General features: G+C 37.8%; 1 protein-coding gene and 2 non-coding genes across 4 annotated transcripts; 1 reads left to right on the plus strand and 2 right to left on the minus strand.

Annotated features, from left to right (window-relative positions):
- Nucleotides 1-2,677: 2,677 nt before the first annotated feature.
- Nucleotides 2,678-39,731, minus strand: ppm1bb (protein phosphatase, Mg2+/Mn2+ dependent, 1Bb). 2 transcript variants are annotated; one of them, XM_038282514.1, is made up of 6 exons: nt 39,322-39,728; nt 17,026-17,867; nt 13,590-13,707; nt 12,490-12,601; nt 10,588-10,645; nt 2,678-3,918 (listed from the first exon to the last, which is right to left on the minus strand). In XM_038282514.1, the coding sequence occupies exons 2-6, from the start codon at nt 17,854-17,856 to the stop codon at nt 3,889-3,891; spliced, it is 1,149 nt and encodes a 382-aa protein (XP_038138442.1). In that variant the 5' UTR covers nt 17,857-17,867; nt 39,322-39,728; the 3' UTR covers nt 2,678-3,888. The 2 variants fall into 2 exon arrangements, with proteins under 2 accessions (XP_038138442.1, XP_038138441.1); XM_038282513.1 differs by lacking the exon at nt 2,678-3,918 and adding an exon at nt 7,052-8,660 and having other exon boundaries at nt 39,322-39,731.
- A 5,016-nt stretch (nt 39,732-44,747) lies between these two features.
- Nucleotides 44,748-44,841, plus strand: trnai-uau. The gene is made up of 2 exons: nt 44,748-44,785; nt 44,806-44,841. It is a non-coding gene; the product is annotated as a tRNA-Ile (tRNA).
- Nucleotides 44,842-51,557: 6,716 nt separating this feature from the next.
- On the minus strand, nt 51,558-51,651 carry trnai-uau. Its single transcript has 2 exons — nt 51,614-51,651; nt 51,558-51,593 (listed from the first exon to the last, which is right to left on the minus strand). It is a non-coding gene; the product is annotated as a tRNA-Ile (tRNA).
- Nucleotides 51,652-54,485: the final 2,834 nt, after the last annotated feature.

A 54,485-nucleotide genomic window follows, 5' to 3' on the forward strand; every position in this document is an offset into this window, starting at 1 on the left:
CAAAAGAGGTAGAAGTACAAAAAGACATAGCCGACATGTCCTAAATTAGCTGAATATTGTGAAATTTGAATGGTTGAAATAGCACAAAGTATGCAGAAGTAGTAGCGTTACAAAAAATGGTTGGAAGAATAAAAATAATAATAAATAAAGAATAAAGAGAAACAGGATCTCAATAGTGTGAATGCCTACAGCATTCACACAATAAAGAGAAACAGGATCTCAATAGTGTGAATGCCTACAGCATTCACACAATAATAATAATAATAAAGAATAAAGAGAAACAGGATCTCAATAGTGTGAATGCCTACAGCATTCACACAATAATAATAATAATAATAATAAAGAATAAAGAGAAACAGGATCTCAGTGTGAATGCCTACAGCATTCACACAATAATAAAGAGAAACAGAAAAACAATAAGTGGGAATGCATAAGCATTCCCACTTGATTAAAGTTTTCATAAATACATAGTTTATCTGACATAATATGTGTGTGAAGTGTATTTGTGCTATTAAGCAAAACTACTGCCCAACATGATTTTTTATGGGTCGTATATAAATTACTTTAGACGTAGTAATATGACTATAGATGTAAAGCCTACGTAGGAACATCACAGCCAGCCTATAAGAGGATGAAGAGTGGGCCTTTCTTCAGATCTAGAGGAAACTTCCAGGCAATGTGGAAAGTCCGACTTTAGAAAACATGCTGGACAGCTACTTCCAGTAAAACATAAAGGGTTTATGAAAAAACATATTTACATTTTTTTGGATTTTATAGCTTTGGATAAAAAAAAAAAGACTTTAAGTAAACTGTTGATCAAAGATGAAAAAATAAAATGCAACAAATCTTATCATTCAGTACTGAAAGATTCAACCCAAAATGTAAAAATTATTTTATATATAAGCATTCATTAGAGACATTTGAACTCTTTATCTCTGTCTAATTATATACTGAATGTAGCTTACAGCTAATCAATTCAGTCAATCCGGAAATTAAATATTAAAAAGGGAAAAGAAAAAAAAGACTTATGTTATGCTATACAATCATAGGCAAGACTAATGAATTTTTAACCTTCACCAAAAAACAAAAAAGGAATAAAAGGTAAAGAGGTTTTTCCAGATAGTTCCTGTTTTCAGGTGTATCCAAGGAAAGTTAAGTGAAAGGAAAAAGTCTGTATGAAGGAGGTTAATAACAGACAGGAATAACAACAGCCTGAAGGCAGCTGTGAAACACAGACCATTTAAAAGTAAAAGACTCACAGGAGGTGTACTGAAGCTGGAGTTAGAATGAAGCAACAGATACAGATGTTTAGGCCAATTTGACTTGGTGTTGATGGTGCAGACAAATAATATAGAATAAAGAATCTATAGCTATATACCATATAAAAGATACAATATACTATATATTGTAGACTGTGCGTTAACGTTACCCGGAGGTCTGGAGACGCTACTTTGGTGTAGCTTCTATATCTTGAAAAGATGAGAGGCGGTGTCAGTGTCGCCGGGGTCTTGTTAAGGCTGGTAGCGGATGGAAAGAAACTGTTCTTGTGGCGGGAGGTTTTGGTCCTGATGGACCGCAGCCTCCTGCCAGAGGGAAAAGACTGAAATAGTTTGTGGTTGGGGTGCAAGGGATCAGCTACAATTTTTCCTGCACGCCTCAGAGTCCTGGAGACGTACGGATCCTGGAGAGATGGAAGACTGCAGCTGATCACTTTCTCTGCAGACCAGATGCAGTCTGCCCTAGTCCTTGGTGGTAGCAACAGTCTACAAGATGACGAGGTGAGGATGGACTCAATGGTGGATTAAACGTGCACACTCATTATCCTTTGCAGGTTTAATTTTTTCAGCTGCTGCAGGAACTACATCCTCTGCTGAGCTTTCTTGGTGAGGAGTTGATGCTCAGATCCTAATTTAGGTCCTGTGAGATGATAGTTCCTAGGAAGCAGAAAGACTCCACAGTGACATTTGTGGAGTCACAGAGGGCGATGCGGACACTTGTTTGTGGAGAAGATTATGTAGAATGGCTGAAGGCCGCCATTAGATCAGTTTTCTTAAAGCCTCACATGTACCAGTTATGCCACAATGCCAAGCTGTGTTAATGCAAAATGACCCGTTTAAGTGCGCATACTTTTTTTTTTAAATCAAGATTTATATTTAGAAGCATGTACTTTTGATTTTCCTTCCACTAAGCTTTCCAATATTATGCTTGGAGAGTCTTCTAAACTGCACTAAAAAAAAATAATCTATAAATAAGTAATAATTTCTTAAATTAAGTGTATTTACCCCTAATTTAAGTTGGTAAATAAATTGGTTTGCCAATGGAATTACTAATTTTTAATCCTAAAATAAGATAATTAGATAATATGCACCTTAAATGAGAGAATGGAATTGTTCTCTTATTTTAAATGCTAATAATCTTCTTCCATTGGCAAAGTGTCTCACTAACCTCAATTCAAGAAAAATGCACTTATTTAAAGAAAAACCTGACTTATTTAGGTTTACACGTTTTGCACTGTATATAGGTCATTACTTAACAATATAATATCAAAATTGGTTGGAATAATCAGAACCAACAAATTGTTATGCATGCATCCTTCTGTATTTAAGGAACTGAGTTTTACTTGTACGTCCACAAAACCCCCAAAGAAAAGTTACAGATTCAAATACACAACAACTGCTGCATCCTTGGTAGGTATTTTATTTCATATATAGACGCTTTTCTGTAATCAAATGTGAGTGCAATCAAACAACAGCAATACAAACATTACCAATGCAGTCTGAGAACCAGGGACAGGGTTAAAATTGGAAGTTCACTCACTCTACACAGCGAGCAACTAGAAACCTCGTGGGCAACATTTAAAAAAAAGAAAAAAAGAAAAGAGATCTGTTTTCCTCCGTCAGGAGTATTTGCTGCGCCTCAGACGATGTCGAGGAAGTCCAACCAGTGTTACAACATCCGCCCTTTTTTCTCCTCCTGAAGCCTTGGGTCCGACTAACAATCTGGCTTTTCATCAACCTCCCATACCTCCATCATGATTAACGTCATTTCGTCCGAAATCGATCAACAAAAATAAAATCCAAATCATTTCTCATGCGGCCCATCAGAGTCCAGAGAGCTTCTGGGTTCAGTCAGCCTCGACCAATGGCTGTCCTCTGAGGATGATTAGAAAAAAAACAAAAAAACAAAAACACATAGCTGTACATTTAGAACCCAAGTCCTCATGCAGTGCCCCGCAGTTGTGGCACGTCATTTATATTTGCACAGGTGGAGGTGAGGGGTGGTGTGTGTGAGAGAGAGAGAGAGTGTGATGTTTTTTAATCGAGGGGAAGAAGCAAAGGTGTTAAGAGCACAAAGAAACATGAAGAATTACATAAAAAGTCTTTATCTACCACGCGTGTCCTCTTGGCCCTCAGTTAAACGCTCTCACATACACACCCTCTCTCCGTCAAACACCCGCTCACAGACATCATGCGCACAATAGGTCCTCATATCATTGTGAAGTCTGGTGTCCAACATTCAAGAAAACAAAAAGATTTCCAACGGTAAAAATCCGTTTCAACCGTCAAAACGCCTCAGTTCTTAAAATCTATACAATTTTTTTTTATTTTTTTCTTTGTAGAGTGATTCAGCTTCTCCTCCTGGGGTGGGATGGGGGTGGGGGTAGGGGGGGTTCAAGCAGTTATGCATGTGTTCAGGTGTAGTCTTTGTCCCGCCCCTGCAAAAACACACACACACACAAATGCACGACCAACACATACACACTCACGCATTCCAGCACACACTGCATGTCCTCTTTTAGTGGAGAGAGACACGGCGCAATGGAGAGACCACCCTCCTCCTGGTGGATGCTCGGATCACCGGAAGGAGACAGGGAAGCTTCCGGCGCAGCTAATATGGGTCTTCCAGGTCAACGGCACTCTGGGTTCGAAGGAGAGAGACAGAGGACATGAAGACAGATGTGCATTAGGTTTGGCACTGCAGTCAGACTTGCGCCACTAAAGCCTAAACACAAATTTTTTTTCCTAACACTGAGTGTTGATTATCCCTAACCCAGCCTGTACAAAACACAACCAGAACATCAGATGACTCACCTCGCAGAGAATCAGAATAGTCAGACAGGAAAAAGGAGGAAAAAAGATCCTGAATGGAGCAACAGCGTGGCTCTACCTTCAAGCTTTATGCTCTAGATCGGAGGTCTTCAACAGGGGGTTCAAGACCCCTAGGGGGTCCACAGATGTACTGCATGGGGGTAGCTAAAGTTTTGGTTAATTAGACTTTTTTTTTTTTATATATTCCCCTGCTATTTTTTCCACTAATTAAAATATCTTTAAATCCACATTAACATGAATTCAACACACTGTAGTAAACAGATAAATGGAGGCAGAAGATGTCTTTCAGTCAAGAAATGCTCACATTCAGCGACATAAAGGAGCTCTTTCAAACTGGGCACCGTTTCATTCACAACACCTGTCCCATCAACCAGGAATCAGAATCAGAACTACTTTTAATAACCCCAGAGTGAAATTATTTACGTTACATTACTCCATCTGTAATAGAGTGACTATAGGACCAGTTTGATATAACACAATTTCATCATATATATATATAATTAGGGGGTCCCTGCTACATCTCGCCATCAGTTTGGTGGTCCTTCGCCTGGAAAACGCTAAAGACCCCGCTCTACATACTAGGGATGGACTGGCTGCCTTCATTAGAATATGGCAAAGGGGAAAAAAATAAAAAGATGAGATACCAGAGAAAGAACTAAAATAAGGCAGTTTTTTCTGCCGTTGGATCACAGTAACACTGTCCTGTATTGTGGGTCTGCTGGTTGAAAGAGCTACTACAATGAAAGAAAAAAAAAATCTTATATGTAACATTTCAGTCTTGGGGAATCAATCCCCAAGTTAAATCTTTAGGAAAGATACGAAGGAAATTTTTAAAGTGCTGTTATTTCATGACATGGAAGATAATAGAGGGTTTCCAATGCTTGTAAAGAACATAGAACAATGCAGGGGTACCGCTGCTTCCGCGTATTGCTGCACTCTGGTATAGCTGGTATTTTAAACAACAAAATAAATGAATAATTAAAGGTTGGAATTTAAAAGAGCGCCACCTGGCAATAGACTGCATTATGAGAAGAACACTGCTGCCTCTTAGTTCCTTCCTGGATACATGCTTTTTACTAACAGGTAAAAATCACTTCTTAAGAACATGACCAAGAATTACTTTTGGTACTATTTAGGCAGAAAAATCCAAAGAAATTAATTAGCCTCTGTTAAAATTGTGGGGTTGAGCACTTCAATAATACCAACCTGTCATCACATCTTTATTAAAGTCCATTCTTAGTAGAACAATAATGAATAAGTGGTGCGTTTTCACATAAAAAAATAAAAATGAAATAAAAAGTCTTTAGACAACTCGTAGACTTTGATGACTCAGATAAATGCAAGGAGATGTAAGCTTTTATTCATAAATAGGGTAATCCTATCATGGCTCAAAGTTTGTTGAATAGTGTCTTTTGATAAAAAATTGCAGCGGGGGGCTGGGCTTTTATCATATTGTTCATCATTATCAGAAAAAACTCCTAGTCAGGATGATCATTTTGATATGTAATCTAAATTACAATTTTGAATTAGGTTTAAAAAAAGAAAAAAAAAGTTTTGTGAATTGTGACAACTTTAAATTTTAGTTTTTTTCCCTAATAAAGTTGACAAATTCAAAGACCAAGATCAAATTTGGTTAATAATGCATGTTTAGTGATATTAATCATGCTTTGTATGTAACTGGTGTCCTGAAGAAGCTGATTTTAAATGTAGATATTTTTTTACAGAAGTATTTTTTATTATGTGGCTGTGATTGATGCAGCATGTAGTTAAAGCCATACCTTTAGCTAACAAAGTCTGTAAAGCAGTAATGTTTTTAAAGTTTAAAGTTTTTCGTTTATTCTAAGTTATCATACTAATACCACAAAATACTGTAATCAGATTTTTGGTCTATATTTCCCAGCCCTAACTGCAACACACATTTTTTTTTAAATCTAACAATCTTGAAGGTAGAAAAAAAAAAAAAAAAAAAAAAAAAACAGAAATCAGTAATTCAGGACCCCAAATGCAAAGCAGAATTTAGTGCATTCCAGTGTCATCACGCACATAATGAGTTGTTTTGAAGCATTAGGAACAATAAACATGGTGCAACCTCTATTACAGTATAGGAATCTCTTACTGCCACATTCCTACTACACACACACACACACTATTCCCATTCAAAACAATTTAAATGGCTTAATGCCATCCAAAAAGCTGAATTTGTTCAAATCAACACAAAATGCACAGAGTCCCCATCATCCTCCCAATAGAAATAACTTTCTAAAAGAAATTAACCTCAAACACTGCATTTTAGATCTTTTTATTTGATAATTTTGTTACTTATGCAGGAGTCATTTGGTCCCACTTACAACCGATTTTTTTAACAGATACACACACATACAGTTTATTTAGCCTCAGATTACTAAGTGCTTTCTATACTGAGCAGATAATTGCAGTGCAAAGCATTACCAGGCAAGCAGTACTTCCTGACTGGCTACATTTAAAGAAGAGTAAACAGTGTAGATGAAGTGTGGAAGAGTTATATTAGTGAAAGGAGTAGATAAAATATGTTTCCTGTTTAGCCTGACTAGATGATTGTCATTACTCTGCTGAGTTCCTGAGGGTCCTTCTACACCATCTTTCCCATGAATATTATACACTTCAATGTTAACATAAACCCCTCAGCAGAGAGGGATCAAACATATTCTACCACAAAGAAATGCACAACTGTTCAATGTTAGCATATGTAAAATCATCAGGTGGATGCACATCTTTATAACATCAGAATAACCCTGTACAGAAAAGTTAAATTTGGGATTACTGATTCATTCTCCTGTTTTCATTGTAAAAATCTCTTAACTTCTTTTTGTTTGGATCAGAGTGCCTGGGAAGACACACCTTTCTGTTCCAGTGTTTGCTCGGCTGGATGAGCGTCCATGATTATAACTCCACTAAATTTTGTAACAAGGATCAAAAACAAAGCATGTAGAGTTTGCTGGGCTTGACGTCGAACAAAACTTTTTGTTGGATGTTGAAAATATGTATCAAACGAGAGGGAAAGCAAATCATGCTAGAATTTAGGTACAGTGGGCGTTTATGGTGTTTGTTTTTTCTTACGAGTACCAGGATTATGAATCAGATTTTTTTTTAAGAGTGAAAGAAATGGTCAAATCAACAAAAAGATGGTTCACATGATCTAACAAAAAAAAAACTAAATTGTGAAGAAAACCTGCAGAGCGATTTGTTAAGTGGAGAACATAAAGACAACAAAGAACTAAGTGCTGCAATGTTGTCATCAGTGGGTTGCCAAAAATATTAACTTCCTTTAAAAGTATTAATCTTTTATTAGCAATTTTGTTACTTTGAATAAATGGTCTGGAATTGTATGAAGATTTTCTTTATGCTTCTAACTGCCCTTTAACAGGGAGGCCGGCAAACATGGAGGGTGTCAAATGTTTCACCAAAACAGAACACACTTTATTAGTTTTAAATCATGTAAACCTTTTTGTGTTGTTTTTGACACTCAGGTGTTTTAATTCCTCCTCCATGTATTTTGAACAGGTGCTCTAGCTTTATTGAGCTGTGATTTGGGGGTTAATGAGGCCACCTGAGGGACTAAGCACATGACTGCTGGCAATAAAAGCAGGTGTGAGAAAATATTTTTGTCTTTTTCCATCTAAGATCTTTTTCCCCAACGCTCTCAACTATCTTCGCTCATTTATTATTCCTACAAGAGTTTCTTGTCCTGCTGTACAAAGAGACTCCGGGTCAAAACATGGGGTAAAAGGGCATGAGACGGCAAAGCGTACTGCACAGCTGTACTCCAGTTTCTCCCATATAGGCGAATGAGGGGTGAGGCTAGAGGGCGGGAGGAGGAGAAGGAGAGGAAGGAATGGGACGGAGAGAAGAAGCCCAAAACAGATACAAGGATGTTTCATTTTGGTTTCAGCAACCATGTCTGCAAGAATCAACATACATGCTGACTGGTTTCTACTGGAAACAGTGGTGTTATGTTCTCAAAGAACGTCCAAGCTAAGTTGGGTAAACAAAAAATAAGGAAATAAAGAGTATTCTTCAAACGGTAGAGTGGTGGAGACAGAATTTGAATACACAGAAAGGCTGGTTTTATCTCAGTATGATTGACAGATATTCTTAATTTTAAGAAAATCACTAAATATTGGCCGATCTGCCTAGTCAAGTTCTGTGACTGGGGATAGAGGAGTGAGGTCATCTCTGGAGGAGGGTGGATGATAGGCTGCGAGCTCAGTCAGAGGAGAGACCAGATGTTGGGGCATCTTGGCTACCCTCTACTTCCACGGCAGCGGGTGAGGGTGGGGGTGAGGGAGGGGAGGCGGTCTCCTCCTCTCCGTTGTCATCAGAGCTCCTCCTGGCTCCCTCGACAGCGCCCTCCCCTCTGTGATGGTAGGCTGCCAGAGATTCCTCCAGCACTGTGCGATACTGCCCCCGGTGGTGCAGACGGAACTGCCGCAGAGCCTCCATCAGATGAGCTGCCGTGCCGCCACCTCCCTCCTCATTCTCCTCATCATCCTCCTCCTCCTCCTCTCCTCCCCCCTGAGGTGACACGCCAGGGTAAGACACTGCAGATAGCCTCTATGTTCAAACACATAAGAGCATCCATCCAATAAGCAGCCACACAACATCTGCCAGAGAGGTTATTCATTTTCACTGTGCTGTGTAACAAACTCAAGGAAAAGTGGAAGCTGATATGTTGAACTGATGCTGATTTATAAGCTGGAAGAGAGAATTTTAACCCATGGTTGCCTTCAAAATGAAAATAAGTTATTGTAGTTTCCCAGCAGCGGTTGTACAAGTCCATCTAAATATCATTAAATTAATGTAAGTAAATAAATGTAAAATTGAATTATTCATTTTAATACAAATGTTTATTAAGAAGCTGGCTGTTCGCAGAATGCTGTATTGAAGGATCATAATGGAAGATTGAGTGGAAGGAAAAACTCTGATAGAAGAATGAGCAGAGGCAGGAAAGTCAAGAGTGGATGAGCACAGAAAATAAGTTCATTTTAGTCCAATATAAAGTTTTCATAGCTCGTGATGATTTGGGGAGAATTTTCACTTCCTGCTATGAGGTTGATTGGATTAATATATGCTAAAAAAAAAATCGGTTTAGAAGTCTAGAAGGAAACAAAAGAAATTGACCCTCCCCTCTGCTGAAATTCTGTCATAAGTACCAATAACCTGCTTTAAGATGATGTGCTTGCTTAGACGTAAATCCCTCGGTTTAAACATAATCTGTGGCTTAAGATGTTGGTTAGATGTCGGCGCAGTAATTGACGCAAAATGAGCCTCCATCAAGCAGAGCACATAAACGTTTGCGGATCTGAATTCAGTGAATTAACGGAATATTTTATAAGCCATATTTTCCATTGGTACTGATCAGCTGATTATTGATGCTTTGTGTTCAGCCCTAATGCATTTGAATTAGATGAAAATTTAAACATTAAATAGAATAAATGTATAGCTGGACTGTAAAAATATGATATAATTGTGTTTTTTTTTTGTCTGGCATTTAGAATGTTGTTTTATCAAGCAAAAAAAAAAAAAAAAAAAAAAAAAAAAAAAACAGGAAACGTGTGCAAATAAAACAGCTAGTGGCCTACTAGGGTGTGCAATCTATATCTGCAAGAGGAAACTATTTCCCAAAACCTACAGAAGAAAGAGTTTGTAATCCTCACAAGAAACATGAATTTAAACTGTTTTAAAACAAATAAAATTAAATAAATTTAATTAATTTTATTTTTTACTATTCAACTTTTTTTTTTTTTATATATCACTAGAAACTAGCAGTGTAATGCTTGAAAAATGATTAAAAAGTTTATATTTGTTGGTCGACTTCACCTTAAAAAAAAAAAAAGGCTTGATAAAAAAAAATGTTATCTTGTTAGTTAGGTTATAAAATAAAACCACCTAAAAATGGTAAATGTTAGTTTTTATGAATTTTTAAATAAGTCTTTCTCTTCTGTATGTTATGGTGTCACCTTTTAAAGAGGCACGTTGGATTTCGCACTTAGTTCTGCACATAAACATCCTGCGTTTGTTTGGCTACATGTATGCAATAAGCAGAAACGGTTGCACTGGATGTTTTTATTGGTGGCGTTTCATCCCTAGTAGAAATATTTTCAGTTCATTTTGTCTTTTTGGATCAAAAACAGGCGATGAAGTCAGTGAAAGCTCTATGTGAGACTGATCAGTATAGATCTTTCAGTATCTTTCAGCTGACTAAGTTTTGCTGCTTTAACAAACCAGGATTTAAAATATGTGAAAACTCTTTGTGCACGTCGTTTCAATGCAGAACATAAAAATGTCCCTTCATTCATTCTTCACTCAAATCACATTCCCATTACCTCACAAACACACGGCACATAGCCGCACAAACATGGATGTGCTTCTTGGTATGTCTATGAGATCATGTTTGGAGGGTGTGGAGCTGGAGGAGTAATTTATAGAACATTTAACTCACCCCTTCCTCTTCTCTGTAAGGGTTCAGTTTGTTGTACACCGCCTCTATAACACTGCGTCTGCAAACAGAAAAACAAGCAAACACACATATTGGTCCTTGGGGAGAACATCTCCCTAAATAATGCAGTCTCTGTTCGTTCTACACTAATGTTTATTGACTGAGATTTTAATGGAAGTAAAACTCTTAGTTGATGATGCGAGCAAAATAACAGAGCAGCATCTCTTGGGCCTGTGTTCTGATGATTATCGTGTTCTCAGTTGGTTCTGCATTAAATGTCAAATGTCAACTTGATTTTTACTTTTTAGTAAAATTATCCTAAAAATTTTTTTATATTTGTTAAAGACATTAGAGAAATACAGTTGCAAACCCTGCAGTTTTAAAGTTTGAGGTAACACCGCAGACATGATATAGAAGGTAGATAAGACCAAAATTTTACTTTTTGCCATCAAGTAATAAGTGTGGAAGATACTAAAACCATAACCCAGCCCTACCCAAATGGGTTACATGGTAAGGATACCCATCATGCAGTGGGAGTCTTGCTCAAATAGAGACAGGGAAGTAGGTCAAAGTTGATCGAAGAAGGATTGGTCCTAATACAGGGCAAATAGGAACTGAACTAGGTTGAGGGCACAAAAGCCTTAAGACTTGAGAGCAGAGGTTCAGTTGGATGGAAACACCCTCAATCCAAAAAGGCGTCATATTCACAGATCAAGTGCACGAAACCACACCTTCAAAACACATCTATCTGCAGCGCGTCCAGATGGTAATCTGGAAGAACTGACTGCACTGACTGTGTTTTTCAGGTGGATTTTTTCACTTCAAAATAGATTCAAACTACTTTTTGATCACAGCAAATATAGCTGCCATTGTTACAGGCAAAGAAAGAATAGGGTAGCTCCGCCCAACGCACATAAGGCCCACTTTTTCATTTCGCAGCTAGATGTTTCAGCCGCTCGTCAAAACTAAACTTGTACAAGCATAAAAAATGAAGCAGAACGCACGTTTTTGCTGCTGTTGCTGCTTTAGGTGTGAATAGGGTGACCAGATGTCCTTTTTTCTCCGGACATGTCCTACTTTTCATATGTAAAAAAATGTAGGCGGGGGGAAGTACGGGGCCGCCGGTGTCCAGGCTACCGTCACCGGGTCGGGTTCTGTCACTCTGTCCCCAGCCCCGGAGCTCACCGCTAGTTTCTGCTGCACTGTAGTCGACCAAAATCCCAGACGATTTTGAAATCCCCCCCGAACCGAACCTGACCCTGTGATGGTATACCATAGGTGTGAACGTAGCATTACAGTGACTAGCTTCCAGCCATGGCATCTTGCCTGAGCATTGGGGGGTCGATTTGTTCATGTGTCAGGGTACGCGCACAGGGGGGAGGTACAAGCAGATGACCATGATTAACGTGTCATGGAACCAATAGTGGACAACGGACCGTCTTTTTTGATTGGTTGAAGTTCTTCATTGATTTCTCACTGTAGTGGGGACCATTTATTTTAGTTTCACTTCTAGACCTTCTATTTCACTGCTTGCTAAGCAGCTGTGGGGAGATCTTTAAGTCACGTGGTAAACAATCCGTTAGAAAAGATCTCCCTACTGCTCCTTTAAGAAACGGCTAATATATAAACTTTTATGATTCTTTTTCTTTAAAGATTTATAATGGAGATCAAAACGAGGAACCGGAATCTTTCATATAAAAACTGAGAAGCACCATAATGGTCTATAAAACCCTAGAAAAGATTAATAATCAATATTAGTACAAGTAAATCTATAGTAGGTGTTTTAAAAGACTGAATCAAGATATGTTTTCGTTCATTAACATATTAATGAACTAAAACATAAAATGCTGAAAGTCAATACTGTTAATATGTTGTGTCTATAACATGCAGTTCAGTAATGCTTACTTGCTGGCCAGGCCTCCACCAGGCGGGAGGTTAGGGATGTTTTCTGAGGCAATATTTCTTAGGACAGACACCAGGTCAGGGACTCCATCCTCTCCACAGTTTCCCAGGAGCTCTGCAATAAATAAAGCAACACAGACACAAAACAACTACTTATAACTGAGGTCAATAACAAAGACATTTTAGCAACCAACATTTCTGCACAGAGACTAGAATCAAAATAAGAAGGGATATAAGATAGTTTTGTCAGAAACAATTATCATGGGTGTAAAACCATTTTTTAATCAATGATAAAATATTTCTGTGGATGTTTTCAAGGTTTTTTATTTGCCATTTGTGCTAAACCAGCAATCAGACACATTGAAATTATTGTGCAAAAGCCCTAAGAATCACAGCTTCAAAAATAAGTAGGGCTGGGTAAAAAAAATGATATAATCCATTTTTTATCGATTCCTTTACATTTTTGCATAATCGATGATGTCTAGGGAATGAGATCGATTAGATTTATAGTGACGCGCGTGACGTTCACATTCAAATGAGCAGGAAAGATGCACTCAAGATTACTTTAAGCCAGACAGCTGCAAATATAGCTAATAGGGTGACTGAAGAAATTAACAAATGGAGACTAACCAGCAAACACCCTGTAGTTGTTACAGACAACGCTGAAAATATGGTTTGTGCAGTGAAGATAATGCAGCTCATGCATGTCTGCTGTGTCACGTCTGCTTGCTCATATGAGGCCTTTTCACTTTTCACAAACAAGTTTGCACTTTTGAGACAGTTTTGTTCACATCTCAAGTTTGAACTGTCCGATTTACAAGTTTGCACTTTGTGGTTAATGTGACAGGAAAAAATAAAATACATGAGTATTTGGAAACACAGTTGAACCACTTTCATTATTGTAAAAACAGATTAAATCGAAATTAATCGATTTAGAACTGTATGAATCAAAATCGAATCGATTCAGGAATTTGGTGAAAATACCCAGCCCTAAAAATAAGATATGAAATCCAAAAAGAACAAAACTATACAAGCAAAATAAGGCTTAAAATACAAATTAAAGAATTAAAATGTGTGTGCTTAAGCCTGTTGAAAATGCTGACCCTCAACGCGCGTTTCTAGATATTTATCTAATTCCTCCTCTTTTTTCATGGCCTCCTCTGAGATCTTGGGAGCTCCAGGCAAACACACCAGCACCACGCTCATGTTGTCTCTGCTCCCCTGCAGAAGGAAAAGTACAGACAGGAGACATCTCAGCTTCATTGAGTCATGGTTGCAAACGGGAAAAACTTTCATAATCAGGTTTCGATTCACTTAAAAGAATTTACTTTAAAACCTCTGAATACAAATCATGATTTCTCAGGGCTTATATAATAGAAATAAAAACATAGGAAAGATGCTGCTCTAAATTCTGTTCTGCAGTGTTACTCTTGTTTTGTCTTGATTTACAGACAACATAGTTCTCCTCTTAACAGTTGCATGCAGTGGCAACACCTCCCTGAAAGCTTAAATTTAATCCGTCCCAAGCTGTGGCATGTTTTGTCTGCTACAACTAAAAATTACACGCAAAATGAAGGTGGCTGTTCTGCTGTTTGCAAGTGCTATGAATTACTGCAACACAGTTGCTTTGGATTTAACAATTAGTTAGATTTACTTTATTAATGAGCAAAAGACCTTTGCTTCCATAATGCAAACACAGTACTGATGGTTTTACATCACTACCATCGACCTAATGAAAAACTGCAAAGACATGAGAAGCAAAAGGACTAGCAAGCTAACTGAAGAGCAAATATCAGCTTTTTATTGGTAGATACAGATTTTTTTTTATTTTTATTTTTTTTAGGTCAGACCTTTCCTTTGGTTTTTAATAGATATGTTTTAATCAGTTTTAGATTAAACGTAGTAATTTTTGACTGAAACAAATAAAAAATGTGTCCAGATTAGCCCTGATTCCGCTAATGAGTATCCAGCAGGGCTGTGACAAACAATTATTTTATTAATTGAAAATTCTCATGATCAGTAGAGTTATTGGACACAATTAGTTCCATTTAAATTCAACAGAGCTCTTCTAGATTTCTTAACGGCCAAGTTCTTGGTTCTTCTTATTTGTACCAGAAACAGACATAAAAAACACTTATCAAAAAGGTAAAATGCTCATTAGTTTATAATATATAATTTAGGCTAAATTAAACTATCCTCTTAGATGCATCCTTCTTTGTTTTGACCTAATGGTACGATCCCCCAATGCTGACCAATCAAAACAAAGTTCTGCTGACAGCAAAGGGCCACGCAGCGGGGAAGTATCGATCAGCGCTGAGAGCAGAACTGTTGCGGCTGAAGGTCAGACGATGTCAGCGTCTCATTTTCTTTTTTAAGTTTATAGTAACACCTCTTTCTCTCCGCTTCCTTTCACCCTTTTTGCTCTTGCTACATTGTTGATAACCAAACTTTGCATCCATGCATCAGCAGGGATGTATTGTTAAAAAAAAGCCTAGAGGCAGATTATTTTCTCAATGAATTTTAGTAATCGAGATCCTCGATGATTTTAAGGAATCATCACAGACCTGGTCTCCAGAGGTTTTAGTTTCAATACAAAGAAACCTGGATGTCCCCTAAGGGTTAGAGGGTACCTTGGTCTTATCTATGATGGAACAGGAGATGGATTGAGAGACTGGGGCTTCATCCACAGTTTGCTGGGATGGAGAAAGAGCTGAACCAAGAAGCAAAGCTCTGAATTTACTAGTCCTACGTTCCAACCCCAACCAACGTCCTGGTACATGACTCAAGACCAAAAGATAGAGATTCTAGACACTAAGCAGAAGAATTAACTTCCTCCTGAGGGTGGCTGGACTCAGCGTTGGAGATCAGATGAGGATCTCAAAGTAGAGCCCCTGCCTCACTGTATCGTAAAGAGTCAGTTTGGTTTGTTCAGGCATCCTTTCAGAATGCCTGAATTAATTGGAAATTTTAGTGAGGAGGATGAACGGGGTTCAGCCCTGGATCTGTTGTTCTGTAGCCTCGTATAAGTAGAAGAGGATGGATAGATGTATTTGTTCCCCATGTTCTACAATTTTAATTTAAACTTGATAAGAGTATAGAAAAAGCTAAACCTAAACTGGAGACTAAAAATCCTCAATGTAAGAAACAGCATTTTGTTATAATGCAGTGGTCCCACAGTGGATATACTGCAGTGGAAATTTATTGATACAAATTTTAAATTCTGTTACACACACCAAACAACAGTTAAACTATAAATAATTACAATTAAAGGTCACAGTTTTGTCATTTAAAGGCGATTGTAGTTTAATCAATTACAATATGTAATTTACCGCAGTCCAATTTACTTTTTTAAATGATCAAACAGGTTCTGCTGGAGTAATTATCTGCGGGTCTCCAGTTAACATACATAAAAAAAATAGCAACAGCAGAGCTGATTTATGCCTGTAACCAATCCAGTAAGGTTAAAATAACTGGTCTGCTGTACACTTGTTGGTTCTTAGAGAGCCCAAAAAAACATGTGGGCAGGCAGTAAAGGTTTAAAATGTGGAACAGTGAATGGTCTCTCAGGGATTTAAAACACTCCCAGTGGATATTAGCATCAGATTTTGAAATGTACCTTTAATCTTTCATTAGAAATGGATCTGGACTTTGACTAGGCCATTCCAACAGGTAAATAAGCTTCCATCTAAACATTTTATGCTCTTTGTTTTGCAAAGGTGTGCATCTCTTTTTCAGCCTTTGCCAGGTTTAAATTCAACAAGCATTTTTGAATTAAGTGTAGTACTGAATGAATGGCTCAATATGATTTTTTTCTTATTAAATGCTATTAATTTATTCCCCCCCCCCCCCCCACCCCCCACTTTTTTCCATTTCAAAATCAAGGTCTGATTTTAATCTACCCCTCAGGAAGATGACCTTATTTTAAAGGACAACAAAATTCAAGCAGTGAAACATGATTATTTTAAAAGGAATAAAGGTATAAAACATTAAATGTTTGCAGACAGGTAGCCATATTCATTCCTCCTTTTTTAATGAACTTCAGAGGAATCACTCAACTCTCAAATTTGGTTTATTATTAAAAAACAAATCCACATTCTTCTCATTTAACTTCAAAATGACCAATTCTGGCCACATGGCTTAAAAAAACATGAACAAAGTTCTTTAAAATGGTCCAACCTTAAGACAGACCCTAACGTTGCTTTAATAATTCTCTACAGCTTCATGTCATGTGTTTCCTCTTCGTCATGATGTAATTTCCTTATAAAGAAACTGGATTTATTCTGACTTTAAATCACAAACTGGACTCGAACTATTCTCCTGAAGGCAGTTCTGCACATTGACTTTAATTAAAAGGTGGGAGAAAACTGATTAGAAATGCAAGCCGGACTAAAACCTTCATCCCAAGTCACAGTAATCTTGTTTTCCATATTGCTCTGTCACATAAAATCTCAAGAAAATATATTGTAGTTTTCTGGTTGTGGTAAATATTGATTCAAGAAAAATTTACTTAGGTTAATATAGAAGTTAAAAAGGGCTTACCTTATGAAGACAAGTGTCCACCACTGAGTTACAGATCTTTTCCAGATCTTCACAAACCAATAATCGTGATCGTACAAAATCGCACAGCTCTTCATTGGACATGACATCCCAGATTCCATCACACGCCAAAACCACAAACTCGTCTCCTTCGGCGGCTCGCTCCAACACACAAACCTCGGGCTCTGGGCTCACCAGCTGCTCTGTGGGGCCCTTACCATCCACACATTTGTAGTCGTAGTCCCCGAGAGCCCGTGACACAGCCAGGGAGCCGTTGACCCTCTGGATCATCACTGATCCACCGGCATTCTGGATGCGCTCCTTTTCACGGGGGTTGCAGGGCTTGTGGTCCTGAGTGGAGAAGCCCACCTTTCCATCTCGAGACAGTACAGCCCGTGAGTCGCCGCAGTTAATGAAGTAGAGGTGGGTGGGGCTGAGCAACACGCATACGGCTGTCGACCCGCTGCGGTCCAGGCCCTGCCGCAGGTCGGAGAAGCTGCGCATGTACTGGTCAATGTTCAGAAAGCCCGAACGAATCCCATCCTTCACACCCTCCACAGAGCCCGCCCCCGAGCCGAACTCTGCTCCTCCTGACAAGATGTGCTCCAGAAGATGCCCAGAGCAGTAGTTGGCGACCCGAGAGCCGGCGTGACCATCGTAGACAGCAAAGAAGGACCAGTCGGTGAGTCCATGGGGGAGGCCCACCACCGCCGTATGGGCGTCCTCCATTTCCACTCGCCAGCCCTGCATGGAGCTCAGGCCGTAGCGCAGCCCATTTCCCTCCCCGTGGGCGCTGTGTTTCTCCGTTTTCGGCTTGTCCAGGAATGCACCCATCTCTGACTAAACTGGAGAACAAAAAAAGAGGAGAAAAAGGGTTATTAAAACATTTAAACAATCACCAGCCAAGTTGTTATCATTTTACATCTCAGCCAGTTTTACCATGCTATGGTTGCATACTGTCTAAAAGAAACAAAAACTTGATTCCCAACAAAGAAAATAAGTGAGAATTAACACCAACGGCGCTTAGTGCTCAATATGGAAGCATGGGAAAATATTTGGCTTTAATTAATAAAAAAGTTTACCTATCAGCTATCTATGGATAAATAATGGGAGGAAATATATAAGCTAATCACCACAAATTGACAACATCAATTTATCTCTTTACAAAATATCTTTGTGATATTTTTTTTAATCTCAAGCAGTCAAACATATAGTGACTTTCTCTAGTGGGGAGTGATGGCCTAGTGGTTAGGGCATAGAGCTTGGAATCCTGAGATTCTGGATTCGAGACCCACTCCCACAGACTGCCACTCTGGGTCCCTGGACAAAGACCCTTAACCCCACACTGCTCCCTGTGTGCTGCATAATGGCAGCCCACTGCTTCCTAAGGAGATGGGTTAAATACAGAGGTAAATTTCTCCAATGTGAGATCAATAAAGTTCAATTGTTTCCAATACTTCTACACGGAGGTCTAAAAATATGATGAGTAAGTAATGATTCAAGAGATACTAGTCTAAGCTATTACAAGTTCAAACTGGATAACAATTACACAAAGAAATATTCTATAAGTATAATGATCAAAAGTGATGATACTCTATGTATCCTTTTTTATTATTTTTCTTCAAAGGCAATACACCTGCTTTGTGGTACATTGATGAATGCTATTTAGCCACCTTACATCTTAAACACATTAGAGGTAAACCGATAAATCGTCCGGACAATATTTCTAGCTCCCCAGCCCCCCTTGTATTCAGCATTTGTTTGATTGGTTAATTAAATTTTCTTTTTTGATATATTCATGATAATGTAATTTTTATCATGTAAAATGGAGGAAGAAACAGCAATATCTGCTAACAAATATCTGCAGCACATATTGGGGATTAGTATCGGCCTAGAAAAATCTAATTTATGGAGGGTGAGGAGTGCCACAAAACAATAAGTAAATAAATTCTGAATTATTTAATAAAATGTATTATTAATTTATCAAAACTGGAAATAAATACAGAATTCATTAATTACATGGTTAGTTAAATAGATAGATTTTATTTTATTTTTTGTGCTAAAGCACACCATAAATTCATCTAAACTGCCACACATCCATCAGTGTAGAGGGCGGGGCAAGGGTTGCTCTTATAGAAACACTGATGTCTGATTGGATGTTTCTTACTCAGCAAGATAAGACAAGATTTTCTTCCTAAATGTTTTTACTCTAAAGTCAATATTATAACTGGAAAAAGGGCAGATTTGATTTCAAAGTGGTGCTGTAATTTATTTAAAGCATCGTGGTAAAAACGTTACCCTTTTTATTCCTTGTTAGGTCGGAAATACATCTAATAAGCTTATCAGAGAGCTTGCAGACATCAGCAGAATCAAAGTTAGCTCCGCCCACTGACTAGTGGTCAGGTTCTCTCCTTAATTTAGTAGAAAACCACCTAGGGATGTAGGGGTCAGGGTGGTTCTTCCAATGTGCTTTAAATAAATGGAAACAAATTTTTTAAACCATTTACAACTTTCCACGGAGAACGTTGACTGTAGGAAAACCTGGAAGAATGTGTTTTATCTTTCTTAGAGAGAAGCAGCCAATTAGATATCAGAGTTTCATTGGAAGCGGCCTCCACTCCCGCCCACTGAGTTTGACAGGTATAGTTGACTGGAGGGATGAACCGATGGCAGGTTTCTGGCCGATCACTTCCAGATTTTTAAAAAGCCTGACATGCTGATTCCAATTTTGACAGATACAGATTTATTTATTTTTTTATAACCGATTATCAGTTGTTATAAGACTACAAGACACCTTCAAAATGTATATCTTATCTTACAGAAAGACATTAATTAGTACTCATGAAACGATAAAAACTTCTGAAATAAGTTCTTAATCATAAATCAACGTTTAGAGCATTGATAGTGGGTGCTTTTCAGACCTCTGTAGAGGTAGATAAGATCAGCGGAAAGGATTGGTTTCCAAATTAGGTATTGGCGGATCACTGATCTCTCAAAATGAAGGAAATCGAGGGCGATAAGTCAGCCGGCCGATCAATCGGTGCAGCTAATTGCAGATTTAATAATTTAATATTAAATCTAATAATTTAATGAGACTTTTAATTATTAAATTGTACATTTATTTAAATAACTGCATATTTCAATATTTCGTTAAGTTATTTATCTCATTATACATTTACACCTATTTCTTAAGTGTTATATTTATTCAATTGTCTCCCCCCCAAACCTCATACTAGTTTAGCTGTTTTTTTTTTATTTAATCGCTTAAAAATCAAAGTAGAACCTAAGAATCATGTTTTCTAACCTCTCCTTGTAGGTTATCCATTTACATTTTTTGTTTTCTTTAAAAAATATATTAAAAAGGAAATTAAAGACAACTACATGAGGATTGTGTGTGAAAAATATCAGGTAAAAGAAAAAAGCAGACAGAGATCAGCCTGATTAAACACCCAATATATAAGTAATAAATTGTCAACAGCCCTCTCATAGTGCGATAAAGCAAACACGCTCTGGGCGCTAAAGCATCTGATTTATGCAAATTTAATGGTGGACGGCATCAAGAAGGGTTGAGGGTTGGAGTGTTCCAGAGGTCAGATATCTATACCTTTGCAGCTTGACACAGAGCGTCAACCAATCACAAAAGCTAACCCAGGAGTTTTCTGTGAGACAGACACTACATTCAAGCAACGATTTCTTTTGCAGTTGTCAGCATATGACAAATTAATAAATATAAAGGACTTCAAATACACAAGTTTGAAACGCCATCAGAATGGATTTTTTTATATTGAAAAATAGAGCTGATCATAATTACTCCACTAAAACATATATTTTTTTAAACTGTTGCAAAACAATTTATAAATACCTACATTAAATAAAAATGTTACAATCTACCAGCAAAAAAATGTTTTATTTTATATTCTGGTGCTTGCAGTTAAGCAAAAAATAATATAAATAAATAAAAATGTTTTATATTATATTTCTAGCTGCTATAAACGATAGCAGGAAACCCAACAGTGTAGCCCGCTTCAGACAGGAGTCTCTCAGCACTGTCGAACCAAAAATGAAATGAATGTTTTGGTAGGAACAAACCGCATAGATGTTATGCTCAGGTGAACTGTCTCACTTTAAAAACTGTTCAAAATATTAGTTTTTTGCAGCTCATCAACGTAAATAAAGCCAAGCTACTGTCTGGCTTACGACAGAACAGAGCAGCTGGACAACTAGATCGAGCATCCAGAGCGTTGAAGCATCAAAACGTCTTCACAGCTGTTTGACCCTACATCCAAGTTTTGCCATTTGTGTGTTTTTGATGCTCAAAACGTGTTTGGTCTGAAAACACCATTCCTGTCACTTCTTCTTTGTCACTGAGCAAGATAAGACAAGATTTTCTTCCTACGTGACTTATTCTTTAGCTTCTTGAAGGTAAAGAATAAGTAATGTATTTCTCCATTATTAAAGAATATTTCTGTGAATAATTTGGTACACAACAACAAGGTCTAGCCATTATTGTAAATGTAGGAGATAAAGACAACAACAGCTTCTAATATTTAGAGAAAAAACAGAACTTTAAAGTGCATGAATATCTGCAAAATGTAAAATCATTTATGCTTGAAATCAGTCATGTAATAGACTGCCACCAAATTAATTATACAGAGAGATATTTTAGCAGTAAAACTTTGAAATCACGAAATGCTCAGTTGTTCACAATTTAAAAAAAGAAAAAAAAACATGCTGTGTTTTATGCTTGTTAAAGTGTTGACAATTGTACACGACCCCATAAAATACTCCCAAAGCAGCACAAATTTGCATTGTTAGTAATTTTCATTTGCATAACTCCCTCCTATATTTGTAAAGAACATCCTAAAGTTTTTCTTTTTGAACGTAGACTTTAATGTCAGGTATGAGTTTTATATCTTTATTTCAATGAGGAAAAAGAAAAATGATTTTACAAAAGCCCACTGAACTATTAATTGAGTCTGCTTCATGTTTGATAAAGAAGAAATTAAGTAAGTAATTATATAGGAGCTAACTAATGTGTTAAAAACGTTATGAGAAATCATTATCAAATTGAGGAAGATGAGGATCAACTACTAGGATATCATTGTTGATCCAGAGCTTCATTACACAAAAAGAACCTTAGAAAATCTCATTTAAAATATGAATCAAACTTCTGGTCGTTTTTGAACTTTGCCTGTGCATGAACAGGCAGTAAAACAAATCTAACAAGTTCAGACTGAATGACAATTAAACATCTGAAGGTTTATGAAGGTACAAAATGTCTACAGATAATCTCAGGGAAACCATTTTGTATTTTTTCTGTGGATTCAGACCCTTGCCTAAGAGATTGGATTGGAAACAGAAACTCTAGGCCTAACTTGATGGAGGACAAATGATCTCAGAGAACTAAGGCTGAATCCAGTTTTTCTTCTTCTAATACTGATCTTTGCCTAAAGCATACTCATGCACTATGTTGAAAATATATATCAGCTATCATTAGAAATAACCATTACTAATTGGCTAAAAAAAACTGGCTTTTCAACATGATATGGAAAATTCCTCATTTTCTCTGATTTTGGCCATTATGTTCAATACATTTTTTTTTTACTTAAGTTAGGTTAAGCATGTGATCCAGAAAAAAAGTAATAAAAAAAAAGCCCTTAAATACGTATGGTTTTCCACACTATTATTAATAAATATAGCATTAAGTAACTGGATTGATTTTTAAATTAAGTCCTTTTTCGACTTTATTTCATTATTTTAAATGTAGCGTTAATTAGTTATTAATTATTTCACTTTTTACTTTCCAACTTCATTATTTATGTAATATTTTATCAAGCATGAAGTAAAATAAATACATTTCAAATCAATTTTAACCTGGTGATAAAGCCACAACATTCCAAAAAAAAACCAAAACAACGTGACCTAATCGATCTAAATCAAGAAGTGACTGAAGTAATCTTTTTACTACACTATAAGAAAAAGCATCAAAGCAAATGTCGTGGGTTCTTTAAAGTTCATTGTTTATCACAAAGTTTACCTAATAGTATTTTATAAAATACAATAAAAGACATTTGTTATGCCTATCACCATTCAGATTTAAGATAAACTGTTGTGAAATCTCTTCACATCAATCCATTACAATTTGCAAATAAGTTACATTTCTTTAAAGATTGTTGGCAAAACGAAGACTGGAAAATATTCAAAAATAAAAATAACAAGGGTAATAATAAAGCACCCATAATGTGACATTGATATTTCGCAGAGCTTTACTTCCCACAAAAGCATGAATGCGCCATGACAAGCATGTGCCCAAAAAAGGCAGCTGCGTGCCGGGAGTGACTCTGGCTGCTTTCTCAGGAAGGTGCGTGTGAGTTTTTGTCTCAGTCTGCGCATGTGTGCATCGTCACGGTCTGTGTGCGAGAAAAAGATGGCTCTATAAATACACCAGGTCGGTTTAGATTTCCTGGCCAGCGTGAGACAGTTGGGATGGGCCATTCATGCTTCTGCCGTCTTCCTGCCACACGATTATACTAGAAATATCTCAGGCTTACTGTTCTGAGGTGCCTGATTTTTCTAGCATTTTTTTATTAAATGTCGGGATACTTGTTCGTGTAAGAGAGAAAGGCAAGTGTGTGGCGTTCACCAGCCGTGATTCTCTCTAAAAATAAAACAAACACACTGACGCTGCCTAGCAACAGCCCACCCTACAGTGCAAACATCCAGCCTGAGCTCCATTCAGCAACACCCCCCTCCCCACCCATCTTTCTCCCAAAGTCTCTCTCTTTCAGAGGCTTAAAAAGAGGCGCACACACTCAGCTGCTGGTTAGCAAAAGGAAAGGGTCGTTGCATCATCCATCAATTACAGTAGTTTCGGCAGCTAGAACCAGAAATGTACTGTGAGATATTACTGGTTCTACACATTACAACACACTCAGGGGGAAACATACAAACAGAAACGCCAGAACAAAAAACATCATCAGATCACTAGAGAAAATTGAGGAAGTATCAGTCACTGCCGTCACCAGTGTTGTAACCACAGGCCGAAACCAACACCAACGAGCAAGACTTGGATCTGCCAAAAAAAATAGAAGGGCTGAATTTCAAGAGAGAAGCGGGACGTCAGAGATTACATAACGCTGCAGGGAATCCAAATACTGCTCAGAACACAAAAAGACAAAAAACAAGCAGTCCCACAAAACCAGCTAAAGCTAATCTGGAAGAAAATGTGCAACCACGGTCATCAACACATAGGGTAGAGAGAAAACAAACAAAAAAATGGTTATCAATTCGATTAGCACGGTCTAGCATTCATAAAACAGACATTTACTTTTTCTTTAAGAAAGACGATTCTGGCGCAGATTGTCTAAACGCTGCAAGTTTCTCTAAACTTGAAATGTAGAGAGAAGCTATAATGGATAAAAAGGAACATAACTGGTGTTATTCACTTAGCCTTCCTGTTACCTGTTAAAAGTCTCTTCTCTCTTTGCAAAAAAAATAATTAAGATTCCTTCATCAAAATCTTTATCATGACCATATAATCGAAAGAAATTGCAAAATTTCAGTCTTTAGGAAACAGTTTTTTCCATCGAACATACTGTTGGTGTTTTTGAATTTCCAACCCCCCAGAATCAGGTCAGGTGTCAGGCCTATGTCTGGGTGCATCTCTGACCGTGCACACAGGAAGCTGAATGTGCTGTGCTCAGCATGTCTGCTGGGCTCCAGAACAGAAAATAAAGCTGGTAGTTGGGGGAATCAGAAAAAAGTCATGAATTCGTTTTTCAGGCCACAGCATGAAATATATCGAGTTGTTTCGAAATTTTTAAATAAAAAGTTGTAAATATAAATTAGGGTCGTACGGTTCCTTTAAGAAGACTTTTCACGAAAAGAAGCCGGGTGAAACTAAAATTTTTCTGCTTGAGGAGCTCTGGATAGAGCATACTGACAGATTTTTTTTTTATCTTGAATGCAAAATGTTTCTATATTTCAGTTACAATTTTGGTATAATTACTGCTCTAAGTGGGTTGCTCTTATCAGCTGAAGACATGTTTTAGCGTTTCTATTCACCAGTTAGCAATTCATACTTAGTAAATTAATTGATGAATATTTCAATAATCAAATAATCAGGATTAATTATTTCAGCCCTACATACAACAGGTCATTATTTGAGATCTGGCAAACAATATTTCAAGGTTTTGATCAAAGCCTCATGTATATCACCTCATATATTCCAGTCAGTTTGAACAAAGCATCATTTTTAGCAAAATACAGAAATAATTATATATCCTTTTATCTCCTGAGAACAAAAGTGCAAATATAAGATGGTGAATGTTGAATTTATAGCTTTACTTAAGCTTTAGATTTAAAATCACAAATAAACCAAAGAGAAATTTGAGCTTAATCTGACATTATCATGTGGTTTTCCTCTATGTTGACCCAATGAAAAGGAACCATGTGAATGCAGCATTAAACCAACAACCCCTGAGAAGTTTGTGGGAGGATGAGACGAGGATCCCCTCAGTCACATTTCATCACAGCGTCCGAAGCGGCGCCAGAAACAGCACATCTTATTGTGATGTTCTGACATACTGAGAGTTGAATTACAACGTTGAAGCTGAAAACCCTGATTGAGAACAAGGTTGTGTAATCGCTCCTTTCTTTTACTGCGATTGTCAACGGCCGCAGGTTTCTCTTACATGTACCCAAACTAGGGTTGTCAAAAGTATCGAAACTCAAAAAAGTATCGATACTGAAACGTTGTATCCGGATACAATACTCATTTTCAAAAGTATCGATACAGTGCCACCACCAGTGGCACCTAAGCAGTCATTCATCTAAAGTGCACAATAGAGGACAATGCACATTCTGAACACTGTGTGATTGAATAATTCTCTGCACTTTTCGGTTTCAGACTTTTTTTTGTAAGAGGTGCAGCTGCTGAGAATTATTTTTGTTTCTTAACGGGTTTGTCATTGTTATGTGTGCAATGGAAGGAACACTTAATTTTAATTTTATACGTTTTTTTATCAAGCTTGCTTATTATGCACAGCATACAACCTTTATTGTATTTATTTATTGTATTTTATTTATTAATGAAAATATTTCTGTAGAATTTTGGAGTCTTTGTTTTTATCCTTGTGGTATCGAAAATGGTATTGAGTATCGAGTATTTTCCGTAGTATCGGCAGTGTTGTGCCTGAACGCGTTCATTGAACGAAAGTTCATGAACTCGTTCATATTTTGGGCGAACGTGAACTGAACGTACTGCATTATTGCCTGATGAACGTTTTTGTGAACTCGTTCATTTTGGTGTCTGTGAACGGCACGCTCTCTCAGTTCAACTCCGTTCAATAGGTTGCCAGATTTCTATAGAGTCCTCCAGGCGAAACTCCGGCTAAATCACACCGTAAACAGGCCTTAATATGTAGCGGGAAAAACACCCAATCTGGCAACACCAGCTACCAGCGTCGTAGCCTACAGCCGCGTGCGTCATCAAAACAAAATGCAGCGTGGAAGCCACAGCAGCATGGAGGCGACTTAAAACAGGTTTATGACCAGGTGGTCGGTGAGGATGATGGCAACAAGTTTGCCCGCCGGCTTTCAGTAAAAAAATCCGCACTTCAGTAACCTTAAATTCCTACCTCAGCCTGGTCCCTCAGTTTGTGTTAGTAAAATCTTCTTGAGCGGAGGTCTTCAACAGGGGATCCGCGACCCCTAGGGGGTCTACGGAGGTACTGCATGAGGGTCTGCATGGTTAGTTGATATTTTTATATTCCCCCCCCCGCATTTTTTTCCCCCACTAATTGAAATGTCTTTAAATACTCATTAACATGAAATCAACACACTGTAGTAAACAGATAAATGGAGACAAAAGATGTCTTTCAGTCATCAATGCTCACATTCAGAGACACACAGGAGCTCTTTCAAGCTGGGCACCGTTTCCTTCACAACAACCAGGAATCAGAATCAGAAAAACTTTAATAATCCCAAGGAGAAATTAATTTCTTTACATTACTCCATCTGTAATAGAGTGACTATAGGACACAATTTCATACAATATACACTATATTGCCAAAAGTATTTGCTCACCTGCCTTGACTCACATATGAGCTTAAGTGACATCCCGTTCCTAATCCATAGGGTTCAATATGACGTCGGTCCACCCTTTGCAGCTAGAACAGCTTCAACTCTTCTGGGAAGGCTGTCCACAAGGTTTAGGAGTGTGTTTATGGGAATTTTTGACCATTCTTCCAGAAGCGCATTTGTGAGGTCGCACACTGATGTTGGACGAGAAGGCCTGGCTCTCAGTCTCCGCTCTAATTCATCCCAAAGGTGTTCTATCGGGTTGAGGTCAGGACTCTGTGCAGGCCAGTCAAGTTCATCCACACCAGACTCTGTCATCCATGTCTTTATGGACCTTGCTTTGTGCACTGGTGCACAGTCATGTTGGAAGAGGAAGGGGCCAGCTCCAAACTGTTCCCACAAAGTTGGGAGCATGGAATTGTCCAAAATGTCTTGGTATGCTGAAGCATTCAGAGTTCCTTTCACTGGAACTAAGGGGCCAAGCCCAGCTCCTGAAAAACAACCTCACACCATAATCCCCCCTCCACCAAACTTTACACTTGGCACAATGCAGTCAGACAAGTACCGTTCTCCTGGCAACCGCCAAACCCAGACCCGTCCATCAGATTGCCAGATGGAGAAGCGCGATTCGTCACTCCAGAGAACGCGTCTCCACTGCTCTAGAGTCCAGTGGCGGCGTGCTTTACACCACCGCATCCGACGCTTTGCATTGCACTTGGTGATGTATGGCTTGGATGCAGCTGCTCGACCATGGAAACCCATTCCATGAAGCTCTCTGCGCACTGTTCTTGAGCTAATCTGAAGGCCACATGAAGTTTGGAGGTCTGTAGTGATTGACTCTGCAGAAAGTTGGCGACCTCTTCGCACTATGCGCGTCAGCATCCGCTGACCCCGCTCCGTCAGTTTACGTGGCCTACCTCTTCGTGGCTGAGTTGCTGTCGTTCCCAAACACTTCCATTTTCTTATAATACAGCTGACAGTTGACTGTGGAATATTTAGGAGCGAGGAAATTTCACGACTGGATTTGTTGCACAGGTGGCATCCTATCACAGTTCCACGCTGGAATTCACTGAGCTCCTGAGAGCGACCCATTCTTTCACAAATGTTTGTAAAAACAGTCTGCATGCCTAGGTGCTTGAATTTATACACCTGTGGCCATGGAAGTGATTGGAACACCTGATTCCAATAATTTGGATGGGTGAGCAAATACTTTTGGCAATATAGTGTATATAAATAGGGGGTCCCCGCTCCATCTCGCCATCAGTTTGGGGGTCCTTGGTCTGGAAAACATAGAAGACCCCTGTTCTTGAGGGTTTTACTATCCATGTAACTTGTTTGTTAAAACCTGCCTGGTATAATTTTCCAGGATTCCTTTTTAGTATGTATTGAAATGGAATTTCAAATGGAAAAAATTATAAAAAAAAAAAAAAAAAAAAAACATTTGCACCTTAAAGACTACTTTCCTATTTTTCTTTTAATAATTACTCATAAAAAGACCATTCAAGTAGCACATTTTTCCTGATGTTTTTGAGAATATACTGTAGGGGTGAAAGCTGCAGCTGCTACTAGTGTGAAGTGAATGGACAGCAACAAAGCATTAAAGCAACAATGGGGAAATGCTGTCCCCTCAATGCTAATGTAAACCCTGGTTGGATAAGGATTCAAAACTGGATATGAAGATGAAATATGACGCACAGTTTCAGAGTTATAACTGATAAAATAATTGCTGTCTGTGGTTCTACAGTAGGCTATGGTGTAATTGAGCAATATATGAAAAAAAAAAGAACTATGAACTAGTTCGTTTTTTGGAATTGTGAACTATGAACTGAACTAGTTCATTTTAAAATGTGTGAACTGAACTTTGAACTAGTTCACGTAGAAAGAGAACTTTCCCAACACTGAGTATCGGTATCGAGTTGAAAAGTTTAGTATCGTGACAACCCTAACCCAAACACTAGAATGTACTTTTAATGTCAGGTATTACAAGCAAAATGATCCTCCTGGGTTAGTTCCTCAGTTTGGTCTTTATGACAGTTGGTGTGTTTTTTTCTTTTATATGATGCAGATGCAACTAATGAACGTACAAACATATGCACATATTAGCCGTTGTAAGGAAGACAATGGTAATATCAGACTATCATGAATGAAAAGAATCCTAATCAGGGCTTTTTTTTATTGTTACTTAAATTATCATAATAAATGCTGTGAAATATGGTAGATAGATTTAAAAACGATTAATTTTTTTTATTTTTTTTTTACCAATTTCCAATAAACCTGTTCTTTTTACCAACAGATCATTACATCATATCAGGCACAACTTTGCATCAGAGACAATACTCCTGTGTGCTGAAAAATGGCTTAAGGATAGCCTTTTTATATCAGAAGTGTTAGGTTATTTCGGTCAAGTACAGGCCTACAGATTTATAAAGCAGCTGCATTTTCTTTGATCTATGACATGTTTGTGGATAATTCCGATTAAAAGAGAACAAAACAATCTAAAATTACAGAAAGTCTGAAAGGAGGAAAGTACGGTTGTTTTATTTTATGCTTTTAAGTTTCCTAAATAATAAAAATGATGGTTTTTGAGGGGCTGGGTATCGCTGGAGAGATTTTGGACATCTTAAAGTTACGTTTAAGGATCTACATGCTCCAGGAAATACAAAGGCTGTCTGTCTGAAGCCTGGCACACACTGTGGCATATCGAAAATCATACGATCCTTCATGTCACACTGTAGGGGCACTTTATGAAAGTAACTCCTGGCCTACTGCATAAAAGAAAATGCCAGACTGCATGACTTGTTGCTGCTATATATTTGTGCAGCCCTTTTTCAACTGGCATATTAATGAATGGAGAGCAAGATATGGATGTTGACATGTGTAATATTAGAATGGGGTGTTGAAAGGAAGGAGAGGAGGAGGAAAAGCGAGACAGCCGTAATAGCTCTGATGTCGGGGCAGAAAGAAAAACAAGAATTGGACATCAATCAGAGCAGCAGCCCAACTGTTCGACAGTCTTTGGTTGGGTGAGAGGTGTTTCAGCGGACACTGCATCTCTCACAGTGAACAACATCAGACAACGGATTTAAGCTTATAACAAGACTTTTTTATATTTTACAATGAATGATGACTGCTTTCAAAAGTTTAACATTTCTGTTTTAAAGCAGTAAAGCCCTGAAAGGCTCGGACATATGAAATGAAGGAACCCGTGCTTCTTTAATGGTAAAAACTGACTGCTCTTGGTGGGAGGGAAAAGCATGTACCGGTACTTTGAATGTTTTTTCTGTTTTCTTATGCCACGTTCAGAAACGCGCGTGCTGCTTAATTTTTGATGCTTGTACAAGTTTAGTTCTGACACGCAGCTGAAGCAGTTTTGATGCTCCAGCTGTGCGGTCAAAAAGTGGGTCTGATGCGCGTTGGGCGGAGCTAGCCTATTCTTTCTTTGCCTGTAACAAGGGCAGCTATATATACTATTATGTGTATGGTGGATAAAAGGTAGTTTTAGTGTTTTCAAGTGAGAAAGTCTACCTGAAAACTTAGGCCCCGTCCACACAAAGTCAAAACGAACACGAAACGCTAATATTTTCCAGAACGTTTGTCGTAAAGACGAAGACGTAAAATAAATGTGAGCGTCCACACGAATGCATGAAAACGCTGCAAAATGTATGCCAGGCCTGTAAGTGGCGCTGTGGTGCCAAAGCAAAAATAGGCGACGAAATGTTGGGCATGCGCATTAATATTTATACATGGTTGCCCTGCGGGTCCATTTTCGTGGTTCAGTCAAATTCAGGTGCTGAACTATGTCGTCGATATTGCTCTGTTCTTCCTGGAGATATTCCAGAAGAAGAAGATTCTGTTGTAAGCCCGACAGCAGGGTGAGTAGCATGAGCAGCAACCATTCAACACAGTACGGCGCCATTGTTGTTGTGATACTGTGTCGCGCATGCGTGTTTAGAGGCGACGCTATGACGCATGCGTGTAAAAAAAAAATGCGGTTAGAGCTTAAAGATGGAAACGCGAAAACAGCGTTTCAAAATCTTCCCACTCTGAAGGCTGAATAAAAAAAAGATCGTTTACAGACCCCCGAAACGCCGGCTTCGTATGGATGAGAGGCTGGTTTGGTGAAAAATTTGTGTGTTTAGGCCAGGGTTCGGCTTCGTGTGGACGGGGCCTTAATCTTCAACAGCAGCCTCTGGCCCGGTCGCCTCTTTGTGGTTTTCAGTAAGTGTTTGTGGCTGCTCGGAGGCCTTTTTTACGTACGTAAACCAAACTGAAGCCACCCGAATAATAAAATCAAACATGTTTTGCTGGCAGGTTTCGACATTTTAAGTTAATTTAGGCGTTAACAACCCGCTTCAGTGGAGCGATCATAGCGATCTGCATCAGCAGTGCTGTGTAGGTCTCCCTGCCAACTCCCAGATCAACTTCTCTGTTTGCTTGATGTGGCGCGTCGAGCAGCAAAAGTTCAATTCTTCCAGCTACAGCAGCTGCTGCTTCTGAAGCGCGTTCCGCACGTCAGATGCTCTAAAGCTCAGAAGCGCTGCTCCTGCTGCTCAAAATGCGCTGCGCCTTTATGCGCACCAGCCATTGACTTTGCATGTAAATTAGCTGCTCCTGCTGCCTCTGCTGCTTGCGATCTGAACGTATATTATGTTATTTCTACAAGAAAATCAGACTGCATCAGCAGGATGTTCATTAGTGATGTTAAAACTTAAATGAAGCACAACTTATCTAGCCTGATAAACCATCTAAATGTGAGATTAAATGTGTAATTTAGTCTGGCCCCCGATGAATGAGACATCAGAAGATTGTTGATGGGAAAAACCTGTTGCCTTTCAAATCATGTCTGTACCTATTGGCCAACGCTTTGACCAATGAGCGCAACTGACTGTGACGTAGTAAGCGTGACAGAAAGCTGGTGGGCGAGTGTAAACAAACAGCTTGTCAGTAAAATGGCGAATACCTCCTTCTTATAAATGAAGGAGCGTAGAGCCTCTTCCTGCTCACGTTTCAGCGGAAACCCCAAGTCTAATCCTTCCAAAACTGATTCCAAAGCTGAGTCAAACAAGAACTGTTCCAATAGTTGGTGGCTACGGTACAAGGCTACAATTTTTCTGTATTTCCAATTAAGCACCTAAATGTAAAACTCCATTTGGAACGAACAACTAAGCTTATTTTCGTTTCTTAAGCTGAAATCCCGCTGTTGCCATAGTTCTCGATGTCTCTTCGACTTAAGTAAGCACATGTACTTGTTGTTGTAGTGTGAACCAGAATGCTTTCTGGTTTGGTGGAGGAGCAAGTGATGCATTCATACCATGTGGGATACACTAAACTCTCATTGACTTAAATACATTAAAATTTGCACTCAATGGACGAAATAAAGTCATTTTAACCATTACACAGATGAAGACTTGAGAAACACCAAGTATATTCGATGTATCGCCCAACCCTAATTGCAATATTAACAAAATACAATTTTCCAATCGCAAAGGCATATGCAGTTTTGGTAATATTACCTATAAGAAGAGTAAGACTACGTTCACACTGCAGCCTGAAGTGACCCAATTCCGATTTTTTTGCCCATATGTGACCTGTATCTGATCTTTTTATGACAGTCTGAACGACACAGATCGGATTTTTTCAAATGCGACCCAGGCCACTTGGATATGTGGTCCTGAATCCGATACGTATCTGATCTTTTCAAATGCGACCTGTGTCTGTACGGCCAGGTCGCATTCATCCGACCTACACGTCATTGATACTTGACAAATGTTACTAAACGTTACTAATCTGCGTCCTACTAAGCGGAGGTGGGAAAAACTAATAACCATGGCGGAAGATAACACAGAGAGCAGTCAATAGAGAGCTCAGTGAGAGCTCTGTACGGACGCTGCTATTACTGCCCCACAAAACGCCATTGCAAGAAATCTGGCTCTCTTTCTTTTTGATCTTCTTAAAAAGATTTCGTTCGTAATGTGCCTGCTCCTGTTGGAGAAGAACTTAAAGAACGCAATATACGCTGCGGTATTACGAGTCATGTTTACTTCCGCAAACACTGAGGACGCTTGCTACATATGACGTCATCGCTTCCTCGAGTGCGCATGCGGGACACTTCGGTTGAACGCTTTCAGTTCACACAGTAGATCACATACAAGTCGCATATACTTGGAAGTGTGAACGGACATGCAAAAAAATCCGATTTCACAAAAAAATCGGAATTGAGCATTAAGGCCTGCAGTGTGAGCGTAGCCTAAGACACCAACTTTCTTCCAACAGCCCTTTAAGTGGTGGTTTATATGCTTAAAATTGCATATCTGATGTTTAGAAAAATTGTTCACCCCTAGTTAAATAACTGCTCTGTGGAAAATCCCAGAGGATCTGTAAGAAATGATAATAGATTAAGACACAATGGAAGCAGTGATAAACAGATTAGACAAAGAAATAGTACTCTGCAATAAAAAGAACCCTCTAAAAATGACAAACCGACCTTAAGGAACAGAGAGCAGTACTTTAAACTCCACAGAAGGAATCTACAGCAAGTGGCACTTTTGAAGTTTAGATACCGTGGGATAAAAATACTGACGAAGAAACGTAATAGAAAACCTCGCTGTATGACGATACAAACCTTCTTACTCATTTCACACAAACCAGTCGAAACGATGACAGCGCCAGGCTGCCGTCAGCCTCACATCTAATAAACAGTGTATCAACAAAATTACAACCCACAACTAATGCAACTGTTGATACAGGCTGTGAGTATGAACTATTTGACATTTAGGTGACATTTTACAGGGATGTCGGTTTATTTGAACAAGACCAAACAAGCTGATTTATGTTTCTAAATGCTTCCAAGTAGCCATTTTGAGCTTCAGCAATGACTGACGAAGCCGAAAAGTGTGATTATTTGATTATTGGAAATATCGCAGATTAATTTAGTAATTAAATAATGGTTAACAGTCTTCAAACTGTAAAACATGTCTTTTGCTGAAAGAACAACCCAATCAGAGCAGTATACAAGATGTAACTGTAGCAGAAATTTAAAAAATTCACTTTATCACATAATGAATATTTCTGGAAGTAAAATATGAATTTCAAACATTATTAAAAAGCTAAAAGCAACAAAAAAGCGCTGCTTGTCAGATTTTGTTGTTTTATTAGCCCCAGGTAATTTGATTTTCATGTAAGATGTGAAATGTTTAAGAAACTGATTTCTGGATTTCAGGAACATCAAATTAACACATTTGAAATCAAATTGCTCTCCTGAATCAATACTTTTCAGGTAACATAAATGAGCTTTTGGATGATGTTCTAATTTATTTTGATGCACCAGTAGAAATTAGGTTTTACCTATAATTTGGTCAGATCGCAGCAAACGCTCCTACAGATATCGAGTCTCATTTTCTTCTATGCAGAACACAGTGACAGCAGACTCAGATAAGACTATCAGTTATTGAACTCCACGTGTATCTGGCAAGTAGGGCATTGGCCTGACAGAGTGATGTCATGCACCAGTCACCGGTACACCTTATCGTAATCTGATATATTTGGGAAGGTGAGCAGGGTGGCCGCGTTTCAGCCCCTTACAATACAACATTGATGAAGACATACACCATAAACTTTAGCCTTGATCATACCCTGCTCCAATCTACAGTGGTGATATGAAATGACTTACAGATCCAAGATTAGTTAAGGCTGACAAAAAAAAAAGACAGTAAACCTGTCAGCTACAAAACTTGCAACCTAACAAGTTTTTTTGTATTTTATTTTATTTTTTTTAAAGTAAGGCTTATATTTGTAAGTGAATTACCAGAAATTCATACAGTGTTGCCCTTTTAAATATTTATTATTACCGAAGCATCAATGGAGGAACTGCGCTTAACTGATTACAACTTTCAAACCATTTTGTAAAGCTGAGAAAAGCAATAACCTTTTTTTTGTAATGATCTGCATCTAGTGAAGGGCTAACCTTGGGGAAAGCCTACATTGTACAATTTCTTTGCCATTTTTGGGCTGAATTTTCAGTCTTGTGAGAATTTCTTGGATCCTGACTGGTATAGTATACAGAGGGTAACCAGGGCCAAACCTCACACATGTGCAAAGAAGGGGAATTCTTCTTCTTCTCTGACATAACTTCTAGATACCTGAGGGCGACCGGCTCCATCTCTCTACTACGCATGGTTTTTTGAAATGCAGTATGAGCAATCAGATGGTACCTGAGCATCAGGCTGAACAGTTTAAGAAAATATATCATGAGCTTTTAAACCAGTTCATCCTACAGTGTGAGCAGTAGTCGAATTGAAAGTATCATTTAGGGAAAAGGCATATTTCATACTTTTATAAATTTACTCAAGCCTTTTTTTTTTATTTGTGGAGTTAACCTTCCTAATATAAATATTCAAAGTTCTTTCAATGTAATTTTACACTATACTTTGTTTGACCGTTTAACTCTTTATATCACTATGCCTATCTCTTAACTAAGGTGCCTTTTGGCTACGTTTACCGGTTTAGCTTTTTCCTCTCGATTTCAATAACTTTAGTGGTGTTGTTAGGCATAGAGAAAATGTGGTCTACTATCCAATCCGCAGAAATGTCCGATCAGTAATTTAAATCTGAAACCACCAAAAAAATAACTAGTGACCCTTTTACAGTTGACGAGGATGTAGGTGCAATACTCGCAAAAACCACAGAGGGGCAGTGATCAATATAACAAGTGGAAATGCAGTAAAAAAAAAAAAAAGAGAAGAAACAGTTGCCATACCACTTCCAAAATGGCCGAACGCAGTATTGTTTATTTAAAAATGTATTATTATTCAAGAAAAGCTGGTGTGTTTATGGCAGCTACACAAAAGTATATTGTGGAATAAAACGCTATATTTACCTACCGCACACAGAGAAACGTGACGATGTGGAAACAAGCCACCCATACGGACCTTTTTGGGGGTTTTTTCATAACAGATATAAAAAAAAAAAACTGTTTTATAAAATAAAAGCTGAATGCATTGTATACTATGTGTAGATGTGTCAGACTTTATGCTGTATGTTATGGAAACAGAAACTAAAACCCTTGTTTTTACCACAAGCTTGGCCAATAAACTCAACCCTGAATGCTGTTTTATATAACTGAATAAACAATAACCACATTTGACCACGCTGTTCCACTTGAACCTTCTGCACCATTTAATGTCAGTGCAGGCAACTTGGCCGTGGAAAAAAAAGTTATATCCTCCCATTTGGAACTAGGCTGGTGCGCGCATTCCGCTCCAAATTACAAAGATTCGGAGGTGCACGACTTAGCGCTGATACTTCGCCCTCGCGCCCTGTTCGAGATATAGATTGAGTTCCGCTTAAATTTTTTTTCTTTGAACCTGTTGAACTAAAATATATTCTTCCTGGATTTAATTCACATGCAACCTCATTTACTGTGTTCCTCTGTAAACTGTCTTTAAGTTTAATTGAATACCATAACATTGATTTTGTTTCAGTTCAGGTTATAATAACCTTGTTGAACACTTGAAATTAATTTATAAAGCTTATCTTGAGTTTTAATTGTTTAAAATGCAAATCATGTGATGATGTCATTTAGCGCCAACCCCTCAACACAAACACACACACAAAATGCTGGTGAGAAGACAACCCTGGATCTTGGGAGATACTGCAAAGACAGGACTAAGAAAGTACGTATACAATTATGTGTTGTTTTGGGCAGCAGCTTAGCAGCAGAGCCAATTGCTCAGCAGAGCTTAGACGTGACCTTCAGAAAATGTTTTCTGCTGTTAAAAATGAAACATTCACAGCACATGCAGCATTTACACCCAAACAGAGGGAGCTCCATTTTTGGTCTTGGTAGAAATGTGCAGCAATCAATCTAGCAATGCTTGACACTATCACGAATCAGGCTTTCTGCTTAACTTATAACTTGATACTATGGTGAGCATCTGATTTAAACCCACATGCAGTATAGGGCTAAGTGATGACTATCATAACCCATCAGACCAAACACAAGCTACAGAAAAGACATAGCTGCCCAATGAATCACACCAGTATCTTATGCTATTTGGGCATCAAGAGATGCAACAGATGCAGATCTTTTAAACTCAAAGAATACTCTGCTTCATTGACATCACCCCATCGCCTGACACATGACTTGGCTGATGTAAACATGGATAAAAACTCAGATCTCTATGATACAGAAATTATGAACCAGGAAATCACACATACACAAATGTGGCCGTACAACTAAGACGTATAATAAGTAAATATAATAAGTTTGGAGAAAGAAAGCGCTAATAAGGTCTTTAATAGGGCGGGGGGGACTATGTATGAAATTACAGTTTTCCTTACAGTATGAGTGTGCAAACTATATCGTAATTGCACATGAGTTTTTGGACGTGCAAATAGTAAACTGGTTTGATAGATGTATACATATAAAACAAAATAGAATTCAGATACCTAGATAGTGCTGCTGGGCAATAGAGATGATGTTCTAGAACGAGAAAATGTCAATGTTTTTTTTCATATTTTTAGTCTTCTAGCTAAGTCCTAACACAAAACTGTCACACCCAAGTTTCCACTATTGGACAATAAACTTAGTTCTTTTTATTTCTTATCTTATCTTCATGTTTTCCTAATGTGTGCAGCCCAAATCTTTATTGTCATTTGTCCTTTGTCAATGAATCAGTTATGGTCTTTTGCACACTACCTAAAAGTAAGAAGTAATAAAGGCCTGAACCAAAGTGAGAAGATAACCTTAAATAACAGTACAGAGACATCGATTTTGTTATCACTTTACTTAAAAAAAATGTATTATACAGAGAATTGTTCGCCATGTTTATTCATAGCTACTATTTAATGTTGTTGCATCAATTGGTTTTCATATTTCATAATACAGTATTACTGCATGCATTTTAATAAGAAAGTCTGCATCTGTCGTTTTTGCCTTTTGGCCTCTTAACTGCTAATTACCCTACTGACTACACCACTTCCTTAAAAAGCAATCTTCAATTTGACATTAAATTTCACATTAAAACTTTAATGCGAAATTAGAATTTCATATTAATGTACATTCATTTTAAAACTTAATAGCTCTATGTTTTATTTTTGATTAAAAATATAATGGTCAAACTCTATTTTTAAACTGACTGGAGGAGATTTAATGCAAAAAGAACTATTTGACATGAATATCTAAAAACAAACTAGATACATTGTAATCTAATGTTATCAAACCTATCTTAAATTATTAAGAGAAATTTTACTAGGATTTCATTAATATAGAAAATTTGAGATAAAAAAAAACTGAATGCATCTATCAAAACATAACAAATCAGAAATTATTTGAATGCTAAATTTGGTTGATTATTGTATATTCTACAATAACAAAAATAGCTTTGTACACTAATGTTTATAATAGATTCTTTAAGGTTTCAGAGCAAAAATGGCTTGAGAAAACTTAAATTCGAATTGATACTCTGTAACAATTTTGTGCATGTTTCAATGTAAATTGAGAAATATAAGTAATTCCAGAATTAACACATGATCATAAAAGCTGCAAGAAGCCCTGATGTTTATCATTTTAAGGTTCTTTTCATGTTTGTTTAGACATAAAGCCTTAGCAATTGCAAATAGAATATATCATAATATGAAAGCTGTACTTCTATCTTAGAAAAATGAAATATCTTCGCAACATACACAACAATACTGCTATGTTACATGGGACCATTTCATGAGCAAAATGATTTATAGTACCAAATAACATTAGGCTGCAAGGCAAACATCACATGGCTTTAAAAAGACACTCAGAAGGATCGAGTCCGCTATCTTGTCATTAGCTTGTTACAGCCAGATTAGTTCAAATAGACCCAGACTATTAGTTTAATTTCCCGTTCAAATGGTTCAATATTCTCCCCAGGTTTACTAAAGATAGTCAAGTCTCTCTGAAGTCATATAGTTTGACGGTGGAGTTTATTTAGGAAGTGTTGTATATGTACGCTAACATCTCTACATAACACAATTTATTTAACAATATCCATATAACTGGGGGGAATATGGCGTTTCTGTGTTAAATATCAACCCGCTGAACTCGTCTCTACTTCACTTTACCTCAAGCTGCTCCCTTTGCTCAAAGGCCTACTTTGCTGGTGTGTTAATGTCAGCTAATGTTAGCTAGCATGCTAATATTAGCTTCTCTTTGGATTGTCAAACTCGAGCTAATGGCATGCTACTTACCTTTTCTCCAACCGCTGTGCGAAAGAACTTCAAATTCCGACTATCCGGCTCCGCTTTTTAGATGACGATGTGTATACTTAAACAGGCTAGCCGTTGAGGTGATATTAGCCTACTAGCTGAGTTAATGTTTCCCTATTTAACAAAAATAAATCGAGATTGGCCTCAGTTGAGCGGCGGTAATTCGTTTCTCGGCGGTTCCCTGCTTGGACAGCGTTGATTTTTACGCATGTTGAACGCCAGCTCTTGTCCCTCACAACAGGTGAAGACAAAACGCGATCGTACAAAATGTGAAACCTGAGAGTTGATTATGATATTATACAACACTGACAAATCTAGCACTTTCTTCCATTGAAAGGCCAGAGCTATCCTTCGACTTTGGGTGCTGAACAAGAGGAGGTGCTATTTTTGGCATCTCGGCTGTGATTGGTTGCAGCATCTTGGCAAAATAACATTTGATTGGCTATATCTCATGCCAATAAGTTCGGCCCCTAGCTATTTCCCATTCTCATTGGTCTATTACAAACTTCATGTACGCGATAGAGATGCGGGGTGCGCTCGACTTGTATTGTTGCGTATGCCGGAGGAACATTGAACGGGCGGAGTTAGCTTTGGAAATGTAGCTTCCCACTCCGGGGATGAAGTCGGTTAACCTCATCTGTTTGGCCACAAATAAAATCGTGTATGTAACACACACCGCTGGAGCAACGGAACTTGATTGATCGTTTTAAAGAAATTCATAGGACCTGAAATAGAAAATGAGCATCCAAGCAATCTTGTGCAACAACATGTATTGTATATATGACAAATCTTTAACCTTTGCCCAGGGGTAATAATATAATGGTTACATAAATCAAAAGCTGTGTTTTCACCAATCAAAAACTTTTATTGAGTCTTTGACACTTTTTTATTGTCTTTAATCTAATACACTTCTGTTTTTTGAAAGGATAGCAATATAAACACATTTTTCAAGAATTTGCACTTCAACTTGTCTGTTTATTTCGCTGATTCAAAAAATAACTGAACTTAAAAGCTAACAGGACAATGGAATACTAAAGAAGTATAATTCAATACTTACGGATATATTACCATTCATCAGCGTTAATGTATGTATAAAGCACCTTAAAAAGTCAAAAGGCAACCAAAGTTCTACATTTGTACTTTGAAACTAAAAGGAAAATAAAAGTAATGAACAAAAAATATGGATAAGTTTGACAATTTAAGTAATAGAAAGAGCAATAAAAGAAAAAAGCCATAACAGTGCTGTCTAGAACAAAACCTAATTAATAAGATTATTTTTTTCTAAAAAAATAAAAAAAGAAGTTCTAAATGTCCATCAGATCTGACTTAGAGTGTAAATTATACCAGGATCTGGCTTAATGACCTGTTTAATTTTAGAAATACAAGCTTGTTTTGTTTTAACTTTAAAGGGTACATTTTATGTTTTGAAAAATCAACAGGAATATTGCTCAGAATTATTGGGATTCATTAGATGTTTTTACTGAGCTCTAAAGCTTACATGTCAGATGTCTGAAGGCAAGTCTAGTAATGGATTTATGTAAATACACCAGCTGGGTCTTAGATCCCAGTTAGTAGGAAATGGTGGTGGCTTAAGTTTTGCCTCATATTTTGATTTTGTTCAGTTCTGATCTTTGCACTATTCCATCATAAACCTGCAATGATCTAAGCCTGTTTTTACTCTAGGCTTGTTGTTCCATCTTCACATCAACTCTTATCAGATTTCCTGTCCCTACTGAGGAGGAGCATCCTCAATTTATAGGGTTCCATTAACGCCAAAACTTTGTTTGGGTTCCATTTGTGCCAAAGATATGTTTACGTGTCTATGTATGTATTTGTGTATCTGTTATCAGCTTATGTGCAAGTAAGGTGTAAATGTTATGTGCACATATTTAGGTATGGTTTGCCCAAAGTCAGTCGTCCAGGGCCACTGTCCTACAGGTTTTAGAGGTTTCCTGCTGTAGCACAGCTGATTTGTCATTGATAGCTGATTAAAAGGCTTTTGCTGAACAGCAATCACCAGAGGTTTCCCAGCTGTGATGAAGCTGGGAAACCTCTAAAACCTGCAGGACAGCGGCCCTCAGGGACCGACTTTGAGCATGCCTGATGTAAGCTGTTTATGTTATGTGCTTATGCTAAGTGTATAGACAAACAAATTTATTTTGGCACTAATGAAACCCCGATAAACAGCAGGATGCTGCCACCACCAGAACGACTTTTTAGAGTTTGTTTGGCTAAATTTTTTTTGTCTGATCTGACCAGAGTACCTTGCTGGCTGTGTATCCTACAAGACTTTTGGAAAACCATTAAAGGACTTCTTACATCACAACTGTCCAGGAATGATGATTTGTTTCTGTACCTTCTAATTAGCAATACAATAAATGTTTTCTATTTAAGACGTATTCATCAAAGGAGTAATTAAGATTAGTTTCTGGGTTTCAGCTAACACCAGGAACAGCTACGTTGATAAATTACTGAGCATGCTTCAAGAAACTTATAACTAGTTATTGATTATTCTGAGGTTAAGGTGACAAGAAACAAGAGAGTGCAAAGGTCATTTTCTGCTAAAAATAACATATGTCCATCCATCTGTTTTCTGTGACACTTATTACTGCTAGGGTTGCGAGGGGTGCTGGTGCATATCTCCAGCTTAAATATAACGTGAACATTAGAAAATCCATGTTAAATTTCTCTCCGAATAGGGTGTGTAACTTTGGTTGCACTGAAAATGGCATATTTGCTGTTCTATGAGCCCTAATGCAAGCCTGGTTAAAAGCCCTAGAAAGAAACGACAGGTTTTCTTCCTTTTATGGTATGCTCATGAAAATTTAGATGAGCTGGGTGCTGATTGGTCAGTTTTAAAAGCGCAAAGCTGCTGAAAAAAGACGCATCACAGCAACAAGCACTCACTCACTGAAACATCGAAATTGTTGATATGCCAGCATTGCTATCAACAGCTTAGCGACAGAATCATGCTTCCAGCTTGTGGTTGTGATGGCTTTACGGTGGGAATAGCTCCTTATTTCAGTAAAAGAAGTTCAGCAAATCCTGCTTTCAACTATCCAAGATTTTGAAACCTGTCTTCGGTAAAATGCTTAGATCAAAACATCAGGTGAGCATCAAACTTTGCAGGGATCTTCTGATATATATAAATAATTCATGCCTGTCGAACCTTCAGATGTGAAAAATGTCCGCTCTCTCCGTGCAGCCTGGAACACTGCATTTACACCAGTGGTTCTGGCTAATTTTCAATAGAGAAATTGCCTGCTTTGTATTTCTTGTAGAAATAAACCCAACTGTAGGCTAAACAGCTAAACTGGTGTCTTACATCTACCTCTATTCATGTTCTTGGGCCAGTGAACCAGTGGGCTGGTCTGTAGGTCAATATCGGGGCGTGAAAAAAAGTACAGGCCAGAACCAAATAAGGCAACATCCAAGAGTTTACATCAATCCGGGGCTTCGTTTGGATTCACCCGTTTTATGGTGGAAGTTTAGAATTGTGAGATTTGTAGAGAAAGGAGGTGTTGATGGGGTTTGAACATCTCTGTACGTCCATTTCACACACTGAACCATGATTATTCATCTATGACAATGTAAACTCTGTATTGTATTCTATGAACCCTTTAGAGTGAAAAATAAATGCAATTTCTTGTTTGTTTGTTTTTTTGTTGAATAATAACTGCACAATTGCTAAAAATAAAACCCAACAACAAATGGTTGTAATAGATTATTTCCTGCTTTTTAAGAAAAAAGTATTGGGTGTGAAGTTCAGTTGAAGCTTTCTAAAATAATCTATGCTGTCAGATTAGATGTTAAAGGCAGATCTGACTAACTAATACCTCCAGGCTCCAGTGAGGTGTTTTTTTTTATTTATTTATCTCCAAGAGTATCCACAATATAGATATCATAATTCATTAGTTTGAGCAACTTTCAGAAATTGAGCCCCTAAATGAAACTATAAATAAACTATAACATGAGAGCATGTATAGAGATGTTTAGTAATAGCGACTTAGTGAAACTGTGTTGTGGCCGAAGAGGGGCTTATCCGTTGTCATTTTGTGGTTCTCCCGCAGGATTAGGCTTGTGTCTTATTAATCAAAAACTCATCGGATATCAGAAATGCTCCCTGAGGAGCCAGTCGGAGTTATGAGACACATGTTAGATAAATACTATGAGTAGAGGAGAGTGGTATTTAATTTACCAAGATGTAGGATTATCACTGGCAGAATTTGATCATTCCGCCTCTGATCTCAGGATGTTCAATCTCAGCTTATCCCAAATATTAAACTCTGTCTTTTGTTCCCCTTTTTTGGCCCCAGACACACAAACGTAGATGCTTATGCTGCTCCAATTACCGAGCTTTCATTGAGTAAAGTGGCCCGCTGAGTCTATACCATCAGGGAAGTGTCTGTTGTGTGATTGTTCAGCCACCTGCTGACCTCTCAGGATCTGGTTGGGGAGAAGGGGGAAGGGTGTCTTACAGGAGAGTAAATTAAAAAAAGAAAAAAACACTGTTAAATCTAATCCAGAACACTGCCAAAAAGTGGCACACACATAAAATCTGATACTTACATGGATCTGGATGAGCTTAAATACACCAAATCACACCCACCCGTCCGCTAAATACTCTGTGATTGTATCTCAAGCCGGAAGGAGAGGGAAGTACCGGGCCCTGATCTGCACTCTCATTTTCTGCACCCAGGACAACTGGGTCACATCATTACTGCAATCTTCTGCTTGTTCATTCCCAGCTTTACGCCGGCTTATGGGTACACACAGAACAGAGATGGATGTGTGTTTAACAGCTGACAGACATGAGCTGTCAAATGAAAGAAAGAAGATTAAAAAGAGTGGTTAGAAGAAGTGGTGAAAGAAGTGACCATTCCCAAAAGATTTGGGACATTTCAAAGCACATATATATATATATCTTCTCCCTTTTTTCCTCCAAGCTTGGGTCCCCTACCTGAGGTCTGGGAGCTTGAGGGATCTGTGCAGTCAAAAGAATTCTATTGTATAAATAAGATAATTTTTTTTTTTTGGCAATTACTGTGGGGACTGAAACGGCTTCTCTATCTATCTATCTATCTATCTATCTATCTATCTATCTATCTATCTATCTATCTATCTATCTATCTATCTATCTATCTATCTATCTATCTATCTATCTATCTATATGTAAACTAAAAGTTTTTATATATATAAAAACAAAAAAACTTTTAGTTTATATATATATATATATATATATATATATATATATATATATATATATATATATATATATATAAGACCTATATATATATATATATAGGTATATATGTGTCACTGTGTGCATCTTCTCGTCATATATATATATAGAGATGATACACACAGTTAGAAATAGACCTGCTATGTATAGATATTTATATATGAAAGCTCCAGTGGCGCAATCGGTTAGCGCGCGGTACTTATAAGACAGTATTCTGCAAAGCAATGCCGAGGTTGTGAGTTCGATCCTCACCTGGAGCAGAGATTTTAGGGGAGTGTTGGGTTAGAGCAGTGAGAACCTGTTTCGTCTCTACTCTGGGTTCCTGAGCAAAACCCTTAATTGCTCCCCGGGCACCACACAATGGCAGCCCACTGCTCCCCAAGGGATGGGTCAAATGCAGAGAGAGAATTTCCCTATTGTGGGATAATGAAAGGATTTAGATACAGTGGAACCAAAAAGCATTTAGTCAGAGGGCTGTAATTCTCATCATAGTTACACTTCAACTGTGAGAGACAAAAAAAAAAAAAATCTAGGAAATCACAGTGTAGGATTTTTAAAGAATTTATTTGTAAATTATGGTGGAAAATAAGTATTTGGTAAATAACTTAAGTTCAACTCAGTATGTAGCAAAACCTTTGTTGGTAATGACAGAAGTCAATTGTTTCCTGTAAGCCTTCACCAGGTTTAGAGCAGTGAGGTTTCAGGGTTGTCGCTGGGCAACATGGACTTTCATCTCCCTCCACAAATTTTCTATGGCGTTAAGGTCTGGAGACTGGCTAGGCCACTCCAGGACCTTGAAATGGTTTTTACGGAGCCCTTCATTCGTTGCTGGTGCAGTGAGGTTGGGATCATTGTCATGCTGTAAGATCCAGCCACATTTCATCTTCAAGGCTCTCACTGACGGAAGGAGGTTTTGGCCTTAAAATCACGTTACATGGCCCTGTTCATTCTTCATTCAACACGGATCAGTTTTCCTGTGCCCTTTGCAGAAAAACAGCCCCAAAGCATGATGTTTCCTCCCCCATGCTTCACAATAGGTATGTTGTTCTTGGGATGCAGCTCTGCATTCTTCTTCCTCCAAACCATAATTTACTAATAAATTCTTAAAAATCCTACAATGTGATTTCCTAGATTTTTTTTTCTCATTTTGTCTCTCATAGTTTAAGTGTACCTGTGATGAAGACCTCTCTCATTCTAAGGAGGAGAACTTGCACAATCAGTGGCTGACTAAATACTTTTTGGCCCCACTGTAGATAGATGGATAACAAAACTCTGAAAACTTCACTTCAAGACAAAACATGAAACTCGATCTGTCTTTATATATATATATATATATATATATATATATATATATATATATATATATATATATATATATATATATATATATATATGTATGTATGTATGTGTGTATAACACACACAAACACACTATTCTATTCTATTCTATTCTATTCTATTATATATATATAATCCCTTTATTGTCCCACAATGGGGAAATTCTGGTGTAAAAGCAGAAAAAAGATTATAGAAAAAATTGTCACGCAAATATACATAAGAAAAACATAATACTAAACATATAGAGAGAGATATCTTTGGGTGGATTTAAGTTTTAGGTTTTGTCTTGAAATGACGTTTTCAAAGTTTTGTTTTGGGCATCGACAGCTGCAATGCGTTAAATTGAGTTATACCGCCCTCTAGTGGTGCTTAAGTGGTTTTATTTCTTAGCAGCAGTTCCAGCTAAGGACCAACAGTTGGCGCTCATGAGCTGTAAAAATGAGGTGTAGCTGGAGGAAAACGAATTAAAGTTGTTTATTTTTCTGTCTTGGGTCATCAGCTGCACAAAATGTTGAATTATGAACCACATGCAGTGATATCTGTGGCTATCTATCTGCTATATTTCCCATTCTTGTGTCTAAGGCCAAAAAGAGCAGGCATTGGGTTACCAGCTTTTGATCTGTTATATCATTACTGCTGCATGTCTATTAAGAACAGAATAATAGTGTCACATTTTCTTTAGCCTATAAAAGGATTTTTTTCCATGACTACCCTATATCTAAGCTAATGTTAACTCCAAACAGGAGAAAGTATTTTCCCAGATGCATGATGCCTCCATCATCTATATGGTGGAATTCATTGTAACTTTCTGTCAGGCATTATGTATTTAAGTTCATAAGTTTAAAATTCAGATTTGTTCAATCAGGGGAGCTATTCCCAATAGTTTTACTGCATCTTGTCATTAAATAAAACAATGACTTCCTACTTGCAGAGATGGGAAGTAACTAAGTACAAATACTTCGTTACTGTACTCAAGTAGATTTTTCTGATATTTTTACTTTACTACTTATTTTTATGGCGACTTTTTACTTCTACTCCTTACATTTTTACACAAATATCTGTACTTTATACTCCTTACATTTAAAAAAATTGTCTCGTTACTTTAGTTTTGAATCATTTCAATGGAGTTACCGTTATTATTTTTCACGTCATCTATAGGGCTTGGTCGTCGTGACGTCACCACTTTGCGTGGTCGCCATGTTGACGGCGCACTTTACGGCTTCCTTAGATTATTACCTGTGACTAACGCGTACTGTACTCCCTCTCAGCCGTGTTTTATTTCGTTTAATTTCACCGTAACTTGATTTCAACCATGGTAAACCGTTGCAGTATTGTGGGCTGTAACAGCGCATCACATGATCGCCGAGGGAAAAACCTACAAAATGGGATAACTTTCCACGCTTTCCTGCCTGGAGGCGCAAACACGGAGACCAAGTTTCACAGATAACAAAGAGTCGTCGGCTAGCTTGGATCGCGGCTGTAAGACGACAGAACAGAACTTTCCACAGTATCCCGATGTCAATGCGAGTGTGTTCCCTGCATTTTCATTCTGGTAAGTTAAAGATGCACGGTTTTATTTTATAGCCTACAGTATTTCCTTCCTTCATCCGTGGCACCACATACATGCATGAACGCGCGCCCAGAGACTGTTGATATAGCATTTTCATCCTCGTTGGTTGATATAGCATTTGATATAGCATTTTCATCCTCGTTGGTTGATATAGCATTTGATATAGCATTTCATCCTCGTTGGTTGATGTAGCATTTGATATAGCATTTTATCCTCTTTGGTAGAACACACTGCCAGTTCCTACAAGGACAGGGACATCCCTCTCCATTTTCAAAAAAAACCCTGAGGTTGACAGCTGTCATAGCACCACTTACAAATTTTGCTGATCCTAGCGCTTACCAGCCGTCTTGTAATGTAATGTAATCATATAATACAATATAATAATGTGTATATTGAGGATCATTGATAACATTATTGTTCTATTTGTTTTCAACACTGCTGCTGTGGATAATAATTTTAAATTGTGTCACCAGGAAAACCAGCAAATGAAATGTACACCTCGCATCCGGATTGGGCACCATCACTACACTTGGGCCACACTGAGATAAAGGCCACACAGACTGCACGCTATGAGAGACAGGAAAAGAGAAAACGGCAAAGGACTGACAGTACACCTGGGATGGATGAGACAGCTATTGATGACCTTGTTCCACCCGGTAAGCCTTACAGAGCCAGCAGATTCAACACCGTATGTTGCTTCTGTGGCTTTTTCAGCTGCATGATGCACATTTAGCTAAAAGATGTCCTTATTTTATCCATAGTGGAGACACCAGCTGAGGATGGAGCTGAGCAGGTTCTGTCAGCGCCGGCGTGCTGAAATCAACCGGCTGCTGGAGGAGAACAAGACCCTGAAACGTGAGCTTGGCCAGAGAAAAATGGATGAAGATTTCCTGAAGGAAGACACCGTCAAAGTGAAATACTACACTGGACTTCCACACCTTAAAGTCAACCACTTTATTCTGGTGTTTATGAATTACTGTATTAAAGAAAAGATTGATGCTCAATATGGAATTGACAATTTCTTTGTATCAACAATACACTCTAAGCAAACATTTAACAAGTGGGTTGTTTTTTAGCCATAGGTGTGTTTTGCATCCATACCCAAAAGCAAGAGGTCTCAAACGATCAGATCCTTTTCAGTGTTTATTTGCAAGTAGTGAAACTTGAGAACACAGTGTAGCGCAGAACAGTGCAGTGCAGTTTGAATGCTTGTAGGTAAATGGTTACAAATAAAAAATGGACGCGATGAAAATGCAGTGCAATTACTTACAATAACATAGTATGTATTTATACAAAATGTTCAATCCTATTAAGTCGGTCTTAATGAAACATCAATGGAGAAATGGAAAGTGGAGGTATTGCAAATTATTATTATACAAATTGTAGTTATAGTAAACATTAACAGTTAAACACTGTTAGTGCAAATTCTTATATAAGTATTTATAATATGCATTACTTAAATTGTATAAATAAAGGCTGCGATGCAATATTTCATGATATACAATAATATAATCTATAATTGTATAATAATATAACAACGTGCAATAATATGCAAATATAACAATACAATGTAATAATAAAAAATACTATGCTTTTTATAAAAAATGTCTATGATGACCCATGGCTTCAGGGGAGTCTCATTAATGCGCTGAGAGTGCAAGACCTGAGGAGAAAAAAAATAGACATAAATTATGCAGGTAAGGACACCATTATATTTCATTCTATGCAGGAAAGCAAACGTTAACCTCAACCCCTCATGCATGTGTATACATATATAAATCACAGTTATACAACAGTAAAGTATAACAACCACGCTGTTATATTGTTATATCACTTAAAAGAAAAAGAAATGAAATGAGCACAGGACATTTAAACCTGCATAATGCCTCTGACTGAATGATTTAAGCTCAAAGTTACCCGTTACAGTGTTTTATGAGGTCAGATTTAATAACCCGCAGTCAATACTGCACTCATTTTTCTAAATAGTTCACTTTGAAAGACTCTGATTCAAACTAGGATTTAACTTGAATGGCCACAGCACTGCACTATTGTTTATTTTTTTATATTTTGCGGATCTTTGACTATTTAATCTGTTCCTTAAAATTTTATTAATAACAATGTTCAATATATGATTTTCAACAAAATACAGATGTAACACCTATCCAGTTTCTGAATGATGATAAAAAATCTTGTTTCTACCAGCAGCTGGGGGAGACTAGATTAGAAGATGGTTCAGAAAACCTGACAGGACACATTTTTTTCTAACACTAAGAATCAAACAAATGCTGATTTCTATTTCAGCAAATTATTCTTAAAATTTTTTTTAATAATTTGAATAAATGTTTTGATAAAGATTTGAGATTCCTTTCACTGAATGAATGGTCACAAAGCTAGTGTTAAGCTTGAAGTAAATCAAATGGAATGCCCCCCTCCCTTTAAGTTCTTTCTGCAGCCGGGTCTGGCTAACGTTCATGTTGATCCTACATCTGCAGCAGGAAAAGGCTCAGATACGTGAGAAACCCGGAGGGTTGGCAGTTACCGTTACAAACTACACCTTTGAAACACATAGCAGCTAGTTAAAAGAACATTACATGCGTCAGTGGTTGTCAGCACTAGCGGTTAGAAGTTGCTAAACTAGCAGTTGTCAGAGCTCGTCTGAACACAGCTTACCTTGGTGCGTATCACTGTGTTCCCAGTGTTTGCTGGCTTTATGAGCTGCAGCTCCTGAACCCATCCATTGGTGAACTGCACATGAGACTCCAAGGACTTGTAGCTTCTGTATTGTTCTGAGGTATATGCGCTTACTCCACAAACAAGGTAGCCGAAGACGTCCGAGAAGGAGAACAGTGGCAACAACTCGTCGTCGGTGCTCCACTCATTATTTGGAACCTCTTACGGATCCAAATTATTTATGATGCTGATTTTGTCAACATACCGGTCCCTGGCTTCTCTATTAAGTGTATCCCGGTAAATTCCGGATCCTTTTTGGGACTTCAACATCGTTCTTCTCTTCTGCTTTTCCTCGTGCAAATACGTTAAGTCGGCGCTATGAAATTGTTAGCGTAGCCGTCAACATGGCAACCACGTCCCAGAATGCAAAGCGGATCCCGAGCCCTATACCAAATTCAATCTAATTGGATGGGAATCTACGTTGCATTTGACGCACCACTACAAGATGAATCGACAGATTCGGCGGTATTCATTGGCGGCAAATCATTGCAGCTTGGTGGCGGTGGCGTTAGCATAGTAGCATGGACGACGAGATGATTGAAAATGAACACAACGGAGATCTAGTCCTATTGGCAGACATCCATTTAAAATGTAGGCAACGGCATGAAAAAAGTGGTTTCTACTTTTACTTTTATACTTTAAGTAAATTTACAAGCCTGTACTTTGTTACTTTTACTTGAGTAAAGAAGTTTAATCAGTACTTCCACTTTTACCAGAGTATTTTTTAACACAAGTATCTGTACTTTTACTCAAGTACGGAAACTGAGTACTTTTGCCATCTCTGCCTACTTGTCACTCCTCCATAAAGGCCCCAAATTGTGATCCCAATAAGGCAGAGGCCAGAGGTTGTTATTGTGGTTGTGGTACCTTTAACAATCCTTTTTTAAAGCGTTACTTTCTACATGCCAAAGTCATTTTAACTTTCAAAGTTTTAGCTAATCAGACAAGTCAGATTGATATTGTGCAGCACTGTGGATGAGATCTATATGTTATTAATCTGGACTGCTCCCATAGAATCTATTTAGAGAAAATCCAGTTGGAGCTGTATTTTCTTTTCAGAATGAAGCTTCCTTGAATAACCCTTACTGGACCAATAGGTTTAGGTAGAGGGCCATGTCCTGGTAGATTTGCAGTTGTGCAATTGTCAGTTATAAAGACATCATCATTTACATACAAAAGGTAGTATTTTATTATGTTTTCTCAACAAAACTTCAAAGTATTGTATTAGAGATAGGATAGGTGTTCTAATGTGCCACATAATAGTAGATTGTTTAAGGCATTTTATTTAAATTATCATATTATTACTCGTATTGGCTCGCTGAAGCACGTCTAAAAACTCTGCTCCAGGTGAGGCTCGAACTCACAACCTCGGCATTGCTCTGCTGAATACTGTCATATAAGTACCGCGCGCTAACCGATTGCGCCACTGGAGCTTCAGCCGTCTGTGGTCGGAAATTGGGTTTAAGAAAATCAAACAACTTCGCCAAAACTGCGTTTATGAGGTGTCTTATTATTGTTCTTTCTCGGATTGGCGATACAGACCATATGAAGTCGGTGTGGGGGCTTCAGGTGGCCTCACAGCTGACTCTGATGCTGCATTCAGTGACTGCTGGGATAAATCTAGAACAAAGGGGTGGGGGCGTTTCTGTCTGTTTAGACTGAGACAAACTTAGTCAAACTTTATTGTAATTTTTTTTATACAAAACGAAAGTATACGAAAATTGGTAAGTATTTTAACAATTGCTGGATATGACCCTTTTTTTCAGTGTTTAGTTTCTGGTGGAAAGGAGACATGCATCCCTTTCAGAAAACTAATAAATTAACTAGAAAGAAATAATGAATTAACTATTTTCCTTAACATTTTTTAAATAAAAAATATTGGATATATATTTTTTAGTTTTTTTTTTCAATAATCAATGGAAAAATACTTTTGGGGGGATTACAGTAGCAACATTCCTTTCAATAATTGCTGACCACATTTTGCATGATTTAACTAATAGTTCGACCTATAATTAGGAGACAGGAAGTCACAGATCAGTAATTAAAAACTCATATGCTCTCTGACTGTCTATACTCTACAGTCCAGACTGTAAATAACTCTTTTTGTAGGTTTAGAGGCAGAAAATAAACATCTCTGCAAACCTCCCACAATCTTCTTTATCCTCTTACTATCAGGTAATTTTTGCATTTTTGATAAAATGACAGAAAGAGCTTCTTCTCCCCAGTCAGTCTCTCTGATGAACACAGAAACACGAGAGCCTGAAACAATACAGAACCATCATAATTTGTCTTCCTCTTTCATTTGAGAGAAAAAGAAAATTACATTGCATGCACCAAAAGTAAATTATCGTATTATATGTTTATTTTTCTATATCCTCTAAAGTTTTGCATGTTTAGGAGTGTAAATACATTTTCCAATGCTGATATATTTTAATTAAAGGCTGTAATTTTAGTTTTAGGAATGAAACACACTTGGAGATGCTTCTGGAGAAAATGTAAGGCTTTTTTCAGACCTCATTTTGAAAGATACATTGATGCAATTTCTCTTCATGCGCCTCAACATGTATAGGATAAAACACCTGTGGTATGGTTTCAAAGCTGCAAATGGAAAACCAAAGCAGCATCACACATTATGCAAACACACTTTGTGTGCGTGCACAGAATCCTACCGAGACCAAGGCAGCTCCAGGCAAGCTGGAAGCAAGCATTATTTGTATTCTGAGAACACACTGCCTTCCTCATCGCTGTGTCAAATTGCCATATTTTGTGGGGGCACTTTTTACCACGTCTAGTCCCACACAGTCAGGCCGCAGTGCTTCAAGCCCCCGCCCCGATCTGTCACACTTTTCCTGGATAGCAGCAACAAAGACAGATTACAGAGATGTATAGTAGGTGGCTGCTAGACAGGGGAAGATGTTATAGTGGCTCAGTAAATAAAACCCCAAAACAATGTGGAGTTTTTTTCTTTTTTTTTCTTTTTATTATTCTCAGCATATTCATTTTCAACACATGACAGACAGGAAACACTAACAGAAACATTTTGAATGAAGGAGAAGAAAATATTGTGACCTGTCGGTCCAAGACATGCCAGTTTTAAAACTCAGAATAGAAACACCTGAAGGCTGGACGGGCTGACCGACAACTTCAGGAGGCAACGCTGCAACAGAGCAAAACCTGACTGTTTTCATGATAGAGAGAAAAAAAGTCCAGATGAAGCTGCAAATATATTTCACCTCTAAAAGTTGAAGACATTGTGCCTTGCAAAAGTATTCGTAAGCACACTCGTATTGTGTCATAAGGGTGATTTTATGAGATAGATCAACACAAAGTAGAACAGAATTTAGAAGCATGAAGAAAATAAACTTTTTTGTATTATTTGACAGACAAACATCTGAAAAATAGGGGATAAATAAATTCAGACCCATTCTTACTTTGATGCCCCTAAAAAGAATCTGTTGCTATCAGAAAAAAATGGCTGTCCACACTGGAAAAATGATCCAGAAATAAGTACAATTTTCTCAAATGAAGTGTATTCACCCTTAATTTGAGTAGACAAATGAGATAGTGTGCCAGTGCGATGAGTATTTTCACTGATAGAATAAGATAATTAGATAATATGCACCTGAAATAAGACAATGCCATTTTTTTTTTGTTATTTTAAATGTAAATTTTCTCGTTCCATTGGCACTGACCTCCTCAATTCAAGAAAAAATACACTCATTTAAAGAAAAAAATTACTTATGTAGATTTACATTTTTTGCTGTGCACTGAAACCAACAATCTTAGCAAGAAGATCATAAGTGGCTCATGGTCAGAGTTGAGGAGCTGCAAAGATCCACTACTCAGCTTTTTATTTACTATGTTGTGTTGATCTATATCAGGTAATCAAAATTTATTTCAAACACATTGATTTAAACAGACCAATTGCTGAAGGTTTGAGGAGTACGATTACTTTTGCAAGGCACTGTAAATTGTAGCCTTGAAGGGAAATATGACGCTTCCATGCCCTTTTTTTTTTAAAGTAGCGAGATGCTTCAGTATCCATGTTTGTGGATAGCTACCAACAGAAATTGGATGAGAAAAAAGTACAGTTTTGTAATGAAATATACAATTTATTTTACATCGTTTTTTTGTACGAGACTGGTCCTAACAATGTGTTTTTCTTTTATCTGATTTATTTCAATCATTCTGTAACACTGCTCCTGTATATCTAGACAAGACTAAGCATGAAAAGCTGAACCCAACTGAAGACAGTCGGTTCTTAGAA

The sequence above is a fragment of the Cyprinodon tularosa genome, unplaced genomic scaffold (assembly GCF_016077235.1).
Source record: "Cyprinodon tularosa strain WSP-4 unplaced genomic scaffold, ASM1607723v1 ctg185, whole genome shotgun sequence".
NCBI lineage: Eukaryota > Metazoa > Chordata > Actinopteri > Cyprinodontiformes > Cyprinodontidae > Cyprinodon > Cyprinodon tularosa.

Bases quoted from the DNA above. Each gene is read 5' to 3' on its own strand.
- ppm1bb (XM_038282513.1), bottom strand. From the start codon at position 17,856: ATGGGTGCATTCCTGGACAAGCCGAAAACGGAGAAACACAGCGCCCAC. The intron at 13,708-17,025 runs GTAAGCCCTTTT...TTCCTTCTGCAG, and splicing joins TGGACACTTGTCTTCATAAG to GGGAGCAGAGACAACATGAG. The intron at 10,646-12,489 runs GTAAGCATTACT...TTCTGTTTGCAG, and splicing joins GGTGGAGGCCTGGCCAGCAA to ACGCAGTGTTATAGAGGCGG.